Source organism: Carex rostrata, chromosome 9, assembly GCF_964058835.1.
Source record: "Carex rostrata chromosome 9, lpCarRost1.2, whole genome shotgun sequence".
Classification (NCBI taxonomy): domain Eukaryota; kingdom Viridiplantae; phylum Streptophyta; class Magnoliopsida; order Poales; family Cyperaceae; genus Carex; species Carex rostrata.
Genome location: NC_135926.1, coordinates 7,287,775 through 7,358,935, shown reverse-complemented (window position 1 = coordinate 7,358,935; position 71,161 = coordinate 7,287,775). Strand labels below are relative to the sequence as shown.

The following is a 71,161-nucleotide window of genomic DNA, read 5'->3' as shown; positions in this document are numbered from 1 at the left end:
GATTCTGATCTTAACGGTTATGATCAGTCCTCAACGAAAGGAAGTACCGGAATCATTGACCGTTAGATTGTGAATTTGTGATTTCTCGGTTATTATCGGTTAGCAATAAAAGGCTGGGGATGCTCTAATAGGTGCTTTTGAATTTCATCCGTTCGATTCAGATCTGAAAGAGACTATAGGAATAGCAGGACTTAATTTATTGAGGGCAGTTACGGTTGTATAACAGTACGCCACAAGAGAAATACTAGGTGGCTCCGGGTCAACAGTTCAACACAGGTGTCCTTCAGTCTCTCCCCCTTTAATTAATAACGCATGTTATCAGCTAATTTGAAATATTTGGGTCATCTCCAGCAGCCCAACGTCTCTCGAGAGGATAGGAGGGGATGAGGGGGTTCTTATGCCTAGTCTAAGCTGATTGATTCGCGTCATCGCATTGACAGTTTAGATTCACAATACAGTTGAAGATTATTGCAGATTTAAATATATTTGCACGAATTTCAATGCAGATTGAACGGCTTGAATTTCACAATACATCCCTTTGAAAAACCAGGAGCCGAGGTACACTATCTAGGGACTTAATTTAAACTTTTCTAAGGTTTCTGTGGTCTTTCAATCGTGATAGTTCCAGAAGTTACGTAAGAAATGTCTGTGTCAAATGATTTGGGCCAACTTAATAGATTAAATATGGGTTTATTCTTATTAGGCTATTTCAGTAATGGGCCCGAATTTCTGCTCTGATATGATATGATATGATCTGATTTGTTCCATTAGGAGAAGATCTTCTGAAAAAACTCAAATGAATTGGTGCTAATGAACATGCTCAAATGAATTGGTGCATACTGTTATAAATATGTAACAACAATTCCGTTTGGTTAGCTATTATATTCACTTTATTTTAGAAAAACAAGAGAGAAAAGAAGGGGTTGTTAGTTCGATACTAGCATACCGACTTGCAGTGGTTTGTCAACATGTTTGTATGGATACTAATAGAGACGCAACTGCTATTGTTGGTGCGTATATCTGACAAGAAGAAGAAAGAGAAGAGACTAACTGCTCATACGACTAGACAAAGATAGCCGCTGCGCATCTAGTAGTAAACTCTATTTATCTTAGAATTAATTTTATATATAGATTCTGATTTTCGGATAGTAAACAAATCTTGAACTGAATTAAATTGTTGCATATATAACCTACTCGAATTCCCTACAAGTTATACAACAGAAATGCTCGGATCAACTATCAAAAGGCATTGTAAGGCAAGAAGGATAAGTCTAATGCATATTAAGTTCAATTGTGTTAATTTGGGTGTGCCTATGGTCATTAACCGAGGGTAGCCAGTAAAATGACATTTTTTTTAATGGAGGAAGATGAAGTAATGTTATGGGTTCCCTTAGCCCAAGTATGTGATTCAAGATAAGGACTTCGAGGAAAGGAAATGAAACTAGGAAAGCATTCATTGATCTTTATTAATTAAGTATTCATCATCAATTAAGTTTCGGCATAGCCTTGTATTTTTCAAACATAATTAACTTAGATGCTTACCTGTGTTTATACATAGAAATTGTGATATGTGAATCGAGCAAATTAACATACGTGTGCATTTATGCTAGTTAAGATAACACTGTAGAAATATGAATTTTTTAAGCTTGGAGAGTTGTAATTTTGTTTTAATAATGGAATTTCTGATCAAATATTATTCATAATTCCCATTCTGATTTTTTAACCTTTGTTTCTTTATATCCTATCCATTGATGCTTTTATATTCCCAAATGTATAGGTTTCATAGTAGTTGGATTGCTTACATTAAAACCTCAATCAACTGTACAAGTACTACTTGATATAAAGTGAAAGTACAACAGATAAAGTGGTCTAACATGTATCAGAGATGACAGCAAGTGCATTGGAGAAACCGACACGAGATTTGGTCCAACTGTTAAAGAGGCTGAGCGACTGGAGCTGTGCACCAAGCAGGGGAAGCCATGCAGAGAGGAAATTGTCATCAGTGAGATCATTTAGTTCACTAATTGCATTATCATCCAATTTGGCCGTGATGGAAAGGGATCGTAGGGATGAGGCAAGGAGCGAGGCCAGATTTATCACTCAGGTCATGAAAGGGACAGGATTGTAACATTTATTGGGTTGGAGTGAGATAAAGGAGATGAGGTAGGAGAGGGAAAGGAGTCTGTGTGAGGTGAGGCGACAGTTTGTCAAATCAGTCGAGTCCGGCAGTCAGGCAAATATGTTTAGAAGAACATCAGAAGGAAGATCATCCATTGATGAGTTCTGGCTTATGGTCTGAACTTGAATCTTTATGCAAGTGAGACAGTTCTAGAGGTAGAGATGTGTTATGAACTTAATTGAAATAAAAGAAGATTTTTGTTTGGATTGAGAAAGAAGAACTGAAATGGAATATAGAAAAAGGAATTTGGGGTTAAAATCGCATAAGAAGTGGAAATAAGTTCATATTCTATTACAACGATGATCTCTGAAAGCAAAAGATAGCCTTTTATAGGCTGTCCTACAAAAATACAAAATTGCTGAATTTAAAGGTCAAAACTGTAAAAGATACATTCATTGGAGAGCTCTCCATTTGATCTCAGGTCTGAGCCCTGACACTTGCTCACTTCTTCTCCATTGCCTCGAGTTGCAGCTTCTCTCCTTCTTTCTCTAAGTCCTCCACAATTTCCCCGGAACAGTAGAGGATACTTCGAGACTGCACATGGTCCCCAACTGAGCAACTAACAACACTCACGCAAGAAGAGTTGATTCTGTGAGTGTGGACCCCTTCTACTAGTCTCACATCTCCTATCACTGCTATTTCCTCCCTAACAGGCCCAAATTGATTTTCTTCAATTGAATTGTGCCTCAGCCCGTTAACAAGCCCATCCCAGCCTTTCTCTTCATTTGACTTACCAGTTTGAACTGATAAGGCTGACACTCCTCCCTCCTTCACCAGCGACTTGTCCTCAAGGAGAAATTTTGGAAACTGAATTTTAACAGTTTCATAGTCTTCCCAAGTGGCCTCTTCATCTTCTAGATTAAACCACTTAATCAAAATCTGTGGAATTCCCACATTGCCCCTCTTAATTAGTCTTCTGTCTAATATAGCTAGAGGTTCAAACCTGACCTTAGCTTCAGACCCTATCACGGGTAATTTAGGGATGCTTTCAGCCCCTTTACTCAGACTTCTCTTCAATTGTGAAACATGAAATACAGGGTGGATTTGAGAGCCGACTGGTAACTGCAATTCATACGCCACAGCCCCTATCTTTTTCACAATTTCAAAAGGTCCATAGAATTTAGGTCTGAGTTTTTGCATCTTTTGAGAGTTATGAACTGAGAGTTGTCTGTAGGGCTGCAACTTCAAATAGACCCAATCTCCAACATTGAACTTCCTTTCAGTTCTCTTTTTATCAGCTTGCATTTTCATTCTCTCCTGAGCCTTTCTCAATTGTTCCTTCAAACATCTCATGGCCTGATCTCTATCTTTGAGTTCTAAATTAACCGAGGCATTAGCACTCTTTGGTGTAGAACCCAATGGCATATGTGGGGGAGGATATCCATAAAGAGCTTCAAAGGGAGAAGTTTTGATAGCAGTATGAAAGTTGGTGTTGTACCAATATTCTGCTAGTGACAACCATTTTCCCCAAGTTCTAGGGTTCTGATAAACCATACATCTCAGGTACGTTTCAAGACACTGATTTACTCTCTCCGTTTGTCCATCTGTTTGAGGGTGGTAGGCTGTGCTAAACTTGAGTTTAATTCCCAAACTACTCATCAGTTCTTTCCAGAAATTACTAGTAAAGGTGGGGTCTCTATCAGTAATTATTGCCTTCGGCAATCCATGCAATTTATACACAGTGTCTAGGAATAACAGGGCTACTGTGGAGGCTTTAAATGGATGGTTTAAAGGTATGAAATGTGCATACTTAGTGAATTTATCGACAATCACCAAAATCACATCCTTTCCTTCACTTTTTGGTAACCCCATAATGAAATCCATGGTGATTAATTCCCATGCTCCCTCAGGAATTGGTATGGGTTGTAGCAGCCCTGGGGTTGCAATATGTTCTCCTTTATTCAATTGGCATGTATTACATCTCATTACAAAATCGATAACATCATTTTTCATACCTGGCCAATAGAAGATACCCTTAATCCTTTGGTATGAACCAAGTATTCCTGAATGCCCTCCAACACTTGAATCATGCACCACTTGAATCATCATTTGCCTCCAATCTTGATGGGTTCCTACATATAACTTCTCTTTCACCCTGATGATACCCTCATGCACTGAGACCTTAGTATCTCCTTGTTCTCTTGCCAAATTTTTCTGCAACATCTCTTGAGCCCATTGATCACCCTCATAGCTGCACTTTAAGTCTTCAATCCACTGAGGAATGATTTCAGTCACAGCCATATCTAATTCACCTTCTTCATTCTCTTCCCTCCTTGAAAGTGCATCAGCAGCCAGATTCAATGTCCCCTTCTTATACTGCACCACATAGTCTAACCCTAAAAGCTTACACAAACCCTTGTGTTGTAGAGTATGCGTTAGCCTTTGTTCAAGCAGATGTTTTAAACTCATGTGGTCAGTTTTTATAATAAAGGGACCCCCTTGTAAATAGTGCCTCCATTTTTGAACAGCTGTCAGGAGAGCTAGAAATTCCTTCTCATAAGTTGATAAACCTTGATTCTTAATCCCTAAAGCTTTACTCAGAAATGCAATAGGTCTTTTACCTTGCATAAGAACAGCCCCGATTCCTTTGTCACTTGCATCTGTTTCTAGAACAAAAGGCTGTGAGAAATTGGGCATCGCTAACACTGGGGCTGAACACATTGCTGCCTTCAATTTCTGAAATGCTTCCTCAGCTTCCTCACACCAATTAAAAGCCCCCTTCTTGAGTTGGTTGGTAAGAGGCCTAGAAATTAAGCCATACCCTTGGATGAACTTCCGGTAGTAACCGGTTAAGCCTAGGAAGCCTCTTAATTGTCTGACATTTTTAGGTAAGGGCCAATTCTTCATAGCTTCTATCTTTTGTGGGTCGGTTGCTACACCTTCTCTGGTGATGATATGGCCCAAGTATTCTACCCTTCCTGCCCCAAAAGAACACTTGCTTCTTTTGGCAAACAGTTGATTATCTCTCAGCACCTGCAAAACCATCTGAACATGTCTTTTGTGTGAATTGAGGTCAGAACTGTATATTAAAATGTCATCAAAGAAAACCAAAACGAACTTTCTCAGATAGGGTTTGAATAAGTGGTTCATGACAGCCTGAAAAGTGGCAGGTGCGTTGGTTAAACCGAAAGGCATCACCACATATTCATAGTGCCCTTGGTGTGTTCTAAATGCTGTTTTCTCAATATCCCTTTCCTCCATTCGGATTTGGTGATACCCCGACCTCAAATCGATTTTAGAGAAATATTGAGAGCCATCTAATTCATCTAAGAGGTCATCAATTATGGGAATAGGGTATTTGTTCTTCACAGTTTGAGCATTCAGCTGCCTATAATCCACACACAACCTCCAACTTCCATCTTTCTTCTTCACAAGCAATGCTGGAGAGGCATATGGGCTAGTGGAAGGTTGGATAATTGAGGCTTTAAGTAACTCTTCAATGATCTTTTCAATTTCAGCCTTTTGGAAAAAAGAGTATCTATAAGGTCTGAGGTTAATGGGCTTTGAATCAGGATTTAGGTTAATTTTGTGGTCAAAGGCTCTCTTTGGTGGAAGGGTGGTAGGGTTTTCAAACACATCATTATAACTGTCTAACACTTTTTGCACTCCTTCTGGTATTGAGTTGTTCTCAGCATCTCCTCCTACTGCTAACATGATGTGTGCTACAATCAGCTCACTACCCCTCTTCTCCTCTTTATCCCATTCAATAGCTTGGCACATCTTAACCACAGCTTGTTCTTCCTGCACTTGTAATCTGATTTTTTTACCATCATTATTGAATTCCAGCCATCTATTAGACCAATCAACCTTCATGGGACCAAACTGCCCCAGCCAATCCAAACCTAGGATCATGTCATAACCTGTGATGCTTAACAGCCTTAATTCTCCTTCAAACTGATGACCTTGTATCTCAAAATTCAACTTAGCACATTTAGAATCGGTAACCATCTTCTCCCCATTGGCCACCATGACAATCATTGGTGCTGTTTTTAGAATTTGACATTGAACGTCTTGTAGTACCCCTGGATCTATAAAACTATGGGTACTACCACTGTCCAGCAAGGCAAATACTGGTCTTCCCCCAATACACCCTTTGAATTTCATAGTTTTGAGATTGGGATTGCTTGAAGTAGCATGTAAGCTCACCATAGCCTCTTCAGTACCTTCTACTTGGCCACCCCCCTCTTCTTCCATTTCTTCTTCATTAATTTCATCATCTTCCATACCCATAAGCATGTGAACCTTAACCTTACACTGATGCCCTGGATAATATTTATCTCCACATTTAAAGCACAACCCTAATGCTCTCCTTTGCTCTACCAATGCATTTCTGGTGTTGGGTGGGTTAGGTATGGTTGCTGAGTTGGTCACTTTACCCTTCTCGATTGGTGTCTTGACTCCAACATTACCAACTTCCCCAAACTGCCTATTAGGAGCTCTCATCCTCTTAAGTTGGGTTTCACAAGCTAACTCCATTTGTAAGGCTAGATCAAAAGTTGCAGACAGGGTTAAGGGATTGAATGCTGTTACAAAAGGTTTTATATCCTCTTTTAAGCCACTGATAAATCCTTCTACATACACAGATTCGGTAAAATGTCTACCCTCCATCAGCAAGTGTGATTTGGTTCTTTCAAACTGATCCATATAATCTTCTACTGTACCGACTTGATGGACCCTTTTGAACTCCTCAATGGCACTTCGAGCAGTTTTCTTCTTAAACCTTTTCTTAACCAATTCGGTGAGTTCCTGCCAGGTTGGTATATCATTCTCCATCACATATCCTCCATACCATTCATCAGCCCTTCCTTGAAAATGTAGTGTTGCAAATTTGGATTTTAGTCCTTCTGGTACTTGGTGTATTTCAAAGAAATACCTACATTTTCTTATCCATTCGATGGGATTGTCCCCATCAAATTTGGGAAATTCAGACCTAGGCAGTTGTACCTGGATTTCTCTTCTATTCATTTCAAAATCATCACCATTTCTATCAAACAGATTTGCCCTATTTCCCCTTCTATTCTGGTTCACGGCAGTCAAGACCAGGTTTTCTGTTGTGCCGTCTTCGTCATTCCTTAGGTGTCCTTTTCCCTGGTTATCCCCAATAAATTTCTCATACCTTTCTACAAATCGCTGCATTCTATCATCCAGGTCTTGGTGTACAGCACTAGTAAGTTGCTCTTTTACCGATTTGAGCTGGTTAATGATTGTGCTCACTATCAGGTCTTGCATCTCAGCTTCTTTCCTTAGCTGTCTTTCTGCTTCTTCATCACTCTTTCTCTGAATCTCACTCTGCAGCAGTGTGAACTGGTTTCGCAACTCTTCCACGGCTGCATCGCCTATTGTTGACCCCTTGGATCTGGGCATGGTTGTCAGTCACCACTAGAAGTTGAGATGAGGATATTGCAAGAATTTCCCTCACAAATTATTACTCAAATCAATTCCCAGCTTTGATCGGTGCTCTGATACCAATTTGTTATGAACTTAATTGAAATAAAAGAAGATTTTTGTTTGGATTGAGAAAGAAGAACTGAAATGGAATATAGAAAAAGGAATTTGGGGTTAAAATCGCATAAGAAGTGGAAATAAGTTCATATTCTATTACAACGATGATCTCTGAAAGCAAAAGATAGCCTTTTATAGGCTGTCCTACAAAAATACAAAATTGCTGAATTTAAAGGTCAAAACTGTAAAAGATACATTCATTGGAGAGCTCTCCATTTGATCTCAGGTCTGAGCCCTGACACTTGCTCACTTCTTCTCCATTGCCTCGAGTTGCAGCTTCTCTCCTTCTTTCTCTAAGTCCTCCACAATTTCCCCGGAACAGTAGAGGATACTTCGAGACTGCACATGGTCCCCAACTGAGCAACTAACAACACTCACGCAAGAAGAGTTGATTCTGTGAGTGTGGACCCCTTCTACTAGTCTCACATCTCCTATCACTGCTATTTCCTCCCTAACAGGCCCAAATTGATTTTCTTCAATTGAATTGTGCCTCAGCCCGTTAACAAGCCCATCCCAGCCTTTCTCTTCATTTGACTTACCAGTTTGAACTGATAAGGCTGACAAGATGCGTACAATGGTTCACATAGGAGAGCAAAATGTAAGGTTTCCTTGCAAGACTCAGAATTTGGCCATTGCTACTTTGAAACGTCATACAAAATGTATGGTTTCCTTATTAGCATTAGCACCCTAACGTTGTTGATTGCCTGGTTGAATTATCAAATTCTATGGTTGAAATCTAATTAGCCCCTTGCATAGCTAGTTGCCTCTATTGATGGAGTAGTCTCTGACGCTTGCAAGTTATTGAGTTCATATTTTATTATAATGATGAATTTTCATTTAGTTTTTTTTTCTCAAGCGCTCCAGATTTCTTTTATTTATTTAAAATAATATGAAGCATGGAGTTTGCTTCCAATACTATGTTTCTGGACAAGTTTTTAAAAATAATAATATGTAGTTTCATGTCCAGAATAAATAGCTATTCAGACTCCAGATTTTGGTCCAACTAGTATGTCCACTTTTCTGTATATTACATACCATATTTTGAAGTACCGCTCAGCTTGAGCGCATTTGACAAACATAGCAGCTATCCAGAAGGCTAAAATTCCTAGTCTACTAAGAAGTTTAAAACAAAAATATAAAATATAGAACACCCTAGATATCCAATCTAAAACCTCGACTAATCCACCAATGATCCGACAATATGAGATGCCCAGAAGAACAAAAAAGAAAACTACAGTATCGTCAAGTAAAGCAAGATAATTGGAGACCCAAAGAATTCTTAATTTGGGCCTAACATGAAGCTGCATCATCACCATCTTCGCCAGTAGTTCCGAACGAAATAGTAGTCTAAATTCTACTCTAGTTTTTTTTCTTTTTTCAGCATAATCTTATAAAAATTATCCATTTCTATAACATCCACAGTCAAACCAACAAAAAATCAAAGCTAGAGTAAAATCTAAAGCCACTTGATTAAATTTAAGAGCCTAAAATATATACAAATGAAGCAGAATGAAACGACTAAAATGCGAAGTAATATTTTACTAGTACGTGGAACGAAAACAGAAAAAAGAAAAAAGAGCGATCAATTGATCCGCCTGAGGATTTGAGCCCTTAATTAAGTTCTTTTTTACTAAAATAACAAATTCTTCTATGCACAATATAACTTTATTAGATATATTAATATATTTAGTTCAAACCATAAAGAAACAATAAGTCAAATCATATTTACAAATTGCAGACCATTCTGACCATCTCATTTCCACCGAAACTCAGGAAACTTTCGGGCATACTTATCTACAACATCCTTCTTGGCTGCAGCAGACTCCATATCACCAGGAAGCAGCAAAGCCACTTCGCACGGTGTACACAATTTCAACACTTCAGAAATTGCCCCAAAATCATATAAATTAGACTTCTCAACTTTTATTACAAGCCTTTTCAAACAAAGTTTTATATCTTCAAGACCGCCAAGTATCGAGTGCCTAGCAGCGCCAACCAATTTTAGTTCCTCCAATCCACAAAATAAGTCAACAAGATCTTCAATCATGATGACACTTGGTTCAAGCTCAGTAGAGGCTTCTCCATCAGGCACACCAAGCTCAAGGGTTTTAACACTGTGGCCCCCATTGAGATTCTTAAAAAGCCTCATGTAATCCCAAGAATTAAACCTAAGATTTATCAAATTCTGAAAATGCCCCAATTTAATATCTCCACTTGGTACACTGATCATGAGATCAAGGAGGGCGAGACGAGGGGTTTCTAGAGTGAGAAACTTAGGCTCAATGCAACTCAAATGGAGCTCAGTCAAATGGGGTGCATGGACAGATAGAGAAAGGGGAGCGTTGGAGACCCTCCAAAAGAAGGTCTTGAGGTGAGAGAGTTGTATGTGAGGTGTCTTCAAGCCACCGACATCCATTAGAGAAAGAAACTGCAGATTGGGAAAACACTCATTTATTTTTTCAAGGTCCTCATCATCAAGTCGAATATATACAAGAGTTAATGATGTTAGTCTCAGCATCGGTTTTAGACCATTTACTGATAGCCATGCCTTTCTAACCTCCAACTTTAAAAGTTTGTTGCCTGTAAAAAGACAACAACAAAAAATGAGTCTATTCAGTCACCCAAGAAAAAAAAAATCACAGATCAGCAGTCTTATTTTGAGGTGTTAACAGCTTAACCAACATCTATTATTGAAGAAAATCCAAAAATGTACTTGGTAACTGAACTGTTTCCAATCAAATCTTTCTTATACATTATATTACAATATGGAACTCTAGCCCAAAATTAGAAATGTTAATTCTCTAAAATATCAGGCACTGTCAAGCATTTTCAATAGCACTGGATTACTACTGCCATACCAAATTTCTCATTTGCAGATTTTAGGCATGCTTTCCAAAATAGACTGCTATGAAATTTTAGCTAATATGAGTTTGTTAACTAATAATCTCCTAATCTAATTTATATTTGGAGAACATGAATAGCGTACATATGTCAGCCAACTAGTGTCTTTGCCACATGATAATATGAATGTGACATTGTCACTATCTTAGATTTAAAAACAGTAACTCATAAAAACAGAAAAGTTATAACAGCTAGATTACCAATAATAATTATTGTTACTGAAATCCTTACAATTTCCCAGATACATAACAAAGCTACTAGGATCAATAAAATTACAAAGTCAGTGCAGCTAACTAAGGCCGACAGATAAAAATTTAGAAAAATTAAAGGAGAAAGAAGCGCTTACACAATACAGAAATGAGTGAAAGAGCACCAGACCGGCGGAAGCAGGACTGGGACCAGCAATCAGCAATAGAGAGCTCCTTGAGACTCTCACAAACAAGAGGAAGCCACGTGGATAGGAAATCAACGGACGTGAGATGCAGATCATCGGCCTCGTCGAACCACTCCCCTTCATCGTCGTCGGAATCTGCAGCGCGACCTGGCTCAGTCGAGAGGGAGAGGGAGAGGAGGGAGGCGGAGAGGAGCGACACAAGGTGGAGTACGCGGGACTTGAAGGGGATGGGGGAAGCGGAAGCGGGGCGGAGCGAGACGGAGGCGGAGGAGACAAAGCGGGAGAGAGAGAAGAGGGTGCGAGAGGCGAGGCGACAGCAGGCCAAGTCGCCGGAGTCAGCTACGCGGGAGAGAATCTCGACCAGAAGGTGCGAAGGGAGGTCTTCTAGATGCGTGGTCGCCATTAAACAAATATAGAAAGAGAGTTTCAGATAGATGATTGCGTGAGAACTGAGAAACGCTTGCACTGGGTAGAAGCAGATTGATTATTTGATTGCAACGGAGGACTGTGAAAGGAAAGGGAAGGGGATGAACGGAAGGAATCAGGAATCCGTCTTGCTGAACGGCCCCATGGGCCCAAGAATATAGTATCAGAATCTTTTTTCCTTTTAGCTGCTTTTTTTTTTTTTTTTTTGGAAATATAAGTGCCCGTTTTATATGTGAAACATGAGATGTAACAAACATATATATATACAACTAGACCATTGTTCACATCAAGAATAACATGAATCTCAAAAGCTAACATCAAGTAATACACAAAAGCTCTAAGCTTTAAAATTCACCACAACACATTTATTGAAAAGTAAATTAATTTTAAGCCACTTAAACTGAAGCTGTGGTAAACTGATTCTAACACTGAATCTATATCATAAGAAAATTGTTTCTTCATAGCTTCATTCGGCTAGAGACCCAGCTCCTTCTCCTATTGCCTCTCTTATGTTTTCAGTATTATCAGAAGCACTCTGATAAATCACCATTTAGCTATCATTAGGGTCACTCTGAGAGAAATAACATTCAAGTCCTCTAGCAGCTATTCTGTTTCAGTCTCTTTGATTTTCTTATCCATATGACCTGACCAATATTTAAAGACAAATATTATTAGAAGGATAATAGCCCTTACTGTTTTAACTGAAGTAGTATTTCATTTCTATGTTTTCAAAGAATCCAACACATTGTACTAAACACTACTAACAATGTTGTTTGCTGGTTTTTTTTTTCTAAGATACCTGCAAAATAAAAAATATCAGAACATGTATGTCATTTAGCAAATATGAGTTGACACTTTTCTAACTAAAATCATATTTTTTTTTCCACTTAACATTGGAGGAACAAATGGTTAGTTGTCTCAGTACCGGTACAAAATTAACAGTTCATGTGGCCTCTCCAACTTTTTTGTCCAATTTTTTTTGTTAGTATTATATTATGTACCAGTAACTACATGAAGATTCTTATTTATAGTAGGATAAGAATTTCCCACCAAATTATATATTTATTAGTATTTACCCCTATAAAATTTAGAATCTGATATATTGATTTAACTTTAAATCTTCTATAAAATTGATTGGCTATACTCATTTACCATGCTACAGAACATATTGACGCGTTGGTGAAGATTACAAAAAAATACAGCTAAAAGATTAGTATATTTGGTCTTTTAAGTCTGTCTACATGAGTGGTAAATATTATGTTTAATCAATCCCTTATTGTATACGTTACATGTTGGTCAACATAGAAAAATTGACATGATGAGGTTTTTCTAAGTTCAAAACGTGACATAAAATGATAAAATAGGAAATTTCATATAATAAATATAATAGCCAAAGCATTTTATTTGCTCCGTCTCTATATAAAAAAATTGGAATAGTTTTCAGATCAATATCTGATTGGTTGTTTTAACATGTCGCTTTTTAATGCATATCATCAAAAAAAAATTTAAGCCATACAAGTTCATAAATAAACTTAATTTATATTTTTTTTTTTGTTTATGTTGTTAGAATGGATTTTTTTTTTTTTGTAACTTTTTACTCTTTTAAAAGTAGACTCAACAGGCTTACTCCTACATGAATAATTCAAATTTCATTAGTCCGATATTCATTAGTCCGATAATTAATTTAGAGTAAAATTAATCTCTATTAGTGTTAATTTTGAACTAGAACGTCAGTCTACTTTATCCTTTTGGCACTATCTGTGGTATGGTAATTGTTTGGAGCTCACTTGCAATTACGCGTCACATTTTTATTCCATTTTCTTTGTAAGAATCAACACAAACAGCAAAAATGTAAGAAAATACCATAATATATTATTAATCAAAGAAAACTCTATGAAACTTTGCATTGCACATAAAACTTGGCATCCATATTTTTCTGACACATACATGACCAGCCAAACCCTAGAAGTAAAAAAAGACAAAAAACAAAAAAAACAAAAGGAAAAGAAAGAAAAAAAAAATATAGTGTCTAGTCAATTTTAGCAATATTAACTGTCCTGGATTCCAAACAAGACGCCAGCTTGCCATGCTTCAATGCTACCATGGTAAAAGTTTGTTGTCATCCTCCTAAATATCTGCCATGCGAGCAAACTATCAGATCCTGCATGGTGGGAAAACCGGATCAAAATCTGCTGTTATTCTCGATCGTGTGCATGAACAGCCGTTTTCAAAATCCTACATGAATAATTCAAATTACATTAAACCTATCTAAAAATAGTAAAAAAAATCTAAAAAATATAAAATTTGATTTGCAAGTACATATCATGTTGAACGGTTCGGATCGACCGTTAGAATGTTGAAAACTAGAATATTAAGCCGTTGCACGGAGGCCATCTATGCTACGCATAGCACCGTAGCCAACTCCTTTATTTTTGTTCATTATGATTTCCCAATTTCAATTACCTTTTAATACATTGAAACATCTTATACATAACGTGTGAACCAAATCAAATTTAAAAAGTATTTATTTCATTTTGTGTCCCATTAGTGCCCATGAATGAAATATGACGTCGTCATGTCAATATATTTATGTGAAATATATTTTCATAATATCTAAAGTAGAATTATGCATTGCCTTATCGTTGACACCTCTATTTATGAAGTTAGGTACAAAATTATGTATTTACGGAGAAGCACAATATAAGTTGCTTGATCACATAACTGAAGAAATTACATTTCTAAATTATAATACCATAAAAATAAGCAAGGAAGACTTTCTTTATATAAAACATTTAATAATTTAATTTGCAGTACATTGAATATAAGCTTTATTTAGTCTTAACTGTTAAGCAAAAAAAAAGAAATTAAGGCTCTGATCGGAAACCTCTATTATTCTTTCACGAAACGCAATTCGGAATCGGATTTGAAAGAAATTCGCTGATCGGAAGAGGGCAATGAAATGAGAGTTGAGTTCATTCTACGCGATTTGAGAGGGTTGAAATCGCGCGCTGAAATCCGACCCCAAAGCAAGAGATTTGGCGAGAAATGGATTGTCGCTGGTGAAAGCTCCTCTCTGCCCCTTTCTTCCCTTTGTGTTGCCGTCAGATGTCGAGACAATGACCCAACAAATTCAACGATCAATCAAAGTGCCGATCAAGTTATCTTCTTCTTTGTTTTCTTAGCGAGAGTTGAGTTTATTCAATAGAAGTGTTGATTTCTTCTTTCTCCGTTCTTTTTTTTCCAACCCTAATTTTTACTGTATAATGGCATAATCGGTAAATTAGATGAATTTGAAGGTTAGTTTTAAGAAGATCAATACTGAATTCTCTTCTTCACTTTAAAGTTTTCGATCATGAAACTTCAATTCATAATCTTCTCTTTTCATCTCATTTCTTTTGAATTGAACTCAATTTTTATTCATTATTGTTCCGATCAGAGCCTAAGTATTAAATAGGAATAGAATTGGTATTGTAAATAGAGCTTTCAAAATTAATTAATCTATCAGTTTGGTCTTTAATTAATCTTTGAATATATGGTAAGACCTATATATATTGTAATTAAGAAATTTAAGATCCAAATTCTGAATCTTTCCTTATTTATCTTTGTAAATGTGGAAATTCTTAAAATACTAGTTATTCAGAACAAAACACAAACTAAAAAAAGGGAAAAAAAAAGTTGCATCACGGTATCACGGGAAAAAGGTGTACTCTTTCAAAGTAGCTAAGTTTAGCAAAAGTGTGAACAAGAACTACTAATGAGTATGAGTATAGTTAAGGAACTTTTTTGTTAGTTTATCGGATAAAAGTGTGAACAAGAACTATTATGTTCCTGTTATTTTATTGAATAATTGTCAGGTATTAGACTATTTATGATAAATTTTTATTTTTACGTATATATTTTTTATTATTCTGACTGGATTGATTTATACAACATTTTATAAAAAGAATTATTTTATAATTTATGATAATTAATTATCCAATATTTTATGTAGTTTATAAAAATTATATTTTTTATATTTAATGATATTATGTACATAATGTGTTTAATATATTTATTTATTTGTTATTTTTTTATTAAACTATGTAAGCTATTAATTTATTTGATAATAATTTATTAATTATTTTATTAACTGTTAATGAGTAAGGATAGAATATAGTTACTAATACTTTACAGATAAAGATCATAATGAATAAGGCTAATATAGTTCGTAACTATTGATACTCCTAGTTGAGATGCGGTTGTACATCTTTCGTCATTTTTGGTAAAATAAAAAAATCGAGTTTGACCCCAAATGACTTAGTTTACAATTTAAATTTCAACTCTGTATTTTTTTTGTTTTAACTTCTCCGGGTTTTATACTTGGAAATTATCACATGAACTAATTGCGTTTTATACAGATAGAAGCTTGATCCATGTTGTTTTCTTAAAATAAAAATAAAAAATCGAGTATTAACTAATGTGGTCTTGTTTTCCCAGGAGCCTCTTTATATTCGAAGATGTGTAATTTCACAATTTATCACATTACACATCAGATGAATTTTTCACAGGCTAAAAATGTATAAAGGTTGGAAAATGTGTGTTCCTGCAACCCGGTCTTGCTTTCTTGCCCGAGATTTTTATTTTTACTCAAAAAATAAATCATTTTATTATAAATAACCACGTTTTTCGAAAAATTTTATTTCTACCCAAACCGCATATATTCTGTGCGGCCCGAATTAAAAATTTGGACCGTATAGAATATATGCAGCCCGAATTTTATTTTATTTTATTTAAAAATTCGGACCGCACATAATATTTGCGGTCCGAATTTTTTTTTTTTTTTTTTGCTTTTTTCAAATGGCCTAGGCAATTTTTGAGAGATGTTATCTCATGATCTGTTTAGATATTTTGGATGAAACTTCACAGTCTTGTTCTACGATGTCAAGACTAGACGTCGGTCAATTTTCATGAATTTTGAATATGTTTTCATATGTTAACCAGAGATGCAAAGTTGGACTCAGAAGCACTCCTTCAGCAGTTCGGGCAATTTTTGAGTGATGATATCTCACGATCTGTTTAGAGATTTTGGATGAAACTTCACAGACTTGTTCTACGATGTCAAGACTACATGTCGGTCAATTTTCATGAATTTTGAAGATGTTTTCCTATGTTAACCAGAGATGCAAAGTTAGACTCAGAAGCACTCCTTTATCATCACTCAAAAATTGCCCGAACTGCTGAAGGAGTGCTTCTGAGTCCGAGTTTACATCTCTGGTTATCATAGGAAAACATTTTCAAAATTCATGAAAATTGACCGACATGTAGTCTTGACATTGTAGAACAAAACTGTGAAGTTTTATTAAAAATCTCTAAACAGATCATGAGATATCATCACTCAAAAATTGTCCGAACTGCTAAAGGAGTGCTTCTGAGTCCAACTTTGCATCTCTGGTTAACATAGGAAAACATATTCAAAATTCATGAAAATTGACCGACATGTAGTCTTGACATCATAGAACAAGACTGTAAAGTTTTATCCAAAATCTTTAAACAGATCATGAGATATCATCTTTCAAAAATTGCCTAGGCCATTTGAAAAAAGCAAAAAAAAAAAAAAAAATTCGGACCGCAAATATTTTATGCGGTCCGAATTTTTAAATCCAAAAAAAAATAAAAATAAAAAATTCGGGCTGCATATATTCTATACGGTCCGAATTTTTAATTCGGGCAGCACAGAATATATGCGATTTGAGTAGAAATAATTTTTTTCGAAAAACGTGGTTATTTATAATAAAATCTTAGTTTTCTTGCTAATCTACGTAATTATCAGATTACATCATTGCATGCATCCTTTTAAAAGCAACGGTCCAGCCTTCACATCAATAGCTGAAATTTTTATTTATGCCCCCTTAAAAAACCAAAACACTCTCAAAATGAGAGAATTCCATATTTATCTGGACCACTAAGCCAATATGCGGTTCATTTATGGGGAGTCGCATATTTGACTTAGAAGTCCTTCAAAACTTAAATATATTCAATATTACATGCATTTTTTGGACTTTTGGGGAGTGACAAGCCAATCTGTGACCCTTCAAAAATGAGCTGCAGATTGACTTAGCTGCCCAAATAAATGTGAAATTTCTCATTTTGAAAGTATTTTGTTTTTTTAGTGATGACGATCTCTCTCACGGTGCGCGAATAAAATAATATATATTGTTCAAGTTTTCCAAACAATATTATTCAGACTTCAATTCACCAACTGAAGATGTTTATTAACATACTATACCGGCTTATAAATATCGTTTGAAAGCAGAGAAGCTAAAATTTCCATTTCGATTAAATTAAAGAAGGCTAAATTATACAAATCTGATTATTAAAAATGGTTCATGGAGGTTTGATATTCTCGAGCAACCAGTGGGTTATTAATGAAAAAATATGCATTGAATTTTACATGACAGGTGGGGAGTACATGTAATTCTAAAGTAATGTTGAGCCGCTAAGTCCTAGCTGCCGTAATAATTGTTCTATAAACATAGGAGAAAGATTCTGCAGCTTTAAAATAATTAAGCTCATTTTGCTGACACAGAATATAAAAGGAATGGAGCCGTAGCTGACCTTGGAGCAGTCTTTAAAATAATTAGGCTAATTTGATGGATTGTTCCACGAATTATTTGTTGAAAAAAGTTTAATTTAAAATGAGACATTTTTTATTAAAAAAATTACATACGGTAAATTTCAAAAAATATATAAATAATTTTACATGCAGTATAAGTATATTTTTGAAACTCTAAAACATTATATAATTAATGGATAACAATACAATTAGTTGATTGCCAGCATGAGAATCTCTGCTGAGAAATACAAGAGAGTTGTATTATAATAAAATTTTCATAAAATGAGTATAAGTATATTTTTGAAACTCTAAAAATGAGCCGAGTTCGAGCTAGTTATCTCCAACTTGTGTTTAGCTTATTAAGTTAATAAGCGAGTCCACTCGAGTTGAATCACAATTCATTTATAACTCGTTTGACTAGTCATCTTTTAGTTATAATTATATAATAATAAAAGTTTATCTAAACACAAAAAATTCAAACATAATTAACATAACAACTAACAAAACAAACAAACCAAACAACTTAGTAAAAGTGTACATAAAAAAAATACATAACTCCGTGAGCATTTGGTCAGGATTTGCGATTGGGTTCGTGAGCAATTGAGTAGTGAGTCTAAGCATATGAAAAGTCATTCAAAAGTATCTGATATTTATTGTGATGAATTTTGTGTAACTCGAGTTGTTAATGAGTGAGTTGAGGTATGCTCCACTCGGAACCAAATCCTCTACCCACCTATATATTGGCAGGAAAATCCTGCCACCATTGAGTTTAGCCAATTTGTACTTACATATGACTGCTATCTTTCATCTCATTAATGAGGCTTTAAAAAATAACTTTCCAACCTAATTAATTAATGAGATTTTTTTCTCCTTCCTTTGTCTTTTCACTTTCTATTTCAAAACTAATTAAGAAAGTAACTTGATTGGTTCTTCTTCTCTGTACCTCTCAACGGTGAGAAAAAAAAATTACATGGAGGGAAACCAATATCTGATACTCTTTGTAATTACTTTACCATGAAATTGCTCTTTGTAATTACTTTTTCTGTGAGAATCGTCAATAATATGATACTCTCAACACACCAACGCAAACTAATACTGATAATATGTATTTAAAAATTTGAGGCGTTTTGGCTATTAGTCTATGAGTCATCTCCTTCGTACCAGTGCCTGCTATACCAGTCCAGTACAGATCCGTTTGTGTCATTTCCTCCATTTTTTTTACCAGTCTCCTTGTGTCACTATATATGGTCCCTTTCTGATTTCACTCCATCTTCTCCCGACCGACCTTTACCAGTACCGGTTTGGTACAATCTAATCTTATTCTATGCATGACAAAAAACGCCCAAGTACTGGTATTGTACCGTTGAGGGGTTGAAATTTTTAATGATAAAGAAGGCTTTGAAATTTGACTTGTATGCAACAGTAAAATATAAAAAAAAATATATAAAAATGACGTACAAATAAAATATTTTGCTACTTTATTTAACTGGAGAAATCTTCGTGGAAAGAGATTGTGTAATCTTTTTTTTTTCTCACTGTTGAGAGGTACGGAAAAGAATAAACAGTAAAGTTACTTTTTTTAACTAGTTTTGAAATAGAAAGTGAAAAGAGAAACCAAAGAGACAAGATTCTCATTAATTAATTAATTTGGAAAGTTATTTTTTAAATTCTCATTAATGAAATGAAAGATGGCAGCCATGTGTCAAGTACAGATTGGCTAAACTTAGTGGTGGACAGAATTTTTCTGCCCATGGGTGGGCAGAGGATTCGGTTCCCTCAAACTTAGCTCATTAGTTAAATGAGCCGATTAATTCGAGTTGAAATTGACTCAAATTATAAATAAGCGCACGAATTAAAATGATCAGTTAACAAGCGATTTATTGACGAGTTACAATTTGAGAAAAAAATTTACAGTCCACTTTAGGTACATGAAACACTTTTAAATAAGAAGAGTAACAACAAGGATACATGAATTCTTCGATCAAAATAAGTAAAAAAAAAATATTCACATGAAATAGTTAGTAGTGGGTTGACGAGCATTGCTAAGAAGTTGTATCCAACCACTTCATAAAAGTATAGAGAGGGACGTTTCAATACACGACAAGAATTTGAGGTCGTAAATATTACAAAGTCGTCTATTTTTAATTATAGTTTAAATGTTAAAATTCGTTGAAACTTGTTTCTTTTTATGATAGATGCATATACGGAAAATTTTATGTACTCTAAAATTTATTTTACACTCGATCAAGTGGTAAAAAAAATGAATGATTTAACATAAATCAATTACTGTAAACTAGATTGTAATTAAGCCCCGTAATGAATTTTTACATCTCCATGTTGTAATTTTCTAAGCCAAATAATCTGATAATGTTAATTATGATGTAATTATGACGTAAGTAAGGTATTCATTTTATGGAGAATATTTTTGAACTCATATCTCCATGATATCTATCATACAGAAATAGAAAATAGGTACTGGACCCCAAGATTTTGGTTACGCATATGAGGCCAGAATATTGTTTTGTTGGGATTCTGTTTTCCCAACTTTGCAATCATCCACCTTCACTATAAAAATGTTTTTCTCTACCTTAATTATCATATAGTTATGTAAGCAATACTGTTTAGTTAAACCAAGAATCTTTTACTATAAGAAATACGTAACTACCATATATATATATATATATATATATATATGAGCAGGAATTAAGTTACAATAATTTTTGAGTTATAACAAGTGGTAGTTACCACAATTATTTTTTAAATTTTCAATGTCCAAATAGTATATTGATATTACACAGTAACTCAAATGTACTTTATTAGCATATAATGAATATTTTTAGAGCATACAAGGAATTACGTATTCCTTTCATTTTACTTTAAATTTTGGACAATATTTTCATTAACAAATAAATTTAAAACAAATTCAGAGTATAATAATTACATTGAGAAATGAAATTGTAACCTAAAGAGATGCTAAAATTATCAATAACAACTACAATTTAAATTAGGAAGAATACAAATTTCTTGCTATAGTATTTTCTGTACATTTACATATATAGCTGGGGCATACAAATAGACTAATGGACTAATAGTCCACTCTTCAGCCGACGAAATGATAAAAATAAAAAATTCAAACAAAAATTGAATAGAAAAATAAATCAGTACCGACACCTGCACGTCTATTTCACAAGATTAATGAATCACTGAAAGCGCATTTATTACGCGATCTAAAACCATGGCTTAAAATTTTAAAAGCGCATTTAAATCACAATGCAAATGTGTCGTGATTTCTGATTCCTGACCCACAGAGACCGTCCATCAGTTCCATCCCATGATCGGACCGCTCCTCTCGACCGACACCCACTTCAACAAATTCGTTTATAGACACTGTCCGCAGTTGATTAAATAAACCTTCTTTATACTACATCCAGCGCAGAACTTCCTAACAAAGAAATTGCCTTATTTATCTAAATCGTTAATGTAGACCGTGTCCGTGTATAAAGAAAACATTTCTTCACCAGTTAGAACCTACCACGTGCACTCACACCTCAAGAGAGAAGCATCCAATGAAGTTTTGCCGCGTGGACCCCTTACCAAGCGGCGCTCATTTGTCTTTCTTCCACATATGTCAGAGACTCACATCTGTTTGGATAGAGAGTAGAGGAAGGAATGGAAGTTAAATGAATAGAAAGGGATAGAATGGAATAGAAAATAAGATTAACATATTTAACTTTTTTTGTTTGAATTATTAATGAGAGAAAATAAATTTAACTTTTATTTTTATTTTATTTCTTGTTTAGTTAATTAAAACTTACGAGGTTAATAAGAAATTCGGTTACCATTGTAGATTTGAGAAAAAAAAATCTTGTATAAGAATTATATATATAAGATATAGAGTTGGATATTTGTGTTATTTTTTCTAAAAAAAGTTTTAACAAATTTTTTTTTCATCTGTTACATTCCAATTTGGAAGAAAAACCGATTATATTAATTATAATAATACAAGGTTAAACCTTTCACCTCCAACATAATTTTATCAACCAAACACAATTCAACCGAAAATTTTTGTTCATTTCCATTCCCTCCCTCCCTCTACTCTCCATCCAAACAAGGTGTCAGAGGAGTCGCTGGTCACCGCTACCGCTAGCTGGTTAGGCTGTGGAACTCTTATCTTAACCGTTGATATTTTCTGCGTTGTGAACGGTTCACATCCAACGGACACGATTTCGTTTTCCTCGTTGTTGCTTGTTTTTCTTTTTGAGCTAACAAACGCCAATTATTATGTTTCATGTTTGATTATACTACAGTAGTCAAACTATGCACTTAATGCACGGGGTCAATTTATTTTGGCCAATTAGGTAGACTGTGAATTGCTGCGACTTATGAAATTTTTTTGTTGACTTCTACACTTGGTAATTTGAAGGATGATGTTGATATTATGCATCATTCCTACAATCCTACTAATAGATTCAATGCATATAATTAAGATTCCGTAAACTCTTCGCCATGAAAGCTAATGAATACATTAATGAATGTTGAATGAGGCGCTCTCTTGATAAACACAGACAATTTTTATTTCCTAATAAAAGGACAAGCGCACGAGAATTTAGTGTTCAATTATTAAGCCAATGTAATTTTTACCTGTCTACATAGAGGGCTTCTTGAAACTTCTTAAAAGGTTGAAAACTTAAAATGAACATTTCAGTTGTTCATTGTTTTATAATATTGAAGAGGTAATATACTTAAGTATATTAGTATATATGTACTGTATATTGTTGATTGAAATTTGAATTTAATTAAACCACTCGTATTTTTTTATTACAACATTGATGATGAATATCCTTTTTCGTTTCTACATGTCATTCAGAGAGATACATCAGCAGAAATGCAAATATAATAACATGTTCAAAACATTATAATATTCTGCATAACATTGAATTCGAATCTTTTAGCATTTGAAATTAACATTAGACTTGCGCTCTCAAGTTTTGACAAAAAAATAAAAATAAATCAAATATGATAGATTGCAGTAAAACAAATTAAGCGTAAAAAAGTTGAACCAAGTTCTCCATGGCTTATTTTCCAACATGCATGTATGAATGTCAATATGACATGAATATCTTTGTAATTAGTCATTTTTGCTTTTAAGCAAAGATAACGAGCTCCTTTTTTTCCCAATTTAGAAGGAAGATGTGAGAGACTGGTTGAACATTTTTTAATGAGCTTGCTATATTCCGAAACAATATATTTGGAAGCGATTTGTGTTTACACAGAAAAGAACCAAGCAACCGAGGTACCTTACCTCCTAACAACTTTATTCCAAGTCAAAGTTCCACATTTCTGTATTTTGTGACCTAAGACACATCTTCTTTTAAGTTACAAATTATGGTACAATACATTGAATATCATTTTTTTTAACTTCAAGCTAAATAAAAGCTAATTATTATGTCTCAGACCTGATTAACTAGTCAAATTTATCACTTGTAGTCCACGCTCATTTTATTTGGCCAATTAAGTGGATTGTGAACTGTTTTTTAACTTTTGATATTTTTTTGTTGACTGATATAATTAACTAGTCTTGGAGGAGGGTGTTAAAATATGTAGCGGTATATTTATAGGATAATAAATGCATAATTAGGCATGCATTCTTTTACATATCTTTTAATTAAGAAAAAATATTGTGCATAATTTATTTCTACTAATCAATTCAATCTGTACGAAATATTTTATATATACTCTTCGCCATAAAAGTCAATAAATAAAGTAAATAATATTAATTTAGTCAATAAATAAAGCAAATAATATTAAATTAGACATCTAATTTGTCAGCCAAATCAATCCTTACCATCTAGAAAGGGATATTTCAAAATTTCAAAAAGTCCGAAAACTTGAAATGGACATTCTAGCTGTTCAATTTTTTTTTTATAATATTTTAGAGATTATATATTTGCTTGAAAAGTTGAAATTTGAATTTAATTAAACACCTGGTAGGCTGGCATGATGATTTCTTTATTTCGTTTCTACAGGTCATTCAGAGATACATTAATTAATAGAATATAAAGTACATGTTTAAATTTTGTTTATCCACAGCATAACATTTAACACTGTCACGTACCGATCGATGTCCGTCCATCTCGCGAACAGCGACATTAAAAAAAATACTGGACCTTGCCAATGCCAACTATAGTCTGCTGGAAGGAAATACGAAATTACAAATCTTAACAGGTCTACGAATGCAAAATTGCAACTTTTAACAAAGTATTTAGCAACCGTGGCGAGTCGGGATTGAGCTGGATTCGCTGACTCGCAGTTAGCGTGAGCTCAGCGGGGGTGAAACAGAAGGAAGCGAATTCGTCGGTGAGGTTAAAAAAAAGATACGCTGCTTATATAAGCGAATCGAAGCGAGAGAGAGAGACAGGTTAGACTCTCTTTTACCTTGCCTTCCCTGAGAGCCGACCTCCTTTCCCTCCACCGCTCACCGATGGGTGATTCCAGCGGTTCTGTTTCCATAGACGTCGAGCGCATCTCCTTTGGCGGACAGGTTTCTCTTATTTTTTTCCCCGTTCTTTCTCTGTCGGTTTCTCTTTTTCCCCATTGTACTGTTTTTCTGTGTGGAGTCTGGGATCTTGTGAGGCTCCGTTACCTCTCAAACGAAGGCTGAATAACTTTGAATTATTGTGTGCATTTGGTTCTATTTCGTTCCAATTTGCATGTCTAAGGTTGCATCGACGCTGAAATGTGAATTTTCCTTTTCGTTTTGTTTAGTTTATTACCTAGCTAAAGTAATTGAATTATTATATGGATAAAATTCATCAGATTACTAGCTCAGCTGAATACCTGACCTCCATGTGCCTAATTTGTTTACACCTGAAAGAAAGAATGCTCCATTTTCCTTTCTCTTTTTGTTTCAATTGGATGCTAAACGTCGAATTTTATTAATTAATGCAGGAGCATCACATTCAAACAAACTACGGCCCCGTTTCAGTGGCTGTGTATGGAGATCAAGACAAACTCGCTTTAATCACATATCCTGATGTAGCTTTAAATTGTAAGTTCTTTTTTTAAGCACCATCTAATAGTAATTTTGTTATTTCTATGATTAATTCTATATTGTTGGTTGAGCAGATATGTCTTGTTTCCAAGGATTACTATTTTGTCCAGAGGCTGCCTCTTTACTTCTTCACAACTTTTGTATCTATCATATAAGTCCTCCAGGGCATGAGGTCTGTAAATTTCCATATTCTTGTAATAGGCAAAATTTCATCAATTTTATTGAAATGCTTATTTATTAATGTACTTTGCCAATAATTATTACAGTTAGGAGCAGCTCCAATTCCATCAGATTATCCTGTGTTGAGTGTTGATGACCTAGCCGACCAAATTGCAGATGTACTTGATTATTTCGGGTAATTGATTTTTATTCTTTCATAACATCTTTCTACTGTTAGAAATCCTTAAAATATCAATTTAGCTCTTGAGGAGGAAACTTAGGTGAAACTCTGACATTATATTTCTGTGTACCAGAATTAAGGGAAAGTGAAAGATGGGATTATTTTTTTATTCTTTGGTCTTTTTGAAAGGCTAGGTTACATATGTTTTAAGTTTTGAAAAGGTTCTTTCAAATTGTATGCTTGACCTTTTTGTTTTCTGTGTTTGCTTTGATTTTTCTTTAGGTTGGGGTCGGTTATGTGCATGGGAGTTACAGCTGGGGCTTATATTCTTACTCTTTTTGCGGTAAAATAATTATTTAAGCCAGCTTCACTTGCACTTCCAATTTTGTTTCCTCCGTATTAATTATCATAAGAACTAACTGTTTAATTGCTTTTTAATACAGTCAAAATACAGGCATCGGGTTCATGGTCTAATACTTGTCTCTCCTCTATGTAAAGCTCCTTCCTGGACAGAATGGCTGTATAACAAAGTATGTAAACATATCCCTATATCTATATTATTTAGATACTTGACAAAACTATTTTATTGTATACTGCATTTTCTCTAACTGGATCTATAAACCAATGCAATTTGCAGGTAATGTCAAATCTTCTTTACTATTATGGTATGTCTGGCTTAATCATGGAGTGCTTACTCCAGAGATACTTCAGCAAGGTACTACACTAAAATCTCAATTGTTTGCCCCCTTGTTTGCCGTTTTACCTCTTTAACTTAATCTGTTAGTTTCAAAACAGGAGGTACGTGGTAATTCACAAGTTCCTGAATCCGAAATAGTTCAAGCTTGTAAAAGTGTAAGTGCTCTATAACCTTTTTATCTTGATAAAAAGTATTGAAATATAAAGTTTTTATGTATTGAGAGGGGAGCACAATTTTGATAATTCTCATGATATGGCAGTTGTTACAAGAGAGATACGGCACTAATGTTTGGCAGTTCCTTCAATCAATGAACGGGTAAGTACATTGTTGTATTTTCCAAGCAGTTCAAAATTTTCCTGTATGTTTTGCAAGTGCAACTAAACAACAGCTGTTGTTGGTTTTGTAGGAGACGGGACTTGACAGAATCATTGAAAAAGCTAGAATGTAGAACACTTATATTTGTTGGAGGGAACTCCCCTTTTCATGCAGAGTCCATCCACATGACCTCTAAACTCGATCCAAGATATAGTGCCTTAGTTGAGGTAACTTCTATTTACATCTTAATTTGGGAGCTTAATTGTATTTCTATCTTAGTTAAAGATGAAAATTTTATTATATTGTACACATCACAAGCTGTGTGCGCAAAATCAAATAAATAAGATGGGATCATGAATTTTCTTTGAAAGAAGAAGGATGGTGTATATGAACTTTAGCTTCAACTGGTGTCCAGGTACAGGCATGTGGATCCCTGGTGACAGAGGAACAACCGCATGCAATGGTGATACCACTTGAGTATTTCCTGATGGGATATGGGTTGTACCGGCCGTCCCAGTGGAGCAGCAGCCCTCGGAGCCCACTCAGCCCTCATTGTATTTCTCCTGAGCTTCTCTCTCCTGAGAGCATGGGAATCAAGCTCAAGCCAATCAAGACCCGCATTTCTCTCCAGGTGTGAGTGGAACAAGCCAATCAAGAAAATCTCGAAAAAAGAAAGAAAAATGGAGAAAGGGGTAATTCATTTTTGTGTCTACTGATATATGTGGATTAAATAACCCAATTTTGATGTGGATAAGTGTAATTTGTTAATTAATTTGGGTACGGATGGAAATAGAGAGGGGGTTGTGTGAGGTTCGGATTCAATTTGTTCTGTTTTTCTTCTTCTTTTTGTGTGTGTAGAGATTACACCTGTAAATTCCATTGTTTATTTACAAACTGACGAATTAAGGAAAAAGAAAATAGCAATAACAATGATGATTAATTATGTTTCTGATGAGGGGCGGTAGATGCGCTGTCTTTTATCATTCACAACTTGTCCATTTTTTTTTGTTTGTACCCGTCCTTTTACATAATTATGGGTTCGTTGTGACCCTTGAAGGCTTGAAACCTGTGGTGATGATCCTTGTGACTATTTGTAAAGCGTTATTTGCGGAATAATCCAAAAGGACAGCCCCAAGCAATGATGAACAATAAAATGATTGTTGCTTCTTCTTGGCGCAAATGTTCTGCGCCATGATTTTTTACCAAAACTAATTTGTAATGGCTGATTTAAAATCGAGGACGTGTTGGCCCCCGAGACATGTACTATATCCCCTCCCTTTTTCATCAAATTATGATTGGCGCTCTTCTTTTGTATCGCACCAAAAAATGTAAAATTTGGTCTCCAATTACATTTTAATGTGAAGAACAATTTGAACATTTCTTATCAACTATTTAAATTGAGGATTCAAATGTTTTTATTTTTTAAAATTTTAATAACTAAAAATTTAAAACTTAAGAGTCAAAATAAAACTGTTTGATGTGATTTATGTTATTTTCTCTATGTGCTCATAAAAAATTATCACATTTTAATTTTGTTTTTATGTGAATCAATAAGTTCAAAAATCAACGTCTATAAATTATCCATATTAGTACGTTCTTTACAGATTCTTGATGACAACTAAAACAAAATCAAAAGAGTGAGTCTATGGTAATATGCATATCATGGGTTGTTACCGTGCTACGGCTCTATATTAGAGTTTTCAAATCCTAACGATCGATCCGAACCGTTCATCTTGTTCTCCATATTAATATGTGTTTGGAGACCAAATTTTACATTTTTTGAAATTTTTTTACTATTTTTTTAGATATTTAGAAAATCACTTGATCTGAAAATTCTGGACCATTCAAAAACAGTGATTTTCAAAAAATCTAAAAATATAGTAAAAAAATTTCAAAAAATGAAAAATTTGGTCTCCAAACACATATTAATATGGAGAACAAGATGAACGGTTCGGATCGACCGTTAGGATTTGAAAACTCGAAAAAAGAGCCATAGCACGGTGCCAAATCGTGATATGCATATTACCATAGACTCACTCAAATCAAAATGTCATAACTTTTTACATGTAACTAGATAAAATGATGCAGTTCATATCTAATGATTTTATTTTGACTTTTAAGTCTTAAATTTTGAGTTTTTAAAACTTTTAAAAATGAAGACATGGTGGAGGCATTTGAACCCTCATTTAAATTTTAAAATTGCAAAAATAAAATAGTAGTATCAAAATTTTGATCATACCACTTTGATCTTAGCCAACATCTATAAATCAGCACAAACACTGATTTGGAACAAATTAAAAAAAAAAAAGTTAGTTATATTTTTTTATTTACGCGTCAAATTTCTATTAGTTTCCAAGATAGCTGGTTCAATGTCAACGCAAAAAAGTTTATGTTTTTGTTCTAATTTTCTCCTCCAGATAGATTGAAGTCTGTTTGGACTTTGGACAGACTTGAACTATCTGAAGTCCAGTCTGTTCCTCAAATTGTTCTAAAAGAAGGCGTCCTTCAAATATAAATCGACACCTGTCATTAATAATCTGCAAAATCTTACACATCTACATGGACAGCAGCAATTTATTTTGTTATTCTTCACCTAAAAGCTCCTTTTCAGAGGTAGGTGAAGTGCCTGCGATATTATTAATTAATCGTAATTGAAAACAAAAAGGTTTTATTATCGCTGAAACGTTCGGTCAGACATATTTCATTACAGCCAATTGTTGCAAACACGTCGATTCTGAATAAAATTGGGCGACTTCTCCGTTGTCAATTGTTTCAGGTCCCCATATTTTGTTTACAGTGATTGGCCTGTTGTACCAGAACAGCGCTTTACGAATTACGACCCCACCTATGAGTGGCTTGTTATACATATCTCTATAACAGAATAACAGTATTTAAAGGTTGTATCATGATTTCCTTTTTCTTTTTTTATGATATCGTTCTCATGATTTACCTTCATTTATTTATTTGTGATAGAATGCCCGGAAACAGTATCTTTATGAGTTGGCAAGCGTGCTTTTTTGGCATTGGCTTGTTCCCTCTGACCTAGGCTATGGATGGTTTTTTTTTTAGGCACTTGACAGCCTAGCCAAGGTGGCAATTTTTAGGTAGCTATTTTTGTCTTGAGTACATACATTGTAGATTTGTAGGTTGCTGTACAAGTCCAGTTGTGTAGATAGGGACCTTCACAGCTCAGTTTATTTTTTTATTTTTATTTTTGGCAATATGAATATTAGTTTGAAAATAAAGGATAAGATTATGGTATTCTTTGCACAGAAGGAATTATAATATTATTACGGTTCTTTTCGAAACCTTCAAAGAAATCGTAGCAAATTAGCAATACAACTATTTATTTAATATGTATCCATTCTAATAATCTTGTCACATAAATCTAAAAGTTAAATGAACTTGGCATCAGTTACAGAACTCAAGCCAAGCCCAAAGTGACTAAGCCATTCTATGAATTGAAAATTTTTCACTTTTATCATTTAAATTTTTTAATATTTACAAATATTATTACAATTAGCGTCCCCCTCATAGAACGAAATTACATCACACGTATTCATCTAGCCACTCCTATTTTAATTTTCTAGTTCCGCCCCTACCCGGCATTGCAAGAATCCCTTCAGAAAATAATAGCAAAAGGTGAGGGATGATATAGTGTTAGCAGGGATCTCAAATTGATTGACGTGATACGTGAGTCGTGAGGTGACACAATAGTAAAGGTACGGTATTTAGAATATTTAGTGCAAGAGTTGATAAGCCTAAGGAACCATGGGATTGCTATGTTCCTTTAATTTCGGATTTTCCGTGACATGATTGGCATACTGGATAAAAATAAAAGTGACCGTAGCATTACTACGATTTTCTTCAAAGATATTTAAAGGAATTGTTGCAATACTATGGTTTTATTTATTGTATTGGAAAAAACATGCAATCATACATGTTTTTATATTATATTTTGAATCATAAAAAATAAGAAAAACTGTTCACAGCTTTCAGCGCCTTCTGAAATTTCAAAAAGTGTTTGTTTATGGGTTTTGTATCGTTATTTAAAAAAAAAAATGTCTTATGACAGATCACAGATGTTTATACCTGAATGATACTTGTTCGTTGAACTAGTTTGCAGCTGTTATATATATTAATTAATAGAGTAACCCAAATTAGGAGGAACATAATCTCCAGCAAAACTGTTGGGTCTTTTATGTGCTCTACATAATGTGAAATATAATACTTACATTTTTTTTTCTCCACTGATCTTACAAAAAAAGAAAAGAAAAAAGAAACTTGCATTTTTATCTGCGGGTCACTCAGTAAAATAAGCACGTCTGGAACTTAATTTGGTACCCTCAAAGGATATAATTTATAAAAGGGAGTTGCTATATTCAGGACAGAAATTTAATTTTTGAGAGCAGAGAGAAATTTTATCTTCTATATACCAGTTTTGCCCTTTTTAATAACCTTCCTATTTCTTTGCTCCTAATTAAAATATGCTTTACTTTAGGAAAGTTAATAACCGGTCCCAATTTTTCTTAATAACCTTCCTATTATAAAAAAAAATTACATGAAAAAGAGCCACCATGATACTTTTTTAATAGGTTTTTTGTTATTTCGGTAATCATGTATATTTGACAAATTCTAATTACTAATTATCTCAACAGTCCTTAAATTTGCAACACCATATTAATGTTGCATAATAGAGTCAACTAAGTTGCGATATCTTTTACTCTGAAATGGAATTATAAACCCAATTGTTCTCATTGTACCTTAATTTCCTTTTCATTTTATTACAACTTGAAAATAAAAAATATGACAACAATCAAATTTGGCCTTACTAGGTATTACGAACTTATTTAGCTGTTATACTATGGGATAGGATTATGCCTATTCCAGGTAAAAAAAAAAGCAGCATATGAAGATAGTTCTCTTTTAATATTTATTTTATAAAAAAAGGCTTATAATCCATTTGCATTTAGCAAACAGTAGTTTATTTATCAACATCGAAGGTAGTTCTTTTATGATAGTAGAAGATTTAATAGTACATTGATTTTAAAAGTTTCTCCTCAAGTATCTACTACAAGCTGTGTTTCTATCACTGTATGGAGATAATAACCTGCCAATCAGAAATAAAAACAGTAAATATAAACACCCAAGATTAAAAAAGAATTGGATAAGAAAAATTGTTAGTGATTGCTAAACAGAATAATTAATTGCTTAATTAGTACTATCAAGGCATAATACAATACATATATTAGAGACAACAATACAAATTCATACTAGATTTTACAATTTAAAGAAGACTAGTAAGTTCAACATTTCCCTGATGATGAATCACATTCATTAATGAAAAAAAAATATGAACTACTTAACCAATAAAAATAATCAGGATAATTTCATCCATGAGAATCCTGTGATCTTTTGATTCTTTTTATTGGTTAAGTACATATTTTAGTATTAGTTCCTCATATGAGAAAAATTGATATCGGTTATTGACTTTTCTAATTAAAGCAGATTTTAATTGGAAGGAAAGTAATAGAAAGGTTATTAAGAAGGGCAAAACTGGTATATAGAAGGCAAAAATTCTCTCTGCTCTCAAAAATTAAATTTTTGCACTGAATATAGCAGTCCCCTTTATAAAATGATCATATACAAGTGTTATGGCTATTTGCCTATTTCGAATGCTATGTGAATATTTCATTTTACTTCTTTTATGGATATTCGAAATTCGAGGTGAGACTTTGTATGCTTCAATTAATTTAAAAATATAGATATGTCCTTATAATCTTCAAATTTGAGTTGTTTCTTGTGGCTCCAATTCTTAGAATTATTTAATCCTCTACCTTATTTTATTGACACCAGATCCTAAAATGGGGAAATAAAAAGTCAGAAAAAATATACAATGTAAATATGTAATATTAGATGGAGGAATTTACAATAACAATGATGTTGGTGATGATGATGATGATGATAATGATAGTAACAACAACAACTCTTACTACAGCATGTCAAAAAAAAGTGAAATGGGAGAGTCATGTATATTTTGTGCTTCAAGTAAAAGGAAAATGTCTATTTGTGCTTTGAGGATTATTTCTTTATTGAAACAATAGAGCATCGCTGATGTTGACTCCTGATTTCATTGAAACTGCTCTCTGACGCAATTCGCTGAGGTTGAAGCCCAGTTAGGTTAATCCAATCCATTTACAGATTAATCCAACGCCCCATGATTATGCTGCCCCCACCCGGGCCCACAGTTGTACCAGGCTTGTGACTGTTCCCAAGCTGGCGCAATAAATACCGCTCTCCTGATACCCTGCGGTATCGTACCATATAGAATAATTTTCAGCTGAGCTAAAATAATTGAGGGTTCAAATGTCTCCATTTTTTGTGTCTCCATCATGTTTCTATTTTTTAAAACTTTAATAACTCAAGATTTAAAACTTAAAAGTCAAAATAAAACTATTAGATGTGATCTATGTTATTTTTTCTCTATGTGCTCATAAAAAATTATGACATTTCAATTTTGTTTTTATGTGAATCAATAAGTTCAAAAATCAACATCTAGAAATCATCCAAATTAGTGCATTTTTTACAAGCTCTTGATGACAATCAAAATAAAATTGAAATGCCATAATTTTTTACATGTGCATAGATAAAATGATGTAGATCATATCCAATGGTTTTATTTTGATTTTTAAGTTTTAAATTTTGAATTATTAAAGTTTTAAAAAATGGAGACATGGTGAAGACACAAAAAATGGAGGCATTTGAACCCTCCTCAAAATAATTTTGGTGTCTATTTGAATTATAGAGAGTCCGCTTTGAGATTCGTATAATGTCAAAACGGACAACGCAGATCTCATTCTGCATGGTAGGATACTAAGATACCTACTATGCCCCTATGATCAAATACACCTATCAATGATCAATCTCAAACTAATCAAACGATGTAGAAAACTTTGTCCACATGAGGAATATTCGGACCTGATTGGTTTTAACAAGACAGATTACAAGATTAATTACTAAAGAACTAATAGTTTTAAATGAAAGTTGAAGAATAGATGAATAGGTATCTGAATTTTTAATGAAAAAATTCAAATTGCTATTTATAAATATATTGGTTTTAAAGGTTGTCTCAGAAGTAAAATAAATCATTTAAGGTCTCCATCATTACATCTGAAGAAATTCATTGAAAAATAGGATTTACACTTCGGCCTAATAGTACCGTCACTTCAAAACTATAAGATTTAAATTTGTTTGCTATTTTATTTTGGATTTACAGATTCTGAATTGTTTGTGTTCTAATTGTAAAACACATTATGATTTTATAATATCTATCACTAAAATCCATAATGGTTTGTAATAGACGGTTCGAATTTAATCTGAGAAAATAAGATGCCAGAACTCCTACTTGTTGGCCATTTTAGGAAGATAGATTTAACATTTAAATGCAAAGTGCTATTACTTGGATAAGAAAAAAAAAAATCATGACTGCTTTCGTGACAAGCATTTATTGTTATATATCTGGCCAATCAAACTTTGGAAGTAACATGACATACCTGTGAAAAAATTCTTATTATGAGGTTTAATGTGAAAGGGAGTATTCAATAACTCTCCTGCAAAAATTGGAAATAAATCTGCCTGTGATTCTTCAGGAATCACAGGACCTGCTATTCCAAATCCAACCTTTTATTTTATAAAATGTACAAATTTTAAAATCAGTAGTTTTCTGTGTACAATCTCGAAATAAATGAAGGGATAGATTTGAAATAGCAGGGTCCTGTGATTCCTGAAGAATCACAGCAAATTTATTTCTGCAAAAATTAAGTTTTTTTTGGCAACTGTCTGATCAGTAGGTAGGGAGAGACCAATAAACAGGGGTGTCAATGGCATCCTTTTATTCGTTTATCTGATTCATATCGTATCCAAAAATATGGATAAGGGTTAAAAAAAGTTTTTTCGTTACCTTATTGAGTACAAGTCAGGTGAGGATAACAATTTTTTTCATTATCTTACATGTTATTGTATAATATAATTTTTAAAAAGAAAATTATATATATATATATACTTTTTTTTTTTTGAAAAAAATGAATTTTTCCCACTGATTTTATTAGAAATCAAATTGTCTTACTATAACCAGTTCCAAAAAACTGGAACTAGCACAGTTACAAAAACTAAAACAAACTAGTACACAAACTAAAAACAGTACCACAAAGCCTCAGTTAGGCCAAACCAAACACATACTGGTACACATAACAAACCAGCCAAAAATCAAACACTAAAAAACCCAAACAGAAACTAAGCATGCTAAACCAAACATATAATAAGCACGCTAAACAACCACCAGCTAGCATCAGCTCAACCGCCTAATTGGGAGCTCTAACCCAAGCATAGGGGTTATATCTTCTATCGAATCCATCACGGTGGTATTTCTATGAAGATGATACATGATACAATAAAGTTTTATATTTTATTATATTTTCATAATACAAATTAGTTGTATTCATTATTTTTTTTCTTATTTTGAAAAACATTATATCAAAAACACAAATTAAGATGTCAATGACACTTTTTTATCCGTTTACCTGACCCATACAGTATTCGAAAAGACAGGTAAGGATAACGATTTATTTTTTCATTATCATAACGAGTACGGATATGAAAATGTCTCCACCCGACCCATATCATACCCGTTGACACCCCTACCAATAAATCTTTATAGTTTGAATAGCAACAATTTCCTTTTCAAATCTAAAATAATTTCAAATTTGGCCAACAAGATCTTCACACCACTAAATTTCGGCTTACAAAGGGGTAACGTGGAGATCATTAGTTTAATTATAATAAATCAAAATAAAGAAACTATGGGGTTGCGGCTCATAGATCAATTTTTTTTCTCATTTATCGAATGCACAATAACTAAATCTAATTGTTTTTCTTTTATCAATATGTTGTTAACGATTTGGTAAACATAAAATAATGGTTGAATAGAAAAGTATTTTTTTGATGAAAGAATAGAAAAGTATTTGGTTCTTCAATTAAATTGGACTATATAAATGAAGACTTAGTCGTGAATGGCAATATGCAAATAACAATAATATATATATAAATTATAAAGTCTGAAAGATTCTTCTGTAAAATAAATTACATTGTATATCTGATTTTTATTTTATTTTGGTGAGTTCTTTTCTTGGGCTTCCACATTATTAAAATAATTTTAATGTTGATGCATTTGACATAGACAGAAACTTGACAAATTTCATTCGCGGATCTCTTCGCTATCTTCCTCTTTTCTCGACTTGAGCTGCTTTATTTATTTGCTAGGTAAAGGTTCAATCATAAAACTGCATTGTGAGAAAGAAAAAACAAACATGGTATCAGGAATTAATACTTCCTAACTCCTAAATAGATTCTACACAATGGTTTTCCTTCAGCTATTAGGCTCGAGTCTATATTAGTACTCACTACGTACTCACCATGTTACAAATGTAGATATACATGAAATCATGCCACCAACTTCTATATGCATAAATAAAAGCAAATTAGGAATAAAAATGTACATACATCGGTAGTCAAACTCGACTGACAAGGAACTGAAATGACATAGTTCCAGTCGTGTTGTTGTTAGCCGGAATCAATTTTGATGTTTCATCAAAATCGACTAAGTTCGAGTCTGGTTTTATATGGAGCTGCTGAAGGAGCAATTTCTCGAGCTCGGAATGATTGCCCCATCCATGTATCTCAGCTTTCATGGCATGAATGTTATCATGGATAAGCCTCCATAAAGGATAGTCTTTTCTAGGCATGACAATGTCCTCTGTTCTCAACTTAAGCGAAGGACAGTAATCTCCTTTGCCGTCACCTACATAAATGAGGCGTGCTCTCTCTTTGTTCGATGGAGAGTCTCGGATTTTTTCAATCACATTGCCCTGCTTGTAGTTTTAGTTTAATCAGTACACAAATGTATAAAAGAAAAATGGTATAGAGTTACTGAGTGATCATGTTAGGCCATTAGGGTCTGAGACAGTGAAACGGACTTGATTAACAGCTAACATTCATGCAAAATTGCAGATGTATATCAAATTATATAGACTTGAAACAAAGGATTTTACTAATTATCTGAATGTTTTTCATTTTACTTTAATCTTAAATTTATTTATTATATATTTGTTTCTATTTCAGTTGGAATCTGGCAGTAAATTATCACAATGTCCTTTGTTGCATGCATATTTTTATACGAATGATTCAAACCTTCCCTGAGTAAATTCATTAAATTGATCTGTTGATGTTCTGCGGGGAGATTTCAAATGTTCGTTTATTCATCCATAAACTTGATCCAATCAGATGAAACCCTCCCATTAATTACGGCGTATACTTAACCCTCATTATTTTTTTTCAATTTGATATTATGTTGACAGTTCTTGCGGTTCTCAATTGAGACATACACGATAAAATTGAGTCAAATTCCCCAAAGGCGGACCACTTGGGCCATACATCAGGCCTACATCCCAAAGTCCATAAAACAGTATGGGACCAATATATTCGTATAGGTATAAGAAAGATGCCAAGGCCTTTTTTCCAAACAACAAAAGAAAAACGGAAGTACTGAATAATCTCAAATGATGTCTTTAATGTTGACATCTTCAATAGTATTTCATAGTATAATGCTTCTGTTTAGTTGGCTAACTTGATGTATGGTTGAATATTTGGTTATGTTTTGTATTTGTTGCTAGTTGAAACATGTAGGATCGTTATCTTTTAGTTTATCCATTGGTACAGAATTGTGGTACCATGCATGAACAATTAGTTTCTAATAAAACAGGTGGTACCAAGTACTCTCTGGGCTACCGGTAAACACTATTTTTTTTTTTAAAAAAAAAAAAGTGCGTACCGAGTACAATCTGGGCTAAATTGGGTTTGTGATCTAATTATTACATTAACAGGAAACGAAATTAGGTACCTTGCACAAGTTTGGTGGACAGAACTTACAACCATGAGAGGAAATAGTGAAGGCATTATAAGGTGAAATGTTGAGCTTCTTTTCTCCATCTACACAGCTCGGATTTGTGTATATTTCTGTGAAGCAATCCATAAGCCCATGATGTTTCAACACAGTTTCAATGAAAAATGTGTTGGCGTCGCTTAGTATCCTGAGATCACACCTGATTTGACGAAAGGAAGGTCGATAACAAAACTTTGTTTGATCATATATGATTTCAAAATAAAAATATATATACATATGAAGGTGCCATATATTATTTGAGCATATATATATACATACCCAAAAGCATGAGCAGACTTTATAGCTGAAATTGTGTGGGGTGACAAGGGAATTTTCTTCAAGCTTCTCTCCACCTCATCTATGGACCTCCCTTGTGCATGGAGTTCTTCCATCATTCCAATCTGCAAAATTTTAACTAATTAACAGATATGTAATTATATTATACTATACATGTAATAATTAATGCAAAGCAAAATTTTATTGTTGCTTGTGCAGCAGGATTGAAAATTTGAATATATGCAAAAGGAAAAGAAATAATATTCTACTATAAGAATGTATCTTAATTTTTAAAATTGTTACAGCGGCGGCATTCCATGGCATGGACTTGAGTAGGTCGTCAAAGAGAGCGGCGCCTCCAAGATCATCGGCAACCCATATATCGCTATCACAATCTATCATCGTATCATCAAAGTCGAAAACAATCATGGTTTGTGCCATTAATTCTTAAATTGTCCAAAGTACAAATAGTGAAGAACAAATAATTTGCTCTAATTAGATGAAGTAAGATGAGATTTATCTGTGGTGAGAGTTTGTGGTTGTAGTGATAAATAGAGAGTGAGTTTTATACGTCATGATCATAATTTGATTACGAAATTCTGCCTTAAGTGGGTGTTTTTTAAAAGGTTAGTGGAATCCTATGTTACTTGGTGTTATTATTGGTTTAGATCATTTCCAATCAATACAGGCATCAATTGTAGAGGAGTCAGTTCGATCTCAAAATGTAGTCAACTTGACAGCTGATGTAAAATTAGTATTTAATCTAGTAATTAAGTTAATCCTTTATGTGTAAGATTACATAAACATAAAGGCAGGGGGGGCCTTCTTGATAACAATATTTGTACTATGGAGGGAGTGTTGTGCACGAATCTTCAGAGAATAAAAAAGCAGGTCTTCGATTTGATTGAAGAGATTGTACAACTGCAATATGCTTAGCGATATTGGTAATTTGACTAATAGCCGTATAATTTTTTTTTTTTTGGCAATAGTTGTGTTATCAAATTCATCCACCTTGAGCTGATATTGGTAATTTAGGAAGGGAGGGAGACTTTCAATATTTTTGTTTCGCTGGAGAGAGGAGAAAGTGGCTTAATTCTTTTTTATGTTTTCTTCTTTGAAACAGAACATGTACGAGTCGTTTAATCATATATTCGCATAACGGGGATAAAAGATTCTAAGGTATATCCAGTAGTATCTCTTCTGGTAGGACCTCAGTGGTGTTCCTTTGTGGCTTTATTTAACTTAGCTTTTGTAGTAGCATCATGCTTCATGCATTCATTAATTAGTAACAATTTGATGCTTCATATTAATCCACGGTGAGACTACTCTGGAATAGCAACAACAGAACTAATAAAAAGATGAATGCGATATGAGTTTTCTTTTTTAATTCATTTTCATTCTCTTTTTCTTTCCTTTTGTTCTATAGCTTACCAATTACAGAGTGACTTGTGACGGCACAAACACTAGATGTCATGACTTGTCCTTCAATATAAACATAGGATATCAATATGTGCTTGAATTCTCCTATTAAATCATAGAATATATGGTTGCTACCAAGGCTCCAACATTCAGTGTTCCGAGACTAAACTTTGTGCTTTCTTAGGTGCCTGATAAATTATTAAAACCAATAAGCATAACATCTTCTTTAACTAATTAATCCATGTTAGCTTGCTTGCCAGCCTTTGCTTCTAGAAGGCGGGCACAGAACAAATTAAATGACAAGGGATTGATTTCCCTTTTAGAATTATTTGGGCTGAATGGCTGATAAAAGAACCAATGAAAAGTCTTCCTTAGAGACTTGAAGCCCACAACGGCCCATTTTATCAAGCCATTTACAAATTTGTTTTCTTTTTTGCATTATAATCTGGAGTACATCTCGAATAATTAAATGTTTGAAATAACGACTACTTTCAATTTGTTCAAAGTTCTTCGAAGGTCACTCAAACTTTTTTTTATATATTAAAGTTGATTATTAAATTAAATTGATTGCAACGATCCGACTAGGCCAGTAACAGGGAATTGGATCCTGCATGATCTTGTTAGAGTTTTTGCGTAATTTTGTGTAATTTTTAAAGGTAATTAAGATTGTTTTGATATGGTTGACAAAGGTAAAGTTAAGCTAAGGTTTGTGGCGGTTTTTGGTGGCAAGTAGAGATTGTTAAAGAGTATTTTGGCGGTCGAACAAGATGTGTATACGGCTTAAAGCATAGCAACAAGTTCTTAATTTCAGAATTATTTCATAAGTTGTAAATTCGTAGTTTGAATTAATATTAATAAAATTCAGGAATATATATATATATTAACAAATATAAACCGTTAGATATTTAATCTATATTACAATCTATTTGGAGACCAAATTTTACATTTTTTGGAATTTTTTTTACTATTTATTAAGCTGGTTTGAAAACTGCTGATTTCAATGCTGCAGAAATTTACTGAAATCAGCGGTTTTCAAACCAGCTTAATAAATAGTAAAAAAATTCCAAAAAATGTAAAATTTGGTCTCCAAGTAGATTATAATATAGATTAAACATCTAACGGTTTAGATTTGTCATTTGAACATCACAAAATAGAAAAAATAGTGGCAGCACCTCTGGCTAAAATGCTGCCGGCAGCAAATTAGCCGGACCCTATATATATATATATAATATTGATATTTTATAAGATAAAAATCTATCTTAATAATATTGAATAAAAAGTGTATTGTCCGTAATACATTCAATAAATTCAAAAATTAGTTCTCAGAGATACTGCAAAATATTGAAGGCCGGAGAAGTCTACATGGATTTTTATTTTTGTAGCCTGATCATACTTCACGTGAAATGATTTAGGAACGAGTTAAAAAAAATGAAATACGAAAACATGAATAAGAAACACCCCCCAAAAAAAAATTCAATGAATTGGAACAATAATGATTGGTTTTCTGTTTTAGAGGTATGAGCAGAATAACATTGAATCAGAAAGTATGATTGGCTCTGTCTATGCATGTATATTTTTCCCTCTTGATTTTCGAGCTAATCCCGTTTACTGTACAGATTTTTGTTGTTTCACGAAAGTCAATCGGAATTTAATCATGGGTTGTAAACCATTATTAGCCTACTACTACCTATCTGTCCGTCACATTTCCTAATAACACCCTGAACTTGTCATATTTGTATTTCCGACTACAATCCCATATTTGGGATATTGAACTAAAAGTAAAGAACTAGCTCATCAATTTTTGGGTGTTGTTAATAACATGACAAAACATTGGTTCTTGTTTGCAAATGTGCAAATTGAGAGTAGCTTGTAAAACAAATTGTTTGGTTACAAACTTGATCTTGTAAACCTAACTTCTATGTTATGTCATGTCAAGGCCAAACAAATCCAAATATCCTTTGGACATACTTAATACTTATTAGGCTTTGAAGGAAATAAATCTGCTACGATTCCAAGGAATCGTACGAACCTGTTTTTCAAATCCAACCACTTATTTATTTAGAGATTCGTGCATGAAAATCAACTATTTTTGGGATTCATGCATTTTAAAATATTGATGGTTAGATTTGAAAAAGAAAGTCCTACAATTCTTGTTGGAATCGTAGCAGATTTATTTCCGGCTTTGAAATGTCTAGCTCCGTGTTAACCATGGACCCATCACCCATTCTCTTTTGGGTTTGTGTGCAACTCAAATCTAAAGTCTTTAATAGCACCAATTTTAAATAGTTATCTAATGGGGCCTCTCTGTGCTTCTGACAATGATAACTGTCTGTTATCTCTCTTACTCTGTATGCTTTCCAATGAAAAATATAATATATACCTTTTTTTTTTTTTTGAGGAATAGCCCGTAGGCATAAATATATAATATTTTCTACTTTGGGTTCGATGTTATGTTATATATACACCGTGTCTTTCGCAACTCAAGCAAACAAAAAGAAGCAAAAAGGCTTCGGTAGGAGAACTGTATATTTTGCTCTGAAGTTTTGAGTTTTCATCCTTACATTTTTCAATAGCAAGTTCCTCTGTTTTCCTCCTTTCAGAAGGCTCATCTTTCTGTCTATTTTAAGCTTCAATGCGGTTCAAGAGGTAGATATTGTTTTCTCACAACTCATATTCAGAAATTAGATTTATACTCTATGATCATGTTTGGTTGTGGAGAAGAGGTGGAGTAAACTCCATTGTCTACATTTAAGTATCTAAATGAAGATTAAAATAGAAAGAGTAAGATAGAGTGAGGAGTAAATTAATCTAGAGTAATTTACTTCACTTTTCTAGATGAATTAACTTACTCCATACTTATTTTACTTGTAAAGTTTACTGTCATAAGTAAAAATATATTTCTTAACATTTTACTCTTTCATGTGAATTAATTTAAGTTATAACTTCAACTATCAAACGAGGTGTAATATGAGGAGTAAAATGGAGGAAACAATTTAATTCTCATTAATTTTACTCCACAACCAAACATGATTAAGGAAGATATTTTCATGGGTTTCTGATAACTGAAAATTTTAATTATGTTGTATTTAAACACCTAGCAAAGTTGATATTCTTTTTTTATTTGTTACTTGCTTCTTAAATTTTCGTCTCTGCAAATAGATCCATCTAGATGATTAATAATTCATTTTGCTGGCAAGATTTTTTTTTTTTTTAAAAAAAGGAAATATATACAATTCATTTTCTTGGTACCATACTAACTGGGGCCATTTCCTGCCAAATTTGTTGTCAGAGAAGATTGAATGTGGCTGCAGTCGGCTGTATTTATTTCAAAGGGGAAATTTCATGTATACACCTCAAAACTTTGAAATTACGTATCTTTCCCTCTAACATTTATAATATTTTATTTATACTTTAAAAATTTTTAAAACTAAAAAAATTTTATCTAATTTATTGATTTTTCTATTTAAATTTATCTAATTTCAAAGTTTTTGAGGGGTAATTTCAAAGTTTTAGAGGGAAATTTACGTAATTTCAAATTTAGAGGGAAACTCCCCCTTATTCGAAGGCCTTCATGCGGGTCATTTTAAATTAGCTTCGTTAATTTGTCTTGCTATCTTGCAATGAATTAATAATATAGCGCTTTCATACAAGAAATTAAATATTACTTGGTCTATCCTATCAGTATTAAACTACAGAACAACACTTATATTAATTTTCAAGCTTTTACAAAAAAAGAAAAAACTTTCCTTTATTCATCTTGTTACATGCTCCAAAAAGAGAAATTATCTTTTATTACTAGTTCGAACTTTATTTTTCATATTAGTTTAAGCTTGGTAGTGACATTTCATGGACATTCTTTTGACATGTCACAATGTTATATCAAATTACTAATGGTTTTGATTTAACAAAAGCAAGACAGGAAAATATCATCATAGATTTTGCAACTTAATGTCATTCTCATTTGTGATCAACAGTGGAGACTTTTTATTGCCTGCTGCTTACAAATATCTGTTGACTGTATGTTTTACAAATAACCCGATTTCTTCTAATTTTCTTTTCAGGTTCGATAAATTAATTTGACCCACAATTGAAACTTGACCTGCTTGCAATGGAGAACTTTCTCATGGCAAACAATTGTACAAGTAATGAAACCATATGTGTGCCTCCACATTTTGTTTGTGGGGATATCTTTGGATCCTCCGGTCTTATCAGTATCCTGCCAGCTGAAAATTTGGCCGGAACTCTACTTCCTGCGACTCCAGAATTCAATATACCTTGCAGTGCATCAAGCTTGCAAGGAGACCTCACTACCCATAGTTCATATGCGATAACTACAGTTGATTGTGATTTTAAAGATGACGAGTGGAACTATACAACGATTAATTCACCATGTCACTATTCAGAAAACTTTGGTTCCGTCGCGTCTGACTCAAACTTTTGTTCCCCGTTTACTGGCTTTACACACATGAATGAACCATCACTTGATCCTGGTTCTGACCAATGCTCGGAGATATGTGGCTCTAACATAACTCATTTTACCAATGCACCTTGTTACAACATGTGCAAGGGCCCATTAAATCCATATCATACTTCAAATACGGTAATGCAACGGAAGTATCTACATGTGATGCGAGAAATACTATTCAACGTAGCGAGCTATGCTGTGGGCGATTTAAGCAAGACAGACAGTATGGGTAATCAGAGAGAGACAAAGGTACCTTCGGTTTCAACTATATACAGGGAAGAGATGCAGATCTCTTCTTGTGATAATGTGGCCATTTTCAGGGCTTCAACAGTTGGCCAAACCAGTCCTGATGAATGTGATGCGATGAAGGAAAACTTAGAGGAGATGCTTAAGATGGTATTTCTATGGTTTTGTCTAATATTATCCAAAATTCCAAATTATTCTTGTTACCAGTGCACGCTGGAAGTAGAACTACCAAAACTGTATAAGTATGATATTGGTTTTTGAGTAAGACTTAAGTGCTATGGATAGCATAAGTTCTTCTTTGCTACAATTTTAAAAATCTATCATATAAATTTTAAATTTCGATCTAAGCAACTCAGTAAATTGATTATATAATGAACTTGTAGAATGCCAACTTTAACTATTTTTTTATTTTTAAAAGATGACAAAAAATTGACCTAAAATATTAGCAATTTCTATTTATTTTTAAGCCATTTTGCCATCTTTCATAAATCATAAAAAATAGTAAAAAAAATTTCAAAAATAATAAAAGTTGGTATTCTACAAATTCATTATATAACCAATTTACCGAACTACTTAGATCAAAATTTCAAGTTTATACTATAGGTTTTTGATACCATAGCACGGAAGGCCTTATGCTATCCATAGCACCTAAGCCTTACTCTTGGTTTTTCACTGTAACTTGTCTTGGGTACATATATCTGGAGTTATATTGTGCAGCATTGTGATGTGCCGGCACCACTTAGCTATTAAAAAATGTTTCTTAGTTTCATAAAAAAAGTAAAAAATTGACAGAGAAATACATCAAAAGAAAGCAAAAACAAAAGTAAGAGAACAAATTAAGTTAGAACCAAAATGCAAATGTTTGTAAGGGAAAACTGAAGTTTCTAGTTTCTACCAATGTTAAATTTTCTTGATGACAGGACAGTACTTGTTGGTGCCAGACTGCCAGTCTATACTACCCAGAAATAGGACCATCTTTCATCAAAACAAAAAAAATAAAATAAAAATAGGACCATCTGCTTTACAATTTTTTACTAATCCAGTTTCCATTTTCTTGGTAAATACATGTAGATAGACCAGAAGTACAGATTGTGTTTAGACCAGATGCAACGGGTAGTCTCAGAGTTTCAGTGCAAACTTGACATGGACCTGACAGCAAACATTTGTGCCCGTTTTGCTCATCATGCAGTTACTTTACTTTACAAGAACTTGAGGGACAAAATCTCTACTGGAATCCTTTTACTATCAAAAAAGGATAATGTAATGGATTGCCCAAGTGAGAGGCAGAAAGATTTTGAGTCGTTATTTTTTCAAAAACAATGGGCGATGCAACAGGTAAAAAGGGCTGAACATTCATGCTGGCGGTCACAGAGAGGCTTGCCTGAGAAATCCGTCTCGGTTTTACGCAAATGGATGTTTAAGAATTTCCTTTGCCCGTGAGAGAAATTTTTTTCAACTTGTAAATTGTATCATGATTTTAGTTTACCTATGTAGAATCGTTAATTTGGTTTTGTTTCAGGTACCCGAGGGACCATGAAAAGGATTTACTGGCCACGAAAAGTGGCCTGACTAGAAATCAGGTAATTTTGTTTGCTATCATCTCTTAGGTTCCGTTAAAAATAAAAGGGATCGCTTAAATTCTTTTTTGGCGACACCGAATTACATTCTATATTTTTAAAGTTTTCAAAGTTTAAATAGTCGATTCAAACTGTTCAACATGACGGATATATTAAAATATTCTTAGAGATCAAATTTTACATTTTTTTTAATTTTTTTTACTATTTATTAAATATTTTACAAAATCATTGTTTTCATACTATTGAATTTTGTACTCATCTTAATAAATCATAAAAAAAATTCAAAAAAAATGTAAAATTTGATGTGCAAGCACATTTTAATATATCCATCATGTTGAACAATTTAGATCGATTGGTTGGACTTTACAATGTAAGATGTAATCCAGCGTTACAAAAAAAAATGTGTAAGCGGATCCCTCTAAAAATAAAGTGCATGTAATTAATTAGTTCTAGAGCACTGTGTGCTTGCTTACATTTGAAAATATAACCTTGCAGATCGTAGATCTTTGAGGTTACACAAGGCATGCTTTCCTTTTTCTTAGGCAAAACTTGGTGTAAATAATATTGCACGAGATTATAACTTTTTTTTTTAATTTTGAATATTTATTAAAAGTTTAAAACATTTATGTCTGTGATATGATGTTAGGTGTCCAATTGGTTCATTAATGCTCGAGTACGGTTATGGAAGCCAATGATAGAGCAGATGTACTCCGAACTCAACAAAACTAGTCAACAAAATGATGAGTCGGCTACCAATGGAATTCGCATCCTCTGAAACATCTCATATGTTGCCTGACTTTTTGGAAAAATTTCAACCGTTCAAATACGTTCTGCACGAATTTAAAGATCAAATGATACTGGCCCCTGCCTTATCCCCGAATAGTCACCGGGCACATCAGTCACGCAAAATATGAGATATCTCAAGAGGATACGCACTCATAACATTGAGTGTGGGTTTTGTAGATTTTATTAATATGTTCTTTTCCAATGAACACATGATATTTGTACAATTCTCCCCGATTTAGCAGTTACTAGTTCAGTTTTACTGTTATATTGCTATAAGCTTTTGAAAAAAAAAAAAGTCCATTTGTAACATACCAAGCATCTAGTACTAATGTAATGCAAGCATCCTTTTTCAATGTTGTCAGATCTGATTATGAAAGGATTTTTTTTTCTCAAAAGAACCTTTAAAATGTGTGCCTTAGAGATTCTTGAACAGTAAAATTATCAAAAATTAGGTTGCTGAGCATTTATGAAACATATGTTACAAAGAAATTTTATCTTGAATACCGTATGAAAAGTATAGAAACAAGAACAATTGAAAGACTAAAGGTATTTGGATTTTTTAATTTTGTATTTCATGAGTTAACTTTTCCCTACTGCCTCTTGTAATGTGACCAATACTCAGCTACAAGTTTTGCAAAGGCTGAATCTTTGTTTGCCATCAAGTTAGGAGGTGTTGCGTACTCTATGAGTCTCCCTGAAAACAGAAAAATATGCACTTCAGAGCATAAACAAAAGTCTGCAACTGGGGGGGCCACTTGAAGTATTCTATGAGCTGGTAGCTAGTCCAGACATGTAAAACAACCTACAATTAATTGCTTTTTCTAGGCAAATTAGATTTACATATCTACAAAACTTACAAGTACATGTATATGCTCTACAGAACAAGAGATCATGGAACCGCACCATAATCACCCAAGTACTGATGTCCCAGTTCTTACGATATGATATACTTGTTCATTTAGTTTTTGAAGGAGTATAAGTTCTTTTGCAAGGGTCATACATAAACTTTTCAAGCACATTGAGGATGTCTTGGTGGTCCAGATAGGTTATCCATAATATATCTCATTTATGCAGGGTTGTGCATGAAATTTTGAGGTTTTGTAGTAATACCCATGGAATTGAGCCTTTCTATATAAACAAGTGGTAATTTCATACCATAGGACAGAACCAACACCATGTCGCTCTCAGTAACAGTTGGGACCCGGTGTGCGATAGTTATGACCGTGCATCCTGAGAACTCCTCCTTTATTACTTGTTGTAAGACAGCATCAGTGGCAGAATCGATCGAGGCTGTTGCCTCATCCAGCACGAGAATCTTGTTCCTTCTTAGGAGAACTCGACCTAGGCAGAACAGCTGCCGCTGGCCCACACTCCAGTTCTCCCCTTCATCAGTCACTGAAATAAGGATGGCATGTCAGGCTAAGCACAAGGGACCCCAATTTATGCCATTGGACAACTGAGCCAATTAAGGGAAAAAAAATAAAAGAACAAACAAAAAGGATAATATTGGTATTTACTTATTGACAACCACAGGAGTTTCTTTTTTTTTAAATAATCGATAAATAAATCTCACCCAGTGAATCCAATTGTAGAGGAAGGCTGCTAATGGTTTTCTTCAATTGGCACTTCACCAAAGCCTGTACAATGGAATTCATTTACAAAATCAAAACTACCAGTAGTACAAAAACATTACAGTAGTTGTATATAGTATATACTAAATATTTTCGGAATGCGAGCACTACAGGTTTGTAAAATATTGGATAGAATTAATTATTTTTTTTTATTGTAGTAAACTTATTTGTACAATGGCACCACAACAGGAGTAGCGGTTAAAGAGAAGTTTATTTGTATTATATAAAAAATATCAAAAGGTCACCAAGTTATATTTTTCAAGACTTCATCATTGGGATATTATTAGTAAATGCCCTAGGATATTGGGTGCAATCCAGACATAAAGGGGTCCTGATAACCTTTCCCCATTTAAAATCAGGTAAAGCCAAACCACATCAATTAACTTCTGGCACAGATTCCTAATGCACCTTTTCCATCCAGCAGACTGTTGTGGCACTAACAACTTAAAACAAGAAACATGCAACAAAATAAGAATAACAAAAGAAAAAAGAAGATTAAGTACCTTCCAGATTTCAGCATCGGAGTGGGACCCAAGAGGGTCGATGTTAGATCTGACGGTGCCTCTGAAAAGAGTGGGCTCTTGAGGGATGATGCTGAGCTTGCTCCGGAGATCCCTGAGCCCAATTGTGCAGATATCCCAGCCATCGATCAGAATTCTTCCGGTGGTGGGGTCCACCAGCCGAAAAAGAGTGCTCATTAGAGTTGTCTTCCCGCTGCCAGTTCGCCCCACCACCCCCACCTTCTTTCCTGCAGCAAATGTGCATGTGATGCCCTTCAGTACATATGGTGCGTTTTCTCGGTACTTCACCTGTTCATTGTTTTACAGGGGAAAGATGACGACAATAAGATGCTTTTGCCAAAATGTTTGGTACTTGAAACAAAGTCTGTATAAGCTACTTCAACAGGTAGATTACTGTTATTGAGATGATATGTTTCACTCTATTAGTAAATATTGACAAACTTGTTCCCACTTCATTTTTCAAAGGCAGAATTGAAACAAAGTCTGTATAAGCTACTTCCATTGTTGGAATTTTTAGTTCATAGGAACTAATTATGTATCAGTTTAATTGAGTGAATGTGATAAAGGTTGGGACAGGTCTTTCTTTGTTTAATTACTCAACTATACCTTAATTGGTGTGTTAGTTGCAAATAACCCACTAAATATTGGGTGTAAATTACAACTACAAAAAGTGTTGAGTGTTGCTTGCAAATATGAAAAATAAAAAGGTCTAATTTGCTAAATACCCATAATCAAATTGCCTTTCTGATTGTGTCAAACTATAGGTAATTAGAAACATGATAATATCATAATGTGCTGTTGCAGAGGAGAATTGCCCCTTCCATTTTTCTCTGCTGACCCAGAACACAATATTAGTCAGGAAACTGTGGAACTGTTGAGTCAAACAGACTAACCCTTTTGAAATCACTAATAGAAACCTGCACTATTATTTATATAAGGACGTTCCATAATTATGCATGGTGATTTGAAATTGGAAGCACCATAGAAGTTTGTTTCTATTTGCAAAAATGAATAAAGACTTCAAATAATTAGAAGAATGTTACATACATGAAGATTTTCCAAATCTATTCTTCCTTCAGCTGGCCATATAGAAGGCGGTCGGTTATTAACAATTATGGCAGGGGGTTCTGGAGGAATGTTCATGAATTGCTTTATTCTCTCTACCGATATAATATAATTCTCCAAATTGGAATAGAATCGTGTCAGATTGGCTTGTGCTGATGAGAGAGTCAGGGCATACGAAAGAGACAGGCCCATGAAACCTACACTCAAACAAACAAAATATCAAGTGAATAAGAAACTACACATACAAGTTAAACAAGAGCACTTAATTTTCCAAAATTGGGTGCAGAGGTCATGCTTGGAGGATATAATTTAGTTTTTATCTGTTATAGGAATATATGAGATGTCATTTAAATTGCAGGAGTATAGAACGGTGGTTTTGTCAGGTTCTTGTTCCATATGGGAAAAGTAGTGAACAAAATTAAATGAACAGGGAGATACCTGCTGAAATAACTCCCTCAGGAAGCAGAATAAGAAAAACAGCAGAAGCAATAATTAACAAAATTTGAAGGGCCTCCACACGAAGTAATACCCATTCGAGAGCTGCATTGGTATGGAAGAAAAGTGAGGCATCAGTATCTATAAGCCTCATGTTCGTATGGACAAACCTCTCCACCATGCTGAAAGCCCGTATTGTCACTGCACCAAGCATGGATTCAGCTGCATAATTCATGACTGGTGCCTTTGTCGTACCATTTATTCTCACAAGCTCCCTTGCAGAGGCTATGTAATACCTCTTCAAAAAAATAAAAGGAGGTCTTATTTCACATATAGCTTTAAGAAAGATCCAATAGTCAGGTACAAATCCTGATAGTAGGTAAAAATCAAGCACCCTCTCCTCTGACACTAACCTGGATGTATACAATTAGTACAATTGCGGGAATTGCAATTATTACAAGTTCCCAAGTAACTGCCGTCATAATGATAAGAGTTGCCAGGACTTCGATAGTTCCAGAAATTACGAATGTCAGCGTGTAAGGTATATCAAAGTCAAGCGTGCTCATATCAGATGATGCCTGAAATTTATTAATTTTAGAGAGAGGAAATGCAATCATAACAGGTAAACAAGTAGCATCCTTGCTAACCAAAATAAAAACAAGAATAAAATTGTTACCCTAGTCATGATTCTTCCAGAAGGAGTTGAGTCAAAGAACAGCATTGGTGCACCAAAGACCGAGTTGATGAAACCCTTGAAGAACTCCATTGATGCCTTCACCCCAAGATTAGCCGCAAGAAGGCTCCTGATGTATGCGAACAAGCAACTGAAGGTGGACATGCCTGAATATACACCTACTGCAACTCCACTTGCAAATTGCTCAGACTGCACCGCAATTGCTAGCCAGTACGTGGCCATACATTGTAAAGTAACAAAAATGCACTGGCATAATACAACCAATGCAAGAAGGTACCAAGCACGCGATACTGAGAAGTAATCCAGGTACGGCCTCAGGCCAAGGTTTCCTGTTTCTGTTTTCTCTTCTTCTGTGAGTTGAATCGAGGAAATAGGGTTGCTTGGAGTTGTGATTTCACACTCACTATTTTGCTTCACAGGTGTTGGTGCAATGGTTTCTTGGGAGGAACTTTGTGTATTGAGAGTTGTTATGGAAGAGGTGTGTGCATTGACAAGTTGCTCGAATGCTGTACCAGCCTGGAGAAGTTGGTCATAGTTTCCTTCTTGTGTAACTTGTCCATTCTCCATTACCTAGAGAGGCAGTGTACAATTCTTTTCATCAGTGTACAATACTTTTCATTAGTCCCATTTTGAAGGAATTATGTGTTCTGAAAATAGAAAGTTAACTTGATATAAACAACCAAGCCTTTAGTCCCAAACAAGTTGGGGTAGGCTAGAAATGAAACCCAACTGGTGAAATTTTGATATAAACTTTAAAAAAATGTAGAACTTGATATGAACTTACTCAATGCTTACCAATATTCTATCTACTTCGGCAAGAAACTCAACCTGATGAGTTACCAGAATAACAGTCTTGTTCTCCAGAGCAGACATTACACAGTCCTGGAATTATTGCACAAAAGGACACAATTACATAAAAAGAGGATTTATTAATCACAAAAAACCTACAACAAGCATTATTTTGGTCGATCATAAAAACACAGTCTTAAAAGTTAAGTGAAAGATGGTACTAGGATGCATTGTTGACTGAAATATATTGTATCCAGGAAAACAAAATTACAAAGAATCCTAAATTACTACAATGGCAGGTTCAGTCCAGTAAATCCAATCACTTATATTTATAGAGAAGTAATGATGACCTGATCAATACTATTGGCACCATTAAAAACTAGCACATCCATGTTTACCAGTTGCATCTCAAGACTAGTCACATATTTTGGAATTTCTTCTTTTTTCATGTTAATAACCGCAAGTGAATATCAAAATACTCAGTGTTGAGTACATACTGGGCAGTACAGCAAGCTCACTCACATGAAAAAGGATTGCACCGGTGTGTGCATCGACAGCACTGAATGGGTCATCTAGCAAATAGATATCAGCATCATGGTACACGGCTCTGGCGAGTTGGATCCTCTGCCTCTGGCCCCCGCTCATGTTGAGGCCTCTCTGGCCGATCTCTGTGAGATCCCCATGGTCAAAAGTTTCTATGTCCTTATCCAGAGCACAGCATCTGATGGCTTTCTGGTACAGTAATTCATTCATCGGCTTACCAAAGAGGATGTTTTCCCGTACTGTGCCGCTCTGGATCCAGGGCGATTGTGATACATATGCAACTGAGCCATGGATTTCAACCTATGTAAATCAGCCAAACCATTGGTAAAGAAATCACCACCGAAAGTGAATTGGAAAATTTTATTTTATTTTTTATTAAATAATTATCTACTTTTTTAGGTGGAGCTATTTTGGAGATAATAAATGTTCTGGTATGTTTATACCTTGGTAAGCACATACAACCTTACTCAAAGTGGAAAAATAGACCAGGAAATATCAATCTGCACATAAAATTTATAAAATAATAAAATAAAACCAATAGTTTGATGATACCCATTTTTTAGACTATGTTGGTCTAGGTGAAGTGACCAAAATTTCAGTGGATACCTGTTTGCACAACCCCCCCCCCCCCCCCCCCCCCCCACACACACACACACACAACCCGAGGCCTATAAACACAAACACGGAATATACATTAGCAGCATCTTATTACTGGTTGATATTGTAGCAGTGGGATCAAAGAATATAAAATATATACAAATTATTTAGAACTTCTTACTGATCCAGAAATTTTGGGAATTTCACCAAGGGTTGCACACAATAATGTTGATTTCCCAGCTCCAACAGGCCCACAAACAGCAACCTTTTCTCCCTTACTTATTTTCAAATTCAAACCCCTCAGGTGCAAAATATCGCCTGTCGCATTCCAACTGAAATCCCCAGCCTTAACTGACACAGCAGCCTCAGAGGAATCCTCCTCATTAACCCGAGTTACATCCTCCTCCCTCAATTCCTCCTCTACCAAAAATGCCCCTATTCTTTCCAATGACACCTTCACTTGTATCAAGATTGATAGTGCCTCTGGCACCATTCGCATTGGCTCACACATAACCCGCAAAGTTGCAAGTATGGTAAAAACTACATCTGCATTCAATGGGGCAAAATGAAAAGCTGAAGTACCAGCAAAGATAACTGCAGATACAAAAGTAGGCGACATCCAGTAGAGTGCGCTTCCATATGCTTTTTTAATTTGGGTTTCTTTTAACCAATTGACCTCCACATCTCTTAGTTCTTTTACTGTTTCTTTGAACTTCTCATCCCAAGATTGTAATTTTATAATTTTCATGTTATTCAGGACCTCAGAAGTAGCCCTCTGGCGTGCATCTTGCGCGACCATGAATTTTGATTGATAAAATTGCAGCGCCTTTCCAAATGGGATATTCAACATGGCGCACACAACCAAAGGTATCAAACCTGGAATGGTACCGAGTCCGACAGTACAAAAGAGAAGTGCTATTGCAAGTACCAACTGGAGAGGTTGCGACCATCCCAGGTGTAGCCAAAAGGGGAACTCACCAAGCTTGTATGCATCAACTGCTATGTAATTCACTATCTCCCCTGCTGAGTGCTGTCTTCTCCCTTTGTTGCTCAATTTTAATTGCTTTTGAAATATGGCAGCCATGAGAGCTGACCTCATCTTCATGCCAAGCCGTCTTGAGCCAAAGAACCAGTGCCTCTGAGACAACGACTCGACAACTTTCATCAATATCAAATAGACAATTAAAGTAAAACTGTCGTAGAGATTCTTTTCTTCTTTGTATGAGTACAAGACAAATGCGTGTAGCAACAAAGGAGATGCCGCGAACGCAAGTGTACGCAAAAGTGCATAGAGACCCGTTAAAATAAAATCTCTTGTGAAGCATTTGAAGAGAACGTAGAAAACTGTTTTTGTTTTAGAATTGCTCCATTCAGTCAGAAACTTCTGACATGCTTCTAGGGCACCATCATCTGGGTCTAAAATGGGAATGTCAGTTTGATTTAATGGTTTGGAATAGCCGAGTTTGAGCAGTGGATTCATCCAGGAGAAGAGTAAACAGCTGAGAAATCCAGCTCGGCTAAAGTTAGTTTCCTTATCATTTTCTGTGGGTAGAAGAGGCTCAGCAAGGTTTTCTCCTGATTTTTCCTGATTGGAATTTGTTCCATTTTGGAGAGTTATAGCGCAAACAAGAAGTAACAAGCATATCGGCCATGATATGAGGTCTACAAATTCCAGATTATCCTTTCCAATAATGGTTTCCAGGTTGAATGCAAAGGTGAGGATAGCAAATGCAACCCACCAAATTCTACAGAGAATTCTCACAAATTTGTTTGGTTGTACTGTAAAGGAAACAGCTAAAAATACCCAAATAATTCCTCTCAGAAATGGTATTAACCAATCCCAGAGTTGGTAATCTCCCTTAAATAAAACCCAAAACCCGGTACCAATTTCAAAAAGGGCCAAAATTGAGCAACAGAGGGAGGAGAGAACGGATAGCCAGCGCACATTTCTTCTCGCATTAGCAAATTCTCTTTTATAACCAGCCACTACTAAGCTTACACAGTAACAGAGAACAAATAGTAGGTTTGTAGCGTCTATCAAACTCCTTTGGAAATAAGAAGAACCCAAATCCAAGAACCAAGGTGGCACTGAAACCAAGAAAAAACAAACATTTTTTTAAGTAAATAAAAAAATCCAGATTTTTTTAAAGAAAAGACGAAGATACTTTTCAGAAAAGAAACAACATTCACCTTTTTCGAGAAGAATTTAAAAAAATGAAAACAAACAAATTTGGTAGAGAAAGGGTTTGAGACGCACCTAGCATGGCATAGAAAGAGACCATTTTGTCTGTGAACACCGCGGAAAGCTTCCTAGCTATGCATGAGCGGCTAAAATGCAAACTCGAAAAAGAAATAGTAACTATATCATTTCATTCGGAGTTAGCTAATAGTGATGATGTGATACTCATCTAGAAAACGTGGCAAGAAATCGAGAGAGTTCACTGACAAATGGGCCCACTAATTTTGACCTGTTGGAATGGTCGCTTCTGATATTGGGTTAATATTGGATTTCGATTAGTTAATACTTAATAGTTACCACCACTTGTCAAATAAGACAAAATATCCATGACATCATGTGAATAAGTTCATTTATTCTCCTTCGTCAAATTTTGAATAATCATTTCTGTACCCGCACTACAGTATCTGCACAGTACTCGCGTTACAGTACTCGCATTTAGAGGAATAATGTATTATGATCTCCACTAATTATTATTCTTAAAAGATATTATATAGTCTCAACTAATTATTATTCTAAAATCCAGCAGCACCCTTTCAAAGCCTCGGCACTAATTCCGCGTAAATATTTCTTTAACAAAAATAGTTTACCTCATAAAAATAAATACTTCAGTGCATAGATATAAATACTTTCAATACTTAGATATTAATACTTTTAGTGTCATATGTAAAAAGAGGAGGGATCTAATTACAACATTATGGCAGTTTAGGTCCCCACAAGCAGTTATGTAAAAATTACAACATTGTTTACTATATAGATATAAATACTTGTGTTTTTTGAACTATATACTTCAAGATTTGACTATTAATATTAAAAAAAAAGTTATAGATCTGGAACGATTGCAGTCCCCACAAGCAATTATGGCAGTTTAGGTGCGGGTACGACGTCAGAAATTTCAAAAAAAAAAGGTGCGGGTACGATTATTAAAAAATAATTAATTTATCATTTACATTGTTTACTATATAGATATAAATACTTGTGTTCTTTGAACTATATACTTCAAGATTTGACTATTAATATGTTAAAATAAAGTTACAGATCTGGAACAGTTGCGGTCCCCACAAAGCAATTATGGCAGTTTAGGTGCGGGTACGACGTCAGAAATTTCAAAAAAAAAGTGCGGGTATGATTATTTAAAAATAATTAATTTATCATTTACATTGTTTACTATATAGATATAAATACTTGTGTTCTTTGGACTACATACTTCAAAATTTGACTATTAATATTAAAAAAAAAGTTACAGATCTGAAGTGCAGTTATGGCAGTTTGGTCCCCACAAACAGTTATGGCAGTTTAGGTGCGGGTACTGTAGCACGGGTACTTATATCAGCTTCCTCAAATTTTATTATTATTTTTTTTTTTGCATTGGCTGAAGGAATTTTTCTGATAAAGGTCCCTTGCCTCAAAAACCTTTTCATGATTTTATTAATTCCTTTTTATAATTCATTTGGGTTCTCTATAAAAAGAGAACACATAAGAGACATGTCCATTAATCATTTATCATCATGTCTTCAATTTTATTATTTTTTTACAAACTTGGCTGAAGAATATTTTTCTGATAGAAGTTCCTTGCCTCGAAAACATTTTCATGATTTTATTAAATCCTTTCTTATCACCATTCTCATAAGGGAGATGATATGAGTACCCGCACTCTCATCCCTCCATTATCCCTCCCAATTTTATTTGTTCAATCTCGTCCACATTTCTCATGATCTATAAGGAATTTTGCGAATCTAAATTCACGAACATTTTTTACACAATTTTATCTTTCAAATGAGATCCATGATGATATACTTTCGAGCTCGTCATCACACAAGTATTTATACCTCGTCATTTAAGTATTTATAAATAGTATTTTTCACATATGACACTGCTAACATTTAAAAGTATTAATATCAAGTATTACAAGTATTTATATCTATGCACTGAAGTATTTATACCTATGTGGTCAACTATTTTTGTTTGAGAAAGGTTGACGCAGGGACGATTAGGGAAATGTGATGCGGAGATGCAGGGTCCACGATTGGGGATAAATACTTACAAGTATAGGTATAAATACTTGTACGATGCGGTATAAATACTTGCACAACGAGGTATAAATACTTGTGTGACGATGAATCCGAAAGTACGTCATCATGGATCTCATTTGAAAGATAAAATTGCGTAGAATACATTCATGGTTTTAGATTCGCAAAATTCCTCATAGAACGTGAGAAATGTGGAAGATATTGAAAAAAAAAACCCACATCTAAAAACGTGTATGATTCTTCTCCCCATGTAGTTTGAGTAGTCTCTCCATATAGTTATACATGCAAGTATTAATATCTTAATTTGCAAGCATTAATTTATTATCTTCCAAATATTTATACTAGTGTTTTGAATAAATTTAATTAAATTAGTTAGTTAAGTTAATTTATGAGAAGTTAAAATCTGTTTAAGAGATGGGGGTATAATACGGGTAGTGTGGGGATTGAAATAATTATTCTTCTCATAATAGAATCTTACTTTTTTGAAGGCTGATTTCCATTTTCTCCGCTGATGGATTCACACAGAGGTGGTCAAAAAATTCGCCGATTTTTTTATTTATATCCAAAAAATAAATTAAATTTTAAAAAATAACCGAACCGGCTGTGGAATTTGAAATCTACCCAAACCGGTTAACCGTTAACCGGACCAAATTTCCGGTTAACGGTTAACCGGACCCTTTAAAAGAGTCCGGTTAACCGTTAACCGGAAATTTGGTTTGGGCCCGGTTAATGGTTAACCGGATTCGTTGGTTCGGTTAACCGTTAACCGAACCCGATTTTTTTTTTTTTTTTTTACTTTTTTTTAAAACAGAAAATTTTAATTTTTTTTTTTTCTATTGAAAATATACATGAAAATTCGTATTTAGATTTATCAAATTTACACCAAAAAAATTTGTAAATCAAATATGAAATTTAAAATTATAGAAAAATTTAAATTATATATGAAATTTAAAATAATATGTATATGTATATGTATATGTATATGTATATGTATATGTGTATGTGTATGTGTATTTTTCTATAATTTTAAATTTCATATTTGATTTACAAATTTTTTTTGGTGTAAATTTGATAAATCTAAATACGAATTTTCATGTATATTTTCAATAGAAAAATAAAATAAATTTAAAATTTTCTGTTTTAAAATAAAGTAAAAAAAAAAAAAATCGGGAACCGTATATTATTTATGTATATGTATATGTATATGTATATTTATATGTATATGTATATGTGTATGTGTATGTGTATTTTTCTATAATTTTAAATTTCATATTTGATTTACAAATTTTTTTGGTGTAAATTTGATAAATCTAAATACGAATCGAATTTTCATGTATATTTTCAATAGAAAAATAAAAAAATTTAAAATTTTCTGTTTTAAAAAAAAGTAAAAAATAAATAAATCGGGAACGGTATATTATTTACGTATATGTATATGTGTATGTGTATGTGTATGTGTATGTGTATTTTTCTATAATTTTAAATTTCATATTTGATTTACAAAATTTTTTGGTGTAAATTTGATAAATCTAAATACGAATTTTCATATATATTTTCAATAGAAAAATAAAAAAATTTAAAATTTTCTGTTTTAAAAAAAGGTAAAAAAAAAAAAAAAAAAAAAAAATCGGGTTCGGTTAACGGTTAACCGAACCAACGAATCCGGTTAACCATTAACCGGACCCAAACCAAATTTCCGGTTAACGGTTAACCGGACTCTTTTAAAGGGTCCGGTTAACCGTTAACCAGAAATTTGGTCCGGTTAACGGTTAACCGGTTTGGGTAAATTTCAAATTCCACAGCCGGTTCGGTTATTTTTTTAAATTTAATTTATTTTTTGGATATAAATAAAAAAATCGGAAAAATTCGCCTATGAAGTTCGAAAATTTACCACTTGATGGCGTTATTAGATTATTTGGACTATCAATGTCGGGTACATTGTTTTTCTTTTTAAATAAAGAATTAATATTAAAAAAAAATTAGTCACGTAATATAATCGGATTAGTTTGCGTAATGTTTTTTTTTTTTTATCAAAGAAACACATGTTACACAATGAAATTAATAATAAAATGACGTGATATGTGACTTGATGTGTCGTAACATCAATTTCCAAATAATATAGTTCCTTTTTTTTCAGTTTGGCCTGTCCAATTAACACATAATGATTCCATCAATTCATTGATATAATTTTGGAAAAGCTTTTAATATGAATCTAATTAAGTCATTTTAGGTCGAACAGTTAAAATGAAAATATGATTTACAAACGTAGCCATCTTTCAGAAAAAAATAAGATCAATAGTATTTCGTTTGGTTGAGGGCTTATATCACGAAACACGGAGACAATTTTTTCTCTACTGATGTGCTTTTAGTTTGACCATGTAATGGTTTAATAATTCAGAAAGAAACATAGAAAAGACAACGCTGAAATTGACACCACCAGGCACCAGTAATTATCTTCTGCGTTATTCTTCAGACCTAAAGTTATTAATTAAGGCAAATAAATCTGTGGTTTACCAAAATGTACAACTCTACAAGCTAAAAAAATTATATCATAAAAAAATCCAGGCCTCCTGAAATTTATAATTGCCTTGGAAGTAGAATTCCAGAAAATTACTGCCTACAGCTGCTTTTGTACGAAATTTGTTAACAGAAATGAAAAAATATTGTAGCATAATAGCATTCTATTCTGTTCCCATATCTGCTATGTAAATAAGTAACTATGTAAATAATTTTTTTAGTTATACTTTTTTTTTAAAAGCACGTGACAGTGATATTTGATGGATTCTATTTCCCATGCTCTCTAAAGTTTATTGTAGCATTTCCTGATTTCCATTCTGCATCATAACAATCAGATTTGTGAAGGGGAAAAAATGATACATACATCATACATGCCAATTACCTAGCCCAAGAGTGAAATAGTATGTGTCCAAATTGGAAACTTAGGTTCGATGTATTTTGCACATACGTACTAGTGAGGTTATGGTAATATGCATATTACGGATCAATGCTACTTATTTTTATTTTTATTTTCAAAGTTAAAACAATTATTTGTTAACCATTTAACATGATCTTTATATAAAAATGTATATGAAAATCAAATTTTTTATTTTAAAAAAAAATTACTATTTTGTAAATAGGTAGAAATTCACTATTTTTGGATAGTCCAGAATTTTTAAATCAAGTATTTTTCTATCTATCCAAAATAATAATAATAAATCTAAAAAATAAAAATAAAAATTTGCAAGTATATTTTTATATAAAAATTATAATTGAGTGATTCAAATTGACTATTTCAACTTTGCAAACAAAAATACAAGTCTATAACACAAACCACTGTATAATATACATATGATCATAGCCTCACACTAGGGGTGAAAATGATATGGATAATTTCCGATCCGTATTCGAAAACTTAGATATGGATATCCGATATCCGAATATCCGTGTGGATATAAGGATGCTGATATAATTTTACGTTTCAATTATCTGTATCGAATAATAGATATATACCGTATATTTTAATATATATTATGAAAAAATTATGTTATTCACCATTATAATTAGATAAATATTACGAACTTTAATATTTTTTAATATTTTAATATTATTTTAATAAATATTCGATCTAATGCGGACCTGTATCTGTCAAAAAAAATATAGATATAATTTTACCACTATCCGCTCCGTATCTGCTTCGTTTTCACCCTGAATCATACTCTTTCATATATAACTTATTCACCTCTCAATTAGGTGTGAACCAAAGCATAGGCAAACCTAGTCCATGTCCAATTTCAATTTCAATAGATATTATAGTTTCTGATATTTTTATTACTGAAAATAATTTAAGTGTGTCTAGGAGTATGTATATCCATCAAACTTAGCACAGTAATTTTCTTTTTCTCAAAATTATGCCCATCCATTTCTACGATTTTTTAAATCCGTCACTGTCCTTATCAAAACAATAAAATAAACCTAAGATACTTTTTTTGCACATATATATCGTCCAAATATATTTAATATTTTTCAAAGAATAGATTACTAGAGAAGGCTTTCAGGAAGTTCTCTAATATTATTCCATTGTCGCGTAATATCCTGCTGTAAATCACTATCAAATGGCACTAATAATTTGGCAATCAAGGAATAGAATCTGGTTTCTTTTTCGCATCAACCAATTAATTGATGACAAAATAACTAGGCTCGCTATTGGCGTATTTGTTCTTTATGTCATGTCATCAAACTTTTGTTTGTTATTCTATAATGACATGGTAGTGACAAATGCGTGTGCAACCGTGGCTTCTTTAATCCCTTTAAATCATTATCTTTATTTGCCTGTTGTGAGCCATATATTATTTTTTTTTTTCTAGCACAAATGTTCTTTCAGGGGTTTTGAGCTTGTGATATTACATGAACACGTTGCACAAATTAATAAATATAAATACAGATGATATTTTATTTGATTGATCTCGATCCATAACAGTGATACCTAACACATGCAAAGAGGCACGCAGTAATTAAATCACGGATCTCAACTGCTTTGATTTATAATTTAATAGCCAAGAGGTTCAACAAATGCATAAAAATAATATTGGGGACACACTCTGTCCTTCTTTCATATTTTTTTAAGTACTTTTATAAAGAGAGAGAAAGATTAAAAACATAATATTAGGGGTGAAAACGAAGCCGCTACGGATGCTGATATGAATATAAATCAGATCGGATATTTATTAAAAAAAATACTAAAATTTATAATATTTATCTAATTATAACAATGAATAACATATTATTTTCATAATACATATTAAAATATATAGTATATATCTACTATTCAGATACGAGTAATTAAAACGTAAAACCATATCAATATCCATATATACACACATATTTGAATATCGAATATTCACATCTAATTGTTTGAATACATATCGATATTATCCATACTATTTTCACCCCTAAATATCATGCATTCACAATTCCTTATCCAAGAAACATTTTTCTGGGCCATTTTTATTAATAACCCAAAAAAAATAAGGTATTTACCAAAATAACCACAAAATTTGAGTTTTTTCAAATATAACCAAATCGCCAGGTATGCTGGCGGTCCACTTCTATAGCGGACCGCCAAGGACATGGGCGATCTGATAGGGACCCGACTGCCAGGATCCCTAGCGGTCCGCTTCTTTTTTTTCTTTTTTTTTTTAGAGATCTAATTTTTTGTTAATATTTTCATTTGTGAAGTTTTAGTTTTTTTAAGAATTGATTAGGAATTATAAGTCGTAATATCATAGAATGTATCTTACAAATAATTGCGCTTGAATTGGATTTAGAGTTTTAATTGCTTGAAATAATTGTTGAATTGCGAGTTGAGGGTTTCAATTGTGAGTTTGGTTGGAAATATTTAGAAATTGTTTGAAATTGCGAATCTTGTATACTGTAAAATTATTTATAATTGTTTAAAATTTTCAATTGAATCTTGTATACTATAAAATTTCTAAATCTAAACCATAAAATAATACCATGTATACTGTAAGATAAAATGTAAAAAATGCTATTCCATTTGATCCATTGGGAGCCGCTACATGTACACCGCACATGTATTCACAGGGCCCGGGTTGGCCTCACTGGTGATGAGAATCAGGGTGGAGAGGAGGACTTAGGAGATGTGAGTCCTCACTCCCAGCAGATACCGAGGCGTGTGCAGCCGGACAGGGAGCTCAAAGGCAAAGCAGCTGCTAGGTTCAGTCCCTCGGGGAAGAAGCATAAGAAATGATTGCAGTTTTTTTATGATGTATTTTGAAATGATTGCAGTTTTTTTTTATGATGTATTTTGGACTGTAGCATTATTATGATTGCAGTTTTATTTTATATTTCATGTTGGTTTTTATGTTTTTTCTGCTTTACATCGAAACGGTCTTCTGAAATTACAACGTGTCTATTTCGTCAAATTATAACTAATCAAGTGTTAAAACTAAGCAATTCCATCGAAACGGTCTTATACCTGTAGCAATCGCCTCAAAATCACCCAAAATTATCCAAAATTGAAATGGTCCGTTATTTTTGGCAAATCAAATCAAACTGACAAATCAAATCAAAATGAAATATAACAATGAATACATGTAGCAATCGCCTCAAAATCGCCTAAAATCGCTTCAAAATCGCCAAAATCGCTATAGCGGCGCTATTTGAGAATAGCGTTGTTTTTTCAGCCAGCACGCTATGACGTGATAAACGCTATTTAAACCTTTGCTTATAAATATATCAAATGTTTTATTTTTTGGCAAATACCCTAAGCAAAAAAAAAACTAAAACTTCACAAATGAAAATATTAACAAAAAATTAGATCTCTAAAAAAAAAAAAAAAAAAAAAAAAAAGCGGACCGCTAGGGATCCTGGCGGTCGGGTCCCTATCAGACCGCCCATGTCCTTGGCGGTCCGCTATAGAAGTGGACCGCCAGCATACCTGGCGGTTTGGTTATATTTGAAAAAACTCAGATTTTGTGGTTATTTTGATAAATACCTTATTTTTTTGGGTTATTAATAAAAATGGCCGCATTTTTCTTAATTGGAACTTAGATTCACAGTTTTTAATTTTCGGCTTGTTCATTTACAATTATGGGCCACACATTCTAATTTTGACATTATTTTCTTTGGAAAGTCTACTAAGATTTAAACGGGAGAAAAAATATTATGGACTAAGATTGGAAATGGTATGTGGATATAAAATTCAATTTTTCAAAGCCTGCTCCCAAGTTAGCCTAATTACATTGTTAAAACATTAGCTAGGCCCAGTGATTAATAAGTAGATGACTCAGATAATATATTGATCCAGGTAATAATGGTATTATGTAACACAATTGCAATAGGCCCAATAAACAATTTGCAGCGGCTTGCAACACTTGTTTAATTAAAAAGTTCCTGAACTATTTAGTTTGCATTGTCATAAATTTATAACTGATCCTTTACACTGTTTAACAAGTGAAGATGAAACGGGCTTTTCCTCCATTTTAATCTTGTCAAATAAGAATATTTTGAAATTAAATAAGAGGGATTAAAAGTTCATTTTATTCCGTCAATTTACTTCAGAATAGGAGGTGTGTTAATTTTGCTTGAGCCAAAGTTGTCTTGTTTAAGCATTTCATTTGTTTTGAAAACAATTTTGTTTGTATCTCGTGCGCAGTTGGTCCGAAGTTCTAGAAACCTTGACCGTGTCTGTCCCATGCACGGTGATGACAGTCAACAGACGAAGTAAATTCTGTGACAAAAGTTCACAAGTTAATTTAGAATCAACCTTTGATTAACATTTTCTCAAAAAAAAAAAAAAAACCTTTGATTAACAAAGACAATATTTTCTCCGTAGAAAATTGTAGGATCGAAATATTAATAAAAATTCCTAATAAATTTTAATAGTTGAATAACTTGTACTTAACCTTTGTTCAACCAAAAAAAAATCACAAGCTAACTGAGAAGAATAAAGAATTAATCATAATTAATATAACCAGACAACCAGTGCGCGCTGTCATTTTCTCTGACTATATTCCAACAACGCAACCAATGTATTTAATTTGAGTGCTAGTTTGAAATATATTTATTGAACTCATCAACCACGCACATCTCCTCTACTAATTTTAGTTTAAATGTAATATAAATATATCCAAAATATGCAAGTATCCACTCAGAGAGATGCTTAAGCTGCCACACACAAAGTATATTTAACTTTCAAATTTACGCTAGCCTTTACGCTCGCCATAAAAAGTCAAGTGTGTGTATATATATACACACACGCACATCACACACCAGACACCAGCCAATTGTGTGTCTCCTCTGTTCCCACAACCAATCATATAACTTTGTCTTTAATCCACTAATGAAATCTCATCTTCTTATTAAAAGCCCACATTGAATCACAAAGGCACATCTCTCTTTTCCATTTCCCTCTTCCTTAATTTGCTCCTCCAATGACAAGGAAATGCTCTAATTGTGGCAACAATGGCCACAACTCGAGAACATGCAGGGGCTTGCGAGGTATGGAGAGTACTGGAGACAGATTGAGGCTATTTGGTGTTGAACTACAAGTCAGAAATAGTTCTACACCTAATATGAAGAAGTGTTTTAGCATGGAATCATTTGTGACACCTTCTCCGAGCATCTCAACTTCTTCGTGCTCTCCGTCGGTTTCCTCTTCGTCGTCTCTCATTTCCATAGATGAAGTTTCTGAACGGTTTTCGAATGAATATCTTTCTGATGGACTTCTGGGTAGAACACAAGAGAGGAAAAAAGGTATATTTCTTGTGGTCTTCAATTATTACAATTATATATCTAAGGAGCTATTTCTTGATTATTTTTGTTTCATTTTTTTTTCATTTCACGCTCCACTTTGTCTAATCATTATAACTGTGTTGTTAATTGAAAGTAGCGTCATGTAAACAACTTGTTCCTCTTCCATCATTGTTTCAAAGGCACAACAAATGGCAATTCTATTCTGCTTTCATCAAGTTAAAGGTGATACACCTTATAGTTTATATCAGTGTACATTTTCAATCATACAGAAGCTTTCAAAATTGTACAGGGATCCCGTGGTGTGAAGAAGAGCACCGCAGATTTCTGGAGGGTCTCGAGAAATTGGGGAAGGGAGACTGGCGCGGGATTTCGCGGCACTTTGTCACGACTAGAAGCCCGACTCAGGTGGCTAGTCATGCCCAAAAATATTTCCTCAGACAAACTATCATAAAGCAAAAGAAGCGGCGATCGAGCCTCTTTGATTTGGTAAATATGTCAACTATATATTTATGCATACACTAGAGGTTCCTCGAGGAACTAAATTTATAATCCAGTCCAAAGTCCAAACACATATCAATCTCTGACAGTATAGTATATGTAAGCCGATGTAGGAAAACAAAAAAATTCCCTTGCATAGTATAAAAGTTGACTCTTCAGAATTAGATTTTAATAAAAGAGACATTGTAGTAAAAAAAATTGAGAATTAGGTTTAATAAAAGAGAAATTATTGAAAAATGAAAAAAAGAAAGAAAGAAAAAGATGTAACTTCAAATGAAGTGCAACGTCTCCATTCTTTTTTCTAATTATACATGTATATGTGATAATTTGATGCTACGCAAGTATTTCTTTTTTAAGAAAATTCATATTTACCTCCAAAAAAAAGTAGATTATTTCATTGTAACTCTCATAGTTATAATTTTATACTTTTCATGCAATCATTATATCGGTATCAAGATTTAGTTCGATATATATTTATCCCTATTTAAAATTTTCAGACTCCTCGCATGATACTATTACATCAATATTTAAAAAACTAATTAAGAAAAGAGATTTCTTGTAAATTTAACCTCACTTTCAATGATAATATTGAGCTAATGTAGAATTCAAATTCTTTTTCAGGTTGACGCTGGTAAAGCACCATCTAACATCAATCAATCTCCAAGGTTACGGGATGAATCTTCTCTGTCCAACCTTAAATTTCATTCACTCTCTTTCAACACTATAGCCCCACATGATCATACTAACCTGCCCAATTATCTAAATTTCATGTCAAATTATCCATTGTCAGTTAATGCAGTGCCAAGTGTTACATTACCACCTTCGCCTCTAATACCAAAGGTTCAACTTCACACAGAACCCCCAAATTTAGAGCTCTCAATTGCCCCTTCAAGTTAATTAATCTCATCAATTCATGGGCACTGTTAGGATTATATAGCTTGATTGCTAATGTAATGTCTATCTTGTATATCAAAGACAAAAAGAGAGAAAAAGGAGAGAGCTAGTTGCTTGCTTGATTTAGCTAGAATATATATATATATTTGTAAGGAATGTGTATCATGCTTCTTAAGAAATTAGTATTCTGTTGAAAAATAGTGGGCTGTGTTGACATTAAGAATTGTGAGATGTAACGGAGGGGATATGGAAATCAAGTAGATGTGCATTTGATAACGACATGCAACTTGAAATGTATGACATTAAACCTAACCTAAATTAAAGTAGGGTTTTCTAGCAAACCTTTTGTCTAATATTTTACCATACAAATTTGTATCATTGGGAGGGTTATTCTCCATTAACATTCAAGTACAATTATCTTAAAAGTGTCAATGAATCATTTCTGATCTTGTTGTCTCAAGGTTGAAAATTTGAAATTAATGCTGGAACTTTATATTACTTTGATGTCATTTATTATTGTGTACTTGAAACTTTGAAAGGTGTGTGATATATATAGAAGCTCATAAAGAAATTGCCACAACATACCTGTTTGAAATTATTTTGCTAATTATCTTAATTAACAAGGGTTGTGCAACAGAATTTTGTAAACTAAAATTATGATATTCAATATCAAATAATTGTAAAATTAGTTAATTATTAAATGAGTATGCGAAGTAAGCATATCCTTAATATATTGTCCGGTTCCTATTCTTATATTTAAAACCGTACACTTCTGTCGTGAGATTATAATTATATACAATTAAAGATACTCTGTCGACAGTTGTATTAATGCAATTACCAGTGATCTGCACCTGTTGGTGGCTCTGGAGGAGCAGGAACGAGGTGATCTTGAGGGGAGGGAGGATGAGGTGATGTTTTGGGTAGAAAATTTTTGCAAGATGGTGCTTTATGGTTTGCATGTTGTTGAGCTAGTCCTTCAAATAAGGGCTTGATGTAATTTTGTTTTTCTTTGTACCCCTTGGCAGCCTCTGTCAAGCTGTTTCTCAAAAAAAAAAAAACGTTGCTATATTTGAGTTAGGAGACCGTATCATATCCGAAAAAAAATATCCTTAATCGTTGACTCAAAACCAACGGTTTGGATTTTATTTCGGAATAAAATAATTAACTGCATCTTTGAACAGTTTTGTCAAAATCATGCATATATATGTAGTTATGTACCATCATCACAGCTCGAAAGTTTAATATTGTATATTCGTATTATAATACAACAGTATCTTATTCTGCGAACAACTTTATGTCAAGCAGTGATTCTGCTTTTGTAGACCGGGTAAATGCTCCAACTTCATAAGATGTTGGATATATGACTTTTATTGCATAAAATATGTTAATTATCAATCCTCCAATTTTATTGCAATTAATAAAGTTCTTATTGTTCCACATCTAAGTCTTGTATAAAATAATATTCAAAATCTTGTGGCTCTCACCAAGCACGCATTACTCGGGAGTTGTGACATTGACGCACCGCATTTTTAATAAGAAAAATAATAAAACTGATTTCCCTGGTTTGATTAATCAAGGATAATATATAAACATCCAATTTTAACTTTTTCGGACCTTACGCATAGAATAAATAATGGTCGCTTTTCAATTAAGAGAATCGAATTCAATTTTCGTAACAAATATTTTAAAATAAAATTAATTAATGTAAAAATTAAGAGCGATTATTTAGACAACAATCCAAATCAGTGGATCCCAGTTGCACGTCGTGTTGATTTCAGCTCTTAAATTTTAATTTTAATACTATTTTTTCTCTTATTTTTTTACTAACTTCAGTAATTTGTAAAGTGGCCTTTGATATAAAAAAAATAGAGACAACTGACTTCTGTCTTTTTCTCAAAAAAAAAAAGGCCGTTGTTTGAAAAATGACTTTTTTTAAACAATATATTAAAAGTTAGAAAGAATGGACTATTATGACAATATATAAATTAGTTCGACAATCAAGTAAATAAAACTAGAAAAGTTCAACAACTATAATATCAGACTTACAAATTTTCTTAAAATAAATATATATCACACTTTTTTTTAAAGTAGAAATGTGGAGTTCAAATTTCCAGATTCCATTAAACAGCACAAGATGTGTCAAAAGTTTACAAAAGTTTAACTCGATTGAGAAGAAGGAAAATGAAAGCAGTAAAGAAAGAAAGAACAGAGAAGAGGAAAAAAACGACAAAGGAACAGAAAAGAAAATAGAAAAAATATAAATGCTAAACAACTATCTTGGTGCTTCATAATTACATTTAGGATTATGAAATTCTGCTTCTAATCCGTCACGTTCTGGCTTGGATACCAGCTTCTGAGCTCATTCACAATTTATATCAGTAAAATATGAACATGCTTTTGAGTATCTTGGAAAATTATATGACATCTCTCTTTCCACAACACAAAACATACAGTCATGTTGCACCTGTATTTGCTTGATGCTTTTGGGTTGTAGAAATATGTCATCATACTTGTTGTTGTGCCTTCCCACCACTGTATTAAATAGAATGTACTTATTTTTTTACTTGAATTATCACTTGCCGAGTGAAGGAGCACTCATGAATCAAATGCATCACTGTTTTCTCCTGTCTTCTGCACAGGTAACACATATTTGGCATCTGCAAACCTTTTCTGATAAGATTATCAACCGTTAAAATTTTATTCTATAGCATCAACCAGCAAAAGATCATAACTCGCTGGGGCGCTTTTAGACTCCAAATATTGCTGCTTATGGATTATATTGTTGGGTTTTGGTGTTACCCAATGCCATTAGGCTTAAGCTGCAAGAAGACCGTAAAACAAAAAATTTTACTAATAACTCAAACCGAGGATTAAAAGAGGTATGCCGGAAAGACCATCGAAAGTTCATTTTCCAGCCTTTCATTGCAAGGACCCTTTTAATCTTTTAAGATCTCCTCCATTGATTTTTAAAACTGTAATCTACTTACCAATTAAATAGATTAATAAAACATTTATACCTTGCTTCCAAATTACAATTGGAATGAAGACCGACTCATCTCTGATACCTCTATCGGTTATCCACCAGGACTAGCTAAAGAGCGGTTTATTTCTTTTGCCAGAAATATCGTAAATTGTGGAATTCTACAAAAACACTATTCACCAGAAAGGCGTGATAACCACTACTAGAATCTCATTTTTTACATGGGTTAAAATATGGCTTGTTCTGACGGCTTACCCTTAGAAAAAGCCCCAAAATTGTCATTTTCGTGCGCTACCCTCAGAAATACTACCGTCAAAAATAGCCTTGAGGGAAATACCATTTTCCTGGCTTTTTTCGTCGGCTTACCTTTGGAAATACTATTTTCTGACTTTTTCCGTGAGCTTGCCCTTGGAAATACTACTGTCAGAAATACTTTGCCATCCGGCCATGAGTTTATTATTTCCAAGGGCAAAGTCTGTGGGTCCCACTGTATTATTTCTTAGGGCAACACGTGTGGGTCCCAACAGGTTATTTCCAAGGGCAGCGCATGTAGGACCCAGCGTGGTATTTTCAAGGGCAAAGTGTGTGGGTCCCAATAGGTTATTTCCAAGTGTAGCATATGTGAGACCCACTGTATTATTTCCAAGGGCAGCGTGGGTGGGACCCACAATAGTATTTCCAAGGGCAGCGTCTGTGGGTCCCACCGTAGTATTTCCAATGGCAGTGTGTGTGGGACCCACCGTAGCATTTCCAAGGGCAGGGTGTGTAGCATTTCCAAGAGCAAATTATTTTTGTTTTTCCGTGGATATACCCATGGAAATAACTTGAATGACATTGTACATGTAAGCTCTCATCTACAATCCTCCCTGTACCAACCAGGTACTAATACTCATTGAAACATATAAACAGAAACACATTTAAAATGAGATCTAAGGAAAGCATTTAACATTTAATAAGCATTAACATAACATATATAGTGTTCATACATCGAAAGGAATGCACTTGCATTTTTAACTATACCAAAATATGCACACCAGCTAACCAAAATATACCATATTGCAGTTGTAACCATATACCAAAATATGCACACCCCTAATTACCCAAAATTCACAAGATAACTTATTCCAAGTTCGTTCATTTGTTAGAACTTCTATTCTAATAATAAGCCCTAAAAGGTGCACTCTTTATGCACTACTAGGGATGGTTCCCATTGTAGGCAGAATGCACACGCCATTGGCCCATTGCAGCTTCATTTGTGGGTATGTCATCTAATCCCGCACTAGCTTGACTTAAGAGTGCTTGGAATCCAAGATTTTGCTGTATAGGAGAATCATTACCCTATTTATATCACATGGAAAAGAAACAACATGTTATTGCTATGAATAAATTATTTTACATACCCCCCCCCCCTCAAAATTCAGAATTTTGCACTATGAGCATTCAGAATTATGTAGAATTTATGTTGAACTCTTTACTTGGGAGTTGGCATTTTGTATCTGTGAAGCTACTGCCTAAGTTGGTTGAGGAAAAGGAGCTTGACCCTAAGCATTGAATTTGCAAGCACAAGTGTTATATTTTGGAGATGACAAAATCATATATAATTTGTAACAATTAATTGATTTTCTTAAGTTAAAATGGCACCTGGAAATTAGGTAAATTCCCAAAAAAAACCTGCTGAGTTCTCGAACTGTTTCCTTAACCCTAAGTTGAACAATGTCAAAGATCTAATTTTAGGTAATACATTAACAATTCTATCGTAACCGTCTTAATAATTAAGACAACAGCTTTGCTATGAATAAATTATTTTACATA

At 33.6% G+C, this 71,161-nt stretch overlaps 6 protein-coding genes and 1 long non-coding RNA gene across 9 annotated transcripts in view; 3 read left to right on the top strand and 4 right to left on the bottom strand.

Moving 5' to 3' along the window:
- Nucleotides 1–9,306: 9,306 nt before the first annotated feature.
- LOC144559895 (F-box/LRR-repeat protein At4g29420-like) lies at nucleotides 9,307–11,491 on the bottom strand. Its single transcript, XM_078309056.1, has 2 exons — nucleotides 10,929–11,491; nucleotides 9,307–10,261 (listed from the first exon to the last, which is right to left on the bottom strand). Exons 1-2 carry the CDS (start codon nucleotides 11,377–11,379, stop codon nucleotides 9,435–9,437), a joined length of 1,278 nt encoding a protein of 425 aa, XP_078165182.1. The 5' UTR covers nucleotides 11,380–11,491; the 3' UTR covers nucleotides 9,307–9,434.
- Nucleotides 11,492–24,275: 12,784 nt separating this feature from the next.
- Nucleotides 24,276–27,036, top strand: LOC144559176 (protein NDL2-like). Its single transcript, XM_078308158.1, has 11 exons — nucleotides 24,276–24,535; nucleotides 24,943–25,042; nucleotides 25,120–25,217; nucleotides 25,312–25,400; nucleotides 25,668–25,728; nucleotides 25,829–25,915; nucleotides 26,023–26,100; nucleotides 26,181–26,237; nucleotides 26,342–26,397; nucleotides 26,489–26,624; nucleotides 26,813–27,036. Exons 1-11 carry the CDS (start codon nucleotides 24,476–24,478, stop codon nucleotides 27,032–27,034), a joined length of 1,044 nt encoding a protein of 347 aa, XP_078164284.1. The 5' UTR covers nucleotides 24,276–24,475; the 3' UTR covers nucleotides 27,035–27,036.
- Nucleotides 27,037–35,462: 8,426 nt separating this feature from the next.
- On the bottom strand, nucleotides 35,463–38,202 carry LOC144559601 (thiamine phosphate phosphatase-like protein). Of its 2 annotated transcripts, none has more exons than XM_078308670.1 (5): nucleotides 37,973–38,202; nucleotides 37,673–37,794; nucleotides 37,352–37,553; nucleotides 35,970–36,320; nucleotides 35,463–35,735 (listed from the first exon to the last, which is right to left on the bottom strand). In XM_078308670.1, exons 1-5 carry the CDS (start codon nucleotides 38,108–38,110, stop codon nucleotides 35,724–35,726), a joined length of 825 nt encoding a protein of 274 aa, XP_078164796.1. In that variant the 5' UTR covers nucleotides 38,111–38,202; the 3' UTR covers nucleotides 35,463–35,723. The 2 variants fall into 2 exon arrangements, with proteins under 2 accessions (XP_078164796.1, XP_078164797.1); XM_078308671.1 differs by having other exon boundaries at nucleotides 35,956–36,320; nucleotides 37,973–38,201.
- Nucleotides 38,203–41,603: 3,401 nt separating this feature from the next.
- LOC144559925 (homeobox protein ATH1-like) lies at nucleotides 41,604–46,151 on the top strand. The gene is made up of 5 exons (XM_078309092.1): nucleotides 41,604–41,734; nucleotides 43,150–43,949; nucleotides 44,871–45,235; nucleotides 45,319–45,379; nucleotides 46,023–46,151. Exons 2-5 carry the CDS (start codon nucleotides 43,197–43,199, stop codon nucleotides 46,149–46,151), a joined length of 1,308 nt encoding a protein of 435 aa, XP_078165218.1. The 5' UTR covers nucleotides 41,604–41,734; nucleotides 43,150–43,196.
- A 589-nt stretch (nucleotides 46,152–46,740) lies between these two features.
- Nucleotides 46,741–54,836, bottom strand: LOC144559772 (ABC transporter C family member 8-like). Of its 2 annotated transcripts, none has more exons than XR_013513240.1 (12): nucleotides 54,695–54,836; nucleotides 52,619–54,525; nucleotides 51,820–52,140; nucleotides 51,304–51,390; nucleotides 50,491–51,078; nucleotides 50,228–50,392; nucleotides 49,818–50,112; nucleotides 49,362–49,576; nucleotides 48,297–48,602; nucleotides 47,736–47,799; nucleotides 47,318–47,618; nucleotides 46,741–46,856 (listed from the first exon to the last, which is right to left on the bottom strand). XR_013513240.1 is itself a non-coding variant. In XM_078308893.1 (12 exons), the coding sequence occupies exons 1-12, from the start codon at nucleotides 54,717–54,719 to the stop codon at nucleotides 46,753–46,755; spliced, it is 4,317 nt and encodes a 1,438-aa protein (XP_078165019.1). In that variant the 5' UTR covers nucleotides 54,720–54,835; the 3' UTR covers nucleotides 46,741–46,752. The 2 variants fall into 2 exon arrangements, 1 of the variants encoding a protein (XP_078165019.1); XM_078308893.1 differs by having other exon boundaries at nucleotides 47,318–47,557; nucleotides 54,695–54,835.
- Nucleotides 54,837–64,442: 9,606 nt separating this feature from the next.
- On the top strand, nucleotides 64,443–66,474 carry LOC144559771 (uncharacterized). Its single transcript, XM_078308892.1, has 3 exons — nucleotides 64,443–64,977; nucleotides 65,267–65,463; nucleotides 66,097–66,474. The coding sequence occupies exons 1-3, from the start codon at nucleotides 64,656–64,658 to the stop codon at nucleotides 66,370–66,372; spliced, it is 795 nt and encodes a 264-aa protein (XP_078165018.1). The 5' UTR covers nucleotides 64,443–64,655; the 3' UTR covers nucleotides 66,373–66,474.
- A 3,816-nt stretch (nucleotides 66,475–70,290) lies between these two features.
- The window catches only part of LOC144559461 (uncharacterized), a 1,034-nt gene continuing 163 nt past the window's right edge, over nucleotides 70,291–71,161 (bottom strand). The window contains exons 1-2 of the long non-coding RNA XR_013513143.1: nucleotides 70,825–71,161; nucleotides 70,291–70,687 (exon numbers count right to left, since the gene is read on the bottom strand). The exon at nucleotides 70,825–71,161 is cut by the window's right edge and continues 163 nt beyond it. This is a non-coding gene — a long non-coding RNA (uncharacterized LOC144559461). The remainder of the gene's footprint in view (nucleotides 70,688–70,824) is intronic.

Excerpts from the sequence above, each read along its gene's own strand:
- LOC144559895 (XM_078309056.1), bottom strand. The coding sequence starts at position 11,379 with ATGGCGACCACGCATCTAGAAGACCTCCCTTCGCACCTTCTGGTCGAG. Across the intron at positions 10,262-10,928 it reads TTCACTCATTTCTGTATTGT|GCAACAAACTTTTAAAGTTG; the intron begins GTAAGCGCTTCT and ends GTCTTTTTACAG.
- LOC144559176 (XM_078308158.1), top strand. The coding sequence starts at position 24,476 with ATGGGTGATTCCAGCGGTTCTGTTTCCATAGACGTCGAGCGCATCTCC. Across the intron at positions 25,401-25,667 it reads GATGTACTTGATTATTTCGG|GTTGGGGTCGGTTATGTGCA; the intron begins GTAATTGATTTT and ends ATTTTTCTTTAG. Across the intron at positions 26,101-26,180 it reads TCCAGAGATACTTCAGCAAG|GAGGTACGTGGTAATTCACA; the intron begins GTACTACACTAA and ends GTTTCAAAACAG.
- LOC144559601 (XM_078308670.1), bottom strand. The coding sequence starts at position 38,110 with ATGGCACAAACCATGATTGTTTTCGACTTTGATGATACGATGATAGAT. Across the intron at positions 37,554-37,672 it reads AAGTCTGCTCATGCTTTTGG|GTGTGATCTCAGGATACTAA; the intron begins GTATGTATATAT and ends TCGTCAAATCAG. Across the intron at positions 36,321-37,351 it reads GTCCACCAAACTTGTGCAAG|GGCAATGTGATTGAAAAAAT; the intron begins GTACCTAATTTC and ends AACTACAAGCAG.
- LOC144559925 (XM_078309092.1), top strand. The coding sequence starts at position 43,197 with ATGGAGAACTTTCTCATGGCAAACAATTGTACAAGTAATGAAACCATA. Across the intron at positions 45,236-45,318 it reads TTTAAGAATTTCCTTTGCCC|GTACCCGAGGGACCATGAAA; the intron begins GTGAGAGAAATT and ends GTTTTGTTTCAG. Across the intron at positions 45,380-46,022 it reads GTGGCCTGACTAGAAATCAG|GTGTCCAATTGGTTCATTAA; the intron begins GTAATTTTGTTT and ends ATATGATGTTAG.
- LOC144559772 (XM_078308893.1), bottom strand. The coding sequence starts at position 54,719 with ATGGTCTCTTTCTATGCCATGCTAG. Across the intron at positions 50,113-50,227 it reads TACTAATTGTATACATCCAG|AGGTATTACATAGCCTCTGC; the intron begins GTTAGTGTCAGA and ends ATTTTTTTGAAG. Across the intron at positions 47,558-47,735 it reads TCTACAATTGGATTCACTGG|TGACTGATGAAGGGGAGAAC; the intron begins GTGAGATTTATT and ends TCCTTATTTCAG.
- LOC144559771 (XM_078308892.1), top strand. The coding sequence starts at position 64,656 with ATGACAAGGAAATGCTCTAATTGTGGCAACAATGGCCACAACTCGAGA. Across the intron at positions 64,978-65,266 it reads AACACAAGAGAGGAAAAAAG|GGATCCCGTGGTGTGAAGAA; the intron begins GTATATTTCTTG and ends AAAATTGTACAG. Across the intron at positions 65,464-66,096 it reads GATCGAGCCTCTTTGATTTG|GTTGACGCTGGTAAAGCACC; the intron begins GTAAATATGTCA and ends ATTCTTTTTCAG.